The sequence below is a fragment of the Chenopodium quinoa genome, unplaced genomic scaffold (genome assembly GCF_001683475.1).
Source record: "Chenopodium quinoa cultivar QQ74 unplaced genomic scaffold, ASM168347v1, whole genome shotgun sequence".
NCBI lineage: Eukaryota > Viridiplantae > Streptophyta > Magnoliopsida > Caryophyllales > Amaranthaceae > Chenopodium > Chenopodium quinoa.
Window position 1 is genome coordinate 3,595,762 of NW_018742418.1, and position 51,219 is coordinate 3,646,980.

Genomic DNA, 51,219 nt, shown 5'->3' on the forward strand with positions numbered 1-51,219 from the left:
ATCAAGTCCATTTCACAATTTTCTTGAAATAATTGGCTAGATGAGAAATTGAAAGTTACAAGAATAGATCTTGTTATGCCTATATGTGATCCCTATAAGTTCTTAACTAAATTGCCAAAGAACTATTATAAGTTGGACAAAATCCCTCATTTAGATGAACAAAACTCTCCTTTACATGAATCAAATAATTAAAAATTAAGATAACATCATTAAAGCCAACTTTATTAATCCAAACAATACAATTCATATTGAATTATTATACCTTGGTCTATTGCCCCAACATCACATGTTCTCTTGCTTAAAACCTCTCCCACCTCTTACTTTCTTTCCCCTGCTTTTTGGGTTTTGTACATAGAAATTGCAAACTTTACATCTCGGTGAAAAAGGGATGTGTTTCCTCTCTACTTACATGAAAAAGGGGAACAAATGAAACGTCAAAAATTGATGAAATCATGATTCCCATTTTACACATAAAAAATTATACTCCATATTCGCATAATTAATTTGTTAGACAACTGACACAAGATAAGATCTAATTGATGTTTTCAATAATGTGATCAAATAATATCCGAACTTTAGATAAATTAGATAAAGGGTAATCTCGACACTTCTTCCATTTATATTCTACCTATCCGCCTATTAGGCAATTAGTCGGACTATTATTTAAAAAACCAAAATCGACCTCGAACAACGAAAATAAAAAAGAGAAGGTTTGTTATGATAACTGATGTCTACTCCGTATATCATACCTTGCCAATTGAGGCCATGATCATATCCTTTTGGCAGCATCTAGGATAACATCTTGCTGGTAAGATTGATTAGCGTTACACTTTTCTTCCCCCCTTTCTAAATATAAATCTTTATATTATAAATACTACATATTAACATACATATATTCTCTTTTGTTAAACCCTTTTATATGATCACTTTGCATTGTTTATAATTAGTGTGATCGAAATTAAAAAATGATGCATGAGCCTATTAGCATCCCAACATGTTTTTCATCATCCCCTATTGAGCATGATCTTTCACCTGCACGGGTGTGCGCGACACCGTCAACCTTGGCCACCACCAACACCAACACCAACACGGGCATAATACGATCAGCCTCGGGGTCACCCCAGAGTCTGATCATGTCCGTGTATAGGACTAAGATTGCTAGCCAACCGCGATTGGTCACCATTACATGGTGCAAGAATCTCCTCCTACACGGCCTCTCCGTGTCCGTGGACGGGCCTCAAGGTCATGACCATTATCATAGCAAGGTTGAGCTTAAGCCTTGGTACTTTTGGAGGAAACAAGGGTGCAAACAATTTGTGGTAGATGGTAAAATCATAGGTATTGTTTGGGATCTTAAGGCTGCCAAGTTCAATGGTGAGGTTGAGCCTCAATCGGACTACTACGTCGCGATAGTGTCCGAGGAGGAGGTGGTTCTAGTCGTCGGAGACATGAAGAAGGACGCGTTCCGAAGAACCGGGTGTAGGCCAGCTCTTATTGATCCTCTATTAGTCTCTAGGAAAGAGCACATTTTTGGTAAGAAAAGGTTTTCAACTAAGGTTAAATTTCATGAAAGAGGCAAATGTCATGAAATTTCTGTTGAGTGTAACAATAATATTAAGGGTGATTTAGAAGGGATTAGTAGTCATGAAATGGATATTAAAATTGATGGGAAGTTAGCTACTCAAGTTAAACATCTACAATGGAAGTTTAGAGGGAATGAATCGATTGATGTTAAGGAGGCTAAACTAGAAGTGTATTGGGATGTTCATGATTGGATTTTCGGGTCCGGTCCTAGACATGCTATGTTCTTGTTCAAGTCATCGGCAACACCACCATCGTCGTCGTTGTCGTCGTTATCATTTCATGCAGATGATCCTGCGTGTAGGGAGGATGATTGGAGTAGTAATGGATCACCAGAGTTTAAATTGTTTCTTTATGCTTGGAAAGTTGAATGATGCATGTACATGATGATGATGATGATATCATGATTATGTATGTATCATAGTATGAGCATCAAAGATTTTGGAAGTATTTTCATGGATGTAGTTATGGTAAGATTTGAAGAAAGGGGACAAAGGTTGGTCATATCACATGGAATTATTAAAAGGAGCCACATTAAGAAAGGGAGCTCACGTTTGTAAGAGTTGTGACAATATGGGACTGAATAAATATAAGGATGGGACCAATATATTTATGTATTTATGGGCATATATAAAGAGTATTTTTGTGTCTTGAATAATTTCATTTCATAAGAAATTTTTGTGCAAAATTCCATCCGTTTTGGTGTATTGAATTATAACCTTCTCCTATATTATCATATACAAGAATATGCTAATAAATGAGTGTTTTTGTGTGCGCATTCTTCTGTTATATATTTGTTGGAGCTTGATATTATTAGTATCTTAGTTTTTTTGCCTGATATTTACCCTCTAAACTAAGAAAAAAAAGTTACCTTTTCAATTTCTATACAATAGATCAATTCGACTAAACAAGAAATCATAGTGTTAAATGATATTTAGATGTTCGAACCTTAAAAGTATGAATGATACCTAGTCATTAATTTTAGGACAACATATATAACAAGTCATCCTATACCTAGGCTAGCTTGATGAAATTGACTAAATTGAGGGATCAATTAAAGTCTAAAGATTCTTTTATTCCATCTGTGGTAATTAACAAGTCATCTCATACCTAGGCTAATTTGATAAATGGTGAAAGGCTTTTTCATCAAGAAATCAAATTCTGTCAAAGTAAGAATATATTGAGTATTACCCATTTACCCACCATCATTACATATTTACAACTATATTATTGTTCTCGACTAATCTATTTAACTTTGTGCCTCTGTATAATACTAGCCTAATTAACCCCAAAAAAAAATAAAAAAATAAAAAAATAAAAATAAAAATAAAAAAAATCTAAACAATGAGAGCCCACCAAAACATGTGAAAGATGAAGGAAAAAGTTAGGAGATAATTGATGAGGATAACGGGGGACACAATACCAGAAAAGAGGTCAAATATAGTCAAATGAACACGAGAGTGATTTACCTAAAAAAAGCTAAAAGGCTTTGTAAAAGGTTTCTAGTAATGGTGAAAGAAGCCCACAAAAAGAAAGAAGATTGGGTAATTTAATGAAATTAGAGCATATTTTAATTTTTAGGACTAGGAGTCTAGGACTAGGACGACTAAGGGTGGGATGGTCCAACTTTTAAATTTATGATTAGCTAATTTCAAGGAAATGGATGGGTCTAAAGTAGCTACAAAGCATATTTTTTTTTTCACCATTTTGATTGAATGTAACATCATAATGTAACAAAAGTATGTTCAATTGTGAGGGTATCAATTCGGATAAATAGTTCGGTTTTGGGTTGAGTTTATCAGTTTCGGGTTATAACGGATCGATTTATAACAAGTTGAAAAGATTAGCGGGTTGGTTTAGGCCGGTTTTGAAAATCATCGGGTCAGTTCAATTTGGTTTTTTTTTTTTATTGCGATTATTATTCGGGTCAGGTCCCAATCGGGTCAGGTTGTAGTTGGTTTAGGTCATAATCAGTTTGGGTTGAATTGGGTCAGTTTGAAAACAGGTTTAGCCACTTTAAAGTGGGTTTCGATTCAAAAACAGTTCGAGTCCTAATCGGATTGGGTTGTAATCGATTCGGGTCATAATCAGTTTGGGTTAAATTGGGTCAGTTTGAAAATGGGTTTCGGTTCAAAACAGATCGGTTGAAATCGGCTACGGTCATTATCGGTTCAGGTCATAATCAGTTTGGATTGAACTTGGTCGGTTTAAAAACAGGTTTACCCAATTAAAGCTGGTTTCAGTCCAAATCATATTGGGTTAAAATCGAGTCGGATCATTATCGAATCGAGTTAGTCAGATAATGGGTAGGAACGGCTCATGTTATAATCAAGTTAAGTCATAAATAAGTTAGGTTTATCGAGTATTGGGTTGAAAAGGATCAAACCATAAACATATTAAGTTACGGGTTGTAAACGACTCAGTCATAACAGGTTACTGGTCATAAATGGTTCAATCTCAATGGGTTATGGGTCGTAAACAGTTCGGTCTCAACGGGTTCTGGGTTGGAAACGGTTCGATCACAACGGGTTACAAGTTATAAATGGTTCAGTCACAACGGGTTATGGGTTAGACCAGTTCAAGTTTATCGTATTTTTTCCGGGTGTAAACGGTTTTCTGTTTAAAATGGGTTCGGGTTGTTGTCAGTTTTGGGTTGTAACGGTTTGGCTTGATAACGGGTCGGGTTAGTAACGGTTCGCACAAATTCGGTTCACTTCAGTTTCGGGTTTGAAAAACTTGAGTCGAGTCGGTTTTCGGTTTCCAAAAAATGGATTTCTAACGGTTCAGTTGCTTTTCAGATCGGTTCGAAACAATCGCATTTAACGATATGATTCGGATCAGAAACTGACAACTCTACCAATTGCGCATGCCACGATATAGAAAGCTCAAACAAATAAAAAGATGTCATATGTTCACTAGTTAAATTAATAAGGAATTTGGGTAGTTTTAATTTGGGATCATAACTTGATTACGACCATTATGTTATTTCATTTTCAAGTCGCTCATAAATGATTTTTTAATTTTTACATTTATTAAAATAGTCATAAAAGGCACATTCCGTCATCCTTAAGAAATTGGAGAATTCTAATTAATCCGCATACAAAAACACCAATCATAAGGTTAGGATCGGAGAGTTGAGAATTCAAACCTTATTGACTTGTTGTTTGGGACTTAGGAGATGAGATCTAAACCATGGAATTTTACTTGGTTTGAGCTAAATTTATGAATGGAGGTGTCAAAACCTTATAACGCCGCCATACACCATTGGAAATTTACTTAATTCCAGGTAAATTTATGATTGGAAGTGTCAAAACCTTATTGATACACCATTATCAAAGACGGATCTAAAAATTTTGTATAGGACGGGCAATATGAAGTCAAACGAATAATATTTTATTGTAAAGAAAAAAAAAACACAAACAAAAGTACAAGTTGTGGGATTTGAAACCCTAACTTGCTGCACTAGTATATCAATAAATGACCAACTTAGCTATCTTTCTATTGCTTTACAAATACAAAAATTTAGTATGTAACTAGTGAGTAGCCCGGGCGATGCTTCGGGTTACTACTTTGTACACTTGTAATTTAATAGATAGGTTCATTCTTTATTATTATTTTTTTATTAATTATTTGCATTGTTTATGTATAATAGTTTTTTCATAAAACCTTAGAATAAATTAGTTGTAAAATAATTATTGACTAATCATATAAACATGTCCTTTGTATATAATTTGTAATATAATGAAAACAAAGATATAATTATTATCAAAATAATTAAACAACTAAAATTAATTTATAACAATAGTTAATATTTGCTTTTATGCATTACCTTGATAAGTATTATTAGCAAATAATAGAATCGATTTTTGTAAAAATTGCAGCTATTAAATGTTCATATATATATATATATGAGTCGAGTATAAAAGCATGATTAATCAATTGATGAGATGGTAAGACTTCTAATGCATATTTTAGTGGTTGTGGGTTCAAATCTCATAATAAACATTTTTCATTAAACATGCTCATACTTAAAAGATGACATGCGAGGGTGTCATGTGGTATATAAATTAAACGTTTTTAGGAACGCTTTTTAACATATAAGTATAGATAGATATAAATACTAAAAACTCTAGGCATGGGGCGGGCCATGGCCTGGGTAGGCCCGCCCTTGGATCCGTCAATTGTAGTTTTACTTTTTTCTTGAACAAAATCAATTCATTAATAAAAAGTCATCCGGCATCTACAAATGAAATCTAATTTAACAATTACATAAAATAGAATCAAATAAAGGTTTCCTTCATCAAAGCTACGATCGTTGAAAAGATCTTGCACTGTGGTACATCTCTAGCACACATCGCTGAAAAATGTAGCCTTTTCGGAGAGATGGTCTAACGATTTGTTGTAGCCGTAAGAATGATTATTATATGATTTGCTTGAATGCATTTGAGAATTCAACCACTGTTACAATCCCGAACAAATGTTAACCCACAAACTGATAATAGGGCAAAGGATGATTACTTTTTTTATAAGCCCTGGCACACAAATAAACCCTAATGAAAAACAAACAATTAAACTAACAAAAACTAACGATTCCACCATAGGGAGACAGACGAATATCAATCTACACTACTTGTGTAGATTTATTAAAACTTAAAATGCAACGGTATAGAAAAACAAGATTAAAGGGTCGAAAACAGTCTAATTTCCAAAAAAATTAGACTATTTACGACCTAAACAACCTAATTATTATAGACCCTAGAAGAGAAGAGGAGAGATGAGGGGACGGCTAGGTTTTTTTTTTTTTTTTTTTTTTTTTGGATACCAAGTTTATTAGATAATTGTAATTTTACTTAATTCTAGCTAAAATGAAAATCTTATAATTCCATAGAATGTCAATGTATAGCTACACTTAACAAAAATGGCATGGCTTGATGAGGCCAATTCCGATGCTTCATATTTTTAAGCTCTTTTAACTTTGGCCTTATTTTGTTGGATATAGCATAATATTTTAGCCCATCATAATGGACACTATTTCATTTTTCATTTTTTTTATAGGAATCTGACTCGACCTATGATTACCTCCACGTATGGAATATATAAAACACACAAACAATATGAGTAAACAATTGGGGCAATTTATTGAAGCACCATATAATTAACACAATCTAAATTCTTTTTACGCAACCTTATTAAAGTTGTGGATTAAAGTTCTACTAAATCAATCTAAATTTAATTGAAAATCATATGAACTTTGACATAAAAATAAGCACACATAAACTTGAGCATACACATTAAGCCCTTTAATTCAACTTTTGACAAGCCATTTCCAATGGAATAGATGGATTTGTGTACGAGGAATCTTTCATAATTTGATCAACTATCCACTTATTAGCTGCCTCAGTGTAATGAATGCCATCCCAAATAATACGTTTGGATGGATTATCGCATGATTTCGCAACCAAAATCTCTTTGCCATTTACAATCTCTGTGCTTCCGCATCTCATTGTGTTGTTGAAGTTGTATTTTCCTCCAATGCCACAACAAGCTACTAGAGGTTTCTCAAAGCCTGCAACACAATATTGTTTCATATACAAGTTGAATTTATCGAAATTCTTATGTTGAAATCTTAAATAACAAGCAATATCTTTTTTGGAAGATCGTATCCTTTTTCGATTGGGGTTGTTTTAAAATTCTATCAAGGATGAAGGATAGACAAGGAAGAATAAAATTTCCATGAACATAACCGAGTAAAGATCCATCCTAAATTCAATTGACAATATGAGTACGTAGTGAGCTAGCTTAGTGACAAACTAACAATAATGAATAGTCTACTTCGAAGTTTTTTGATGTGGGACAAAAATACTCACAAAGTCACAAGTATAGCTAACAACTAGCAGTACGCAACATTCCTTGTTCTAAGTCTGTTTCTAAAAACTACGTATATGATATTTTTGTTTCAATAAATTGTGGAATCTTATATATAGCCCATCTACGAAAGAATAAAACCTTTAATTTTGACACTAAAAATCAAACCTTTTCTAGATATAATGTGAAGCAACACATAATAACAAGCTGTACAAAAAAAAAATTATTAATGGCTTAACAAGTTTATTCAATTTTTTTTTTTTTTTTGTTGAAAGGCTTACCATGTCTTTTGGCTTGGGTAATGAGCTTAAGTTTGATAGAATATATATCAACAAATGTGATTGAAGCCAAAGGCAAATCCCTCCTTAGCTGAGTAACAATATCCTCCAGCTGACTATTGTAGTACTGGGAAACCTCATTCAATGGGCTTGCACATCCGAATTCATCGACTTGGGCCGCTGTTAGGAGAAAGTGGTCCAACATATATGGTAGGCAGCCCAATGGACCTGTGTTGTGGATCCAGAATGACCTTCCTCCTTGTGCATACACACCCTACAGCAGACACCAAAGACATGTTAACTTTGTTTAGGGATGGAGGGACATCAATGTGCAACAAGTCGAGTTGAGTTGAGTCGAGCTTGACATTTCTAGGATTGATTCGGCTAGTAAACCAACCCGGATTTAATTTGTGAAAAGAGATAGTATATTAGAGAAAAGAAGTATATAGCTATCTTACCCTTACAACTTTGGCGAACTGATTAATAATATCAGGTATGCTGGCCTTGACCTGCTCTGTAGTCAAGTTTAGTTTGTAACCAGCAGTGATGTCATTTTGGCCGATATCGAAGGTGTATAGAGCACGAGTGAAGTAACCTTCTTTGGGTAACAGCTCCTCAAAAACTCCTCCTACATCGACATTTCATAAAATAAGATTTCTCCAATCAAATCATAAGTAAATTCAAGTGTAATTAAAGAAAGGTACACTCAACAATGAACAAAGTAGAATGTGCATACACATGCCTAACTTTAGGCATGTGACACGACTAGGAGCATAAATGTACGATAAAAGGTACAAGTTCAAAACACTTTGTCGATTGATGATTACCTTGATTACGAACAACTTGGGACTCCTTGTAAAATTTGTAGTATTCAGCATATTGGATGTCCAAAGAGATGGGACTATATCCGCTCTGAGTTATTGTGGTGTTTTGAGGTCTAATCGTTGAACCCGCGGTTGCGAAGTTGGCTCCATGGCTAAAATTTGACCCTATTGAGTCTAGGTACGCACTTAGATACGGTAATCCCAAACTTTCAGCTGTATCAAGTGAAAATTCAGATAATTAGGCGTTCTTCTATCAGCTTGCTTGGTAAAAAGAGTTATTTTACAACAAATAAAATGGCCAATTTATCATCTGGTAATTTATCAATGTTGAAAATATATGATAATAAGGAGATTAAGATATGCTAATTATAATCCAATCCGTAAAGCAAGACCCATTGACGACAAATAATTCTTATAATAAAAACTAAATTACTAAAAATTGTAATCTAATCCAATAAGTTAGACTTGTATCTAAAAAAAATACTCGTTAAACAAAAGTAAACTTATGGTCTTTATTTTAATAATTTTAAGAATCTTAAAAACAAAAATTTCGGGGGTGAGTCTGACGTAATTGTAAAATAGTGTACCTTAGGATAATTTGGTACTCTGGTAGGACTGCCAATTTCACTTTAGTGGCATTAATATTTTGACATAATTTCACTTTAGAGCCTATATTAATCCTTACTAATTTTACTTTAATGCAATCATAATATGGAATATATCTTTGTTGTCATTTTTAATTTGTTCTTAAGTGTCACGGTTTAATGTGCCCTAAATTTTACTCTTTTTTTTTTTTTTTAAGTTAAACATGTTGACTTTTTGCACTCTTTATTCACACTAACTAATGTAAATGATTTATATAAAAGAAAAATATCCCCTATGGATTCTGATTGGAATTGTCTAAATAAATAATTAATTAATATTCAATTATTATAATTTTTGTTTATTGATAATTAAACATATTATTGGTCACCATTTTCCTAAATAAATATTATTAGTCAAAATTTTACATTAATATATGTGCCTGTAAAAAATGTTTGTTGGTTAATTCTTTTATAGGTGCTTTACACCTTTACCTATCAAGACTTATTTGTACTAAATACGTAATTTAATTTACATTTACTGGCTACAAGTGCATCAATCTTGACTTTTTTACTACGAGTATTAATTAATGTGTTGATAGATCATTAATTTATCAATGGTCTTGCAGTTGCTAGAATGCTAGTAACGTTAAGTGATACATTTATTCTGAAATGAGGGAGCAAAACGGACATAAGAAATTGTAACATCATATAATGTGCCAATTCCATCATAAACAGCATCTTTAGCAAAAGGACAAAAGAAAAAGATTGTAGATAAAAGAGTACCTACAAAATCGATGACGAGGCGGCCGTCGCAGAAACGACCAACAGGTTTACCAAAAAAGGTTTGACCATTGGGAGGAAGTGCCTGGCCATACACCGCGGTAAGGCCGCCGGTGTCGGAGTTGGAATCACCAAAGTTGAAAATAGCCGGAAACTCGCATATGTTTTTAATTTGAGAAGAGTTGTTAGTCAATGCTACTGTCAACCCCAAATTAGATGTTACCAGAAAAACACAGATCATGAGATTAATAAGCCCCAATCTCATTTCCCTCTTTTTCTTTGTACACATGGTTTCTGTTTACTCTCCTGTTATTTGTTTATTGTGAGGGAAATTAGGGAATCAAGGATTGATTAATACATGGAATAACTATAAATATTTATAGATTTTTGTAAGGTTGTGCAGCTGTGATTTAGGCTGTGTTTCGTTGACTTGTTTTTTCAATTGCTTTGTTGTTTATTTTGATGTCACTTGACTATAATCGACTTTTAAATTTGTATTTAACCCCATAAAAGTATTGATTGAAATAGATTAATATACAATACTTTATATGAATACATTTAAGTAGGGGTGGGACTATTCAAACCGAACCGTGAAACCGCCCGTTACCGAACCGAACCATCACGGACCAAACCGTTTATAAACCAATAAATTTAAACCGAAAACCGAACTGAACCGTACAATATCAAACCGAAACCGAATCAAACCGCTTAATGTCAACCCGTTATGGACCGTAAACCGATAACAAACCAAACTGCTCAAAACCGAACAGAAAGGGAACTGAACCGAATGGTTTATAAACCCGTTATTAACCCGAACCGTTTATAAACCGAAACCGTTTAAACTGTAGAAAAAACGGTTTAAACCGTACCATTTGTAACTCGCTAACCGTTCAAACTGACCTGTTTATGAACCAAAACCGTTTAAACCGCAGGAAAAACTGTTTAACCCAAACCGTTATAATCCGCTAACCGTCTAAACCGAACTGCCATAACCCGTTAAAACTTAAAATCGAACTGTTTTCGAATCGCAACCTGTTTAAACTGATCCGATTACAAACTGCTTAATTCAAATTGAATTATTTACAACCTAAATGGCTAAATACAATTAATGTTAATAAAGGTAGATCTGATCAAACGGCTTAGGTTTATACAAAGGTTTATATCACCTAGTCCAACGGTATTATTAATGTCGTTTTAGATTACTTAGTTATTTTAATTAATATCAAATGTAACATACTAGTATTATTATATATTTATATATATATACTTTAATTTAACAAAGGTAACAATAAATATAAATTTAAAATAAATACAATAAACATTACCAAATGTAGATCTAATTAAACGACTTAGGTTTATACAACGGTTTGTATCGCCTAGTCCAACGACATTATTAATGTGAATAGTGTCGTTTTAGATTACTTATAATTTTAATTAATATCAAATGTGAAATGTAACATACTAGTATTATTATATATATACTTTAATTTAACAAAGGTAACAATAAATATAAATTTAAAATAAATAACTTTAATTATTCCAAAAAAAATACATTTCATCTACTACCACCCCTCAACTGGGGGAAAATCTCCAGCAGGCCTCGAGGCCTTACAGAAGTCGGACGCCCATAAAGCGTCAAAGAGTGGCAAGGGTCCACTTGAAGCTACTATCGGCTCAGCAGCTGGGGGAAGCAAACCCCTAAAAGACTGGGAGGCGGTCGGTAGGAACAAGGACCTTAAAGAGAAGGCGGCTGCTGGTGGAAGCAAGTTCCCCAGAGAGAGAGATGAGGCGGACGCGGGAGGTATTACAAGTTTTAATCCCTTGCCCTACCCTTGTAGGGTCAAGTTCAATCAACAGTCGACCAACACTTCTGAAAACACCCGGTTTTATGGCCGGATTTTTTACGTCAACTACTTACAAAGTGTTGAATGTGCAGATGCCCCCCAAAGGCCGGATATTCAACATCTAGCGAAGACCATGTTGATGGCCATCTCCCTCGAGGACAGGGAGTCTATCAAAGGAGTCAGCTCCCTTAACTTTGATGTCATCCTTGCCCTCCTTGATAAGGTGCAATAACTTGTAATTTTTCTTTTTTGTGCAACTCTTTGAGCCGCTCAATATTAATGTTTTGCCCCTTTGCCGGATGCAGGCTATGCTGCGGGTGAACAGCTTTAAAAGACCATTTAACAAGAAGACCAAAGAGGTAAAAGCCGTGAATGCTCGGGCCGCCTCTTCTCTAGATACGGCCGCGTTTGAGATTTCTCAAAATGAACTACTGGCCACTGATATACTGTATCCTCAGGCGGCGACCAGTCTGCAGGTCAAGGCCGATCTGGATGCAGCGAAGAGGCGGATAGCCGAGCTGGAGAAGGAGGTTAAGGACCTCAAGGCCAAGCTCGAGCCCCTCTAGGAGGCGAACAATAAGGCAGATAGACTCCGCACCCAGGTGGAGAACCTCAAGAAGAGGCTGCAAAACTAGGAGGTCCAACTCGGAAAGAAGTATACTTCAAGAGCCAAGGAGGAGAAGAAGGCCTTGGTGAAGCAGATGATAAACGGCGAGGCCATCATGCAGATGAATTGGGAGTCCCTCTTCCCCGGTACTGACTATGACGGGTGGAAGCATCAATTTGAAGCAACCGCCCTTGAGTTCAATGATAGGCTTCTGAGAAAATCCCAAGAGGAGGTGGAGGAGAAGGAGGAGGAGGAGGAGTCCGACTCTACTGGGGGGTCATTCGGGGGGTTTGATCAGGAGGAGGAGTAGGAGGATGAAAATGACCGGCATCCGACTGGAGAGAAAGAGGATGCGGTTGTCGATACTGAGGAGATAATTAAGCTTGTTGTTTGTTTCTGCGACCAAATGGCAATTTATTAATTCTCTGGCCTGCGTGCCGTGTATCTCTGTATCTTTTACCGACCAAGGGGTCAGGTAACTTGACAATTTTTGCCAGTTGTACCGGTTAACTCTTTTTTAGTCGACCATGGGGTCGGCTAAGTTAATAAATAAATTATCCGACTATGAGTCCGGTTTTGTCATATTGCACTTGCTTTGAATTTTTGATATGCTTAGATTTTAGCTAAGTATTTAACTTGCTTTTTTCTATGCAATTTTTTCACTATACCGGTTGTTTTTGCCCCTGGACGGCTATGCACTTGGTTCCAAAGGTGAATTGATTGACTTGGAAATTTTTGATACTTTAGAGAGTATGATTGGTTTCCAAGTCAATCAATCACTATGGTGATTGCCCCAAACCAAGCGGACGGTCGACCATCTAGCAGGCGGATAAGCATTTAATATTATCCGGCCATTGACCTCATCAGATCATTCTAAAATGAACAATGCTTAGCTGCTAAGTTTTTGGACTTAGCTTATATTTATTATTTGAAATTTTGCCGCCTGCATTGCCCTTGTGCAATAGCAGGCATTTAATGGTGTACGTACCGAAATAAGGTTGTATCCAACCAAGATAGTAGCCGATTACCATTTATTATAAAATAGGCGGTAATTTTCAGCTTTTTAGGTCTCTTGTCAGATAGTTCAATTCAAACAGCTGCGAGTTTATCTTAATCCAGACACTCGGTAGGGCCGTTTGTTTTTAAGTTTATTGAGCAATGTACCACCCAAATGGGAGATGCTCTCTGCGACGAAGTCACCCAAATGGATGTTGTCGAATGTCATACTCATGTTGGAGTAGACGGTTAGAATAGATTTATCCGCCTGCACATTGCACAGGCGATGTTCCCATTGGGAGACATATCTAGTATAGCAATAAAAAGCCACTTTTCATTGATAAGCTTTTTATTTACAAAAAATTTACAAGTCTCAAAAGTAGTACTTTTTTAAGTTATCTACATTCCAAGTTCAAGCTAGCTTCCCGCCGTCTGGAATTTCCAGCTGGTAGGTGCCGCCTCTTACTTCTTCATAGATCCGGTAAGGACCTTCCCAATTGGGCGTCAATGCCTTGTTCATTGGCCCTACTGATTGCTTCCATATTTCAAAGCACAAAGTCCCCAACTTTTAAGGGTCGATTGTGTACTCTTCTCTTGTAGGCTCTTATCATTCTCAGACGGTAAATCTCATGAGGCAAGGCGGCATTGCCCCTGCGTTCCGGGAGTATGTCCAATGCTAGCCGCATGGCCTCCCAGTTTGCCTCTTCATCATATAACATGACTCGAAGAGTCGGCTCGTAGTGTTCGATGGGCAAGACAGCTTCAGAACCATAAACCATGAGAAATGGGGTTTTGCCGGCTGCCCCTTTTCATGTTGTTCTGATGGCCCATAGGACATGAGGCAACTCATCCGCCCATAGACCACAAGCTCTTTCAATTTTCTTTTTAATGCCGTATGAGATTAGCTTGTTGAAGGCTTCAACCTGGCCGTTCGCTTGGGGACGGCCGACTGATGTAAAGCAATGAGAGATCCCTTGGTCTCCCAACAAATTCTTAAGGGTTTTCGTCTCAAAGTGGGCCATTGTCAAAGACCATAGACATAGGTATTCCAAACCAGGTGATGATATTCTTCTAGATGAAGGAGATGACATCCTTTGTCTTAATGCCTTTGACCGCCTCTGCTTCTACCCACTTGGTGAAGTAGTCAACGGCAACTAGAATATAGCGCCGTCCGCCTGGTGCAGGCGTATATGGACCCAGAATGCCCATGCCCCATTTGGCGAACAGTACTAGGCTATGGACGGCCGTTAGATCAGTGCCCGGACGGTGTATGAGTCTGCCGAATCTTTGACATTTGTCACACTTCTTCACCATTTCCGTGGCGTCTGCCTTAAGAGTGGGCTAGAATTAGCCTTTCCGTCTAGCCCTTTCAGCTAGAGTCCTGCCACCTATGTGGGAGGCACAAAAGCCCGAGTGTAGGTCTTCCAGAATCTCTTGCCCCCTTTCTGGGGTGATTCATTTCGAAAGAGATTGCAGAAAACCCTTCTTGAAAAGCTCTCCATTATGAATCTCAAAATTGGCCGCACATTTTTTCATTGCAGCCATTTCTGGATATGTATCCGACAAAGTGTTGTCTAGTAAATAGGCCCAGATGCCATCCATCCAGGTTGAACTCCGGTCTAGTATTCCAATGGGATCTTCTTCAATACTTCGCTTTTCCATTACTTCCCAAAAGACCGACCGAGGTGTATCATAGGATGCGGATGATGTCAGCTTAGAAAGAGCATCCGCTTGATTGTTCTCTAACCTGGGCACCTGACTTAGATTAAATCCATCAAGTGTCTCGGCCTCTTCTTTGACCGCCTGCAAATATTTGATCATGGTCGGATGGTTGGCCTCATAGTCACCATGGTACTTGCTAACGACCAATTGTGAATCAGAGCAGGTGTTAATTTTTCTTGCCCCTGCCGCCTTGCACATGCGGATACCGGCTAGCAGGGCTTCATATTCCACCTCGTTATTTAAGGCCTGAAACTTGAACCGTAGTGCATATTCATACTTGTCCCCTTCAGGGGACTGACATATAACCCCTGCACCACAGTCGTTCATAGTAGAGCTCCCATCTACATACACTTTCCAAACCTAGTCAAGATTCTCCGGCTTAGCCGGCCTTGTAATTTCGACAATGAAGTCGGCAAAAGCCTGTCCATTCACGACCTTCCTTGGTTCGAAAGAGATTTCAAGACTTTGCATTTCAATAGCCTATTTGAGAATCCTACCGGATGACTCCAAGGTTGTCATTGGGCGCTTGAGGGGTTGGTCTGTGTAGACCACAACCGGATGTGCCAAGAAGTAAGGTGTCAACTTCTTGACTACCATGAAAAGAAACAGGCCAAATTTTTCAACCATTGGGTACCGTAGTTCAGCATTTCGAAGAACATATATGGCTGATGAAATAGACCAGGAGCTGGGTGTCGTTTTTCTCATCAAGGAGAACAGCACTGAGAGCATGGTCTGAGACGGATAAGTACATGTAAAGCGCCTCCTTTCGCAGAGGGCTAACAAGCCTCGGCAAAGAGTGCAAGTGTTCTTTCAATTTCTGAAAGGCCGCCTCAGCATCATCCCCTCATTCAAACCTAGTCTTCTTTTTGATAGCTTGGAAAAAATAGAGGCACTTATCACCTAACCGGCTGAGGAATCTCCCAATGCCGCCAGACAATCGGTTAATTTCTGAACTTCCTTGACAGTGCGGGGAGACTTCATGTCAATGATCGTCTGTATCTTCTTTGGGTTGGGCTCTATCCCTTTGATCAATCAAAAATTCGAGAAACTTCCCAAACTCAACACCAAAGACACACTTCTTGGGATTGAGAATGACCTTGTGTCGCCTGAGTGTGGTGAAGGTTTCTCGGAGGTCAGCAAGATGATCCGTCTGTAGCTTGGATTTGACTATCATGTCTTCAATATACGCTTTTATATACCGACTGAGCTTGTTGAATCTCTTTTTTATCAAACTTCTTAGAGTTCGAATGCTTGCTGATGGAGAAGAGCTCAGCCGCCTGTATATAGGCTTCTGCCTCCATCAGCACTTCCTGGAGGGTGGAAACCCCCTTTCTGACGAGGTCAAACTTAAAAGTCAACCATCCTTCAGACCCTTGAAAAAGTTTGTATAAGCCACATCGTCAGACAGCCCTTGAATCTGGATTCTCACTAGATTGAACTGCCTGACGTATGACCGTAGGCCTTCTCTTTCCCCCTGTTGCACTACATCCAAGTCAAGCCTTGTTTTCTTGGAAAGGATATTCATAGAGAAGTTAGAAGAAAACAAGAACGCAAGTGTCTTAAAGCTATTGATGCAGCCGGCTGGCAAGTTGTCGAACCATTGTTGGGCGATGCCCTTCAATGTAGCCGGGAAGCATCGGCACCAGGTGGCGTCATCCAACCCCTGTAACTTGGTGTAGGCCATAAGGTGGCCTTCAAGGTTGGTGGTACCATCATAAGTACCCACCAAAACATTTTTAACCTTGGCCGGCTGTGCCACCTCGGTTATTTCCTTGGAGAATGCAGAAGGTTGTTCCCAAATTTTAGCAGACGAAGCTGCCAGTCCAAAGGTTGAACATATTGTGCCACCTGACCCCCAAAGAGGGCCGGCTGCATGTAAGGTTGTCCATACGACATGTATGGTTGCTGAAGCACATACGGGGCCGAATGGATCATTTGAGGCCAGTGTAAACGAACGGGCCGCCTGACTGACTTTCTCGTACCGCCTAACTGGAAGATGTCTGGGTAACTCGAAGTTAAAGCCGACTCAAACAGTTGCTAGTTTCTCTTTTGCTCGATTAGGAACCGAGCATCAGAGTATGTCTTCGTTGAGCCATCCGGCTGAACATGCCGCATGGCCTTCCTCTTCCCTGTCTCAGGGAATCGGATCTTAGAAAGATCAATCAAGGGCCGCTTCAGGGTCACCTTAGACTTCAGGATGTAAGACTTCAACACCCCCTTATCAGCCAGACGATCCAACAACCGCTTGAGACTATAGCAGTCGTTGGTGTCATGGCCAATATCCTCATGGAAATGGCAGTGTTTGTTTTTGTTCCTGTTTTTGGTGGATCCTTTCATAGCAGCAGGCTTCTCTATGGTCACTCGGTCTTTTATCTCCATGAGGATGGAGTAGCAATCTTTGTTAAACTCGTACTTTAGGACGCACGGTTTAAACTCTTTCTTTTTCTTCTAGGACGGCTGGTCAGATTTGTCAATCGCCCAGATCTCTTTTCTCTTCTTACTCTCTTCAGTTTTCTTGGCCAACTGAGCTTGTTGAATCTCTTTTTTGTCAAACTTCTTAGAGTTCGAATGCTTGCTGATGGAGAAGAGCTCAGTCGCCTGTATATAGGCTTTTGCCTCCATCAGCGCTTCCTAGAGGGTGGCAACCCCCTTTCTGACGAGGTCAAACTTAAAAGTCGACCATCCTTCAGACCCTTGAAAAATTCTGTATAAGCCACATCGTCAGACAGCCCTTGAATCTGGATTCTCACTAGATTGAACTGCCTGACGTATGACCGTAGGCCTTCTCTTTCCCCCTGTTGCACTACATCCAAGTCAAGCCTTGTTTTCTTGGAAAGGATATTCATAGAGAAGTTAGAAGAAAACAAGAACTCAAGTGTCTTAAAGCTATTGATGCAGCCGGCTGGCAAGTTGTCGAACCATTGTTGGGCGATGCCCTTCAATGTAGCCGGGAAGCATCGGCACCAGGTGGCGTCATCCAACCCCTGTAACTTGGTGTAGGCCATAAGGTGGTCTTTAAGGTTGGTGGTACCATCATAAGTACCCACCAAAATATTTTTAACCTTGGCCGGCTGTGCCGCCTAGGTTATTTCCTTGGAGAACGCAGAAGGTTGTTCCTAAATTTTAGCAGACGGAGCTACCAGTCCAAAGGTTGGACATTTTGTGCCACCTGACCCCCAAAGAGGGCCGGTTGCATGTAAGGTTGTCCATATGGCATGTATGGTTGCTGAAGCACATACAGGGCCAAATGGATCATCTGAGGGCCAGTGTAAACGAACGGGCCGCCTAACTGGAAGTTGTCTGGGTAACTCGAAGTTAAAGCCGACTCAGACAGTTTCTGGTTTCTCTTTTGCTCGATTAGGAACCGAGCATCAGAGTATGTCTTCGTTGAGCCATCCGGCTGAACATGCCGGATGGCCTTCCTCTTCCCTTTCTCAGGGTATCGAATCTTAGAAAGATCAATCAAGGGCCCCTTCCCCTCCTTTGATTTAGGATGCGAAGTGGGCTCTTGGTTCCTGATTGGCTTGTTCTTCTCAGAGAGAGAAGGCTTCTTGGCCGACTAACCCCTATTGGAGCCAGCCGTCCTCTTGTTGATCTGGTCCTTTATCTCCCCCTTGAAACATGTCATGAATTCCATGAGTTCGTCTCGAGTGACTGGGGTTATGCCTTCCACCGCCTAGTGTTGTCCAAACGGCTGTCCGGATGACTAACTTAGACCAGCTTGATCATCGCCCCGTTCCCTTCTTTCCTTGGGACGGGTGCGTCTGGTTCTGAGTGACCCATTAGCGGCCACATACGTTTCGACTTCAAAGTCGTCATCACTGTCATGGTCAGAATAGACCTCAGCTTCGGCCGTAGGCCATGTTTCATTAGGAGGCTCTCCCCACATACGGGGCCAAATATTTCAGAGTTTTCTGTGTCCCTCGGGAGAGTTACGTCACTAAGTCTAGATTTTGTGCGCCTGTACCTGCAAAACAACGGAGACTCCGGTTGGGTGGAGTTCCGCCTCCGATGATCAAGTTAGAACGTGTATGGAGAATGTAAAAAGGTGCGGAAAGTAAAGTGAGATCTTCTCGGATTCCGAGATCAGGTGTTTTTCTCTGATTTGAGAGAATTGATTATGTGCAATCATTGAATGTTGTCCCCAAAGTGGCGTAAATCTCCCTATTTATAGGGTCATTGGGATTTGTGCCTCTGTCCTAGGTTACGGAAACCTAGGACTAATGGGCTGCGCTGTTTTTGGGAAGTCTAGGGAATTGGGCCTTTTAGGCTGCCAATTCCATATAAGGTATCTGCCTGCCACGTGTCTAGCCCTGGTAGGTCCACTTTGGGCTCTCCCTAGGGTGACACGTGTCACGCTCTGGTTGGTCCACATGGCGGGGTAAAAATACCCAAATCAGTACTATTCATAGTTTATTAACTCTTACTTTATCTTATCTCTTGATAATATACTTAGTTTATCTTCCCTTATTAAAACTTATTAACTTGTACTTTATCTTATCTCAATCTTTATCAACCTTATGTTATCTTATTTGAAATTATCAACCCTTATATTATCTTATCTGAACTTATTGACATTTATATCAGTGAATTGCTAAACATCGCCCGCAAATCTCCACATAAAGCCCGCAAACTTATATTGAAGTTACAATATTGCCCTTGACCTTAAAAAAAACACAACCTCAATAAAAATCAAAGTACGGGGATGTCGAGGCTCGTGGCGGCAAGGTGGTTGGCTCGTGGCGGCAAGGTGGTGGTGGCGCCAAGTCCGGCAGCCACGTCCACCGGCCTGGCGTTTGGGCAGGACGCCCAGCCACGGTGAGTGGCATTTGGGACAGGCGCCAGTCACTGTGGTTGGGCGTCCTGCCCAGACGCCAGGCCGGTGGACGTGGCTGCCAGACCTGGCGCCACCACCACCCGTCGGCCGTCCTGGCCAGGCGCCCCACCACCTTGCCGTGGTTGTTTTGTTAATTTTTTTTAATTTTTTTTTGTTTTTTTGTATAATATTTTTTTTTTTTGGAAATTAAGATTTTTTTTTCTATTTTTGTGTAATATCATGTTTTTTTTTGTTGGAAATTGATAATTTTTTGTTTTCTTTTTTTTTGTGTAATATTGTGTTTTTTTTTGTTGGAAATTGAGAAAAAAAAATTCTTTTTTTTTTAAAAATTTTGTTTTTTTTTTTTTTTTTGTTGGTAACTGAGAAAATTTTTTATTTTGAATTTTAAGCAAGTTAAATGTAAAAAAAAAAAAAAATAAATATATATATATATTAAATGGCCGGACCACCACCCTGGAACCGGCGCCTGGCCGGGACGCCGCCACCATGGTGGTGGCGCCTAGCCGGGACGCCAGTACCATGGTCATGGCGCCTGGCCTGGAAGCCTCAACCATGGTACAGGCGTCCTGGCTAGGCGCCACCGCCATGGTGGCGGCGTCCCGGTCAGGCGCCGGTGCCACGGTGGTGGCGGCTCCTCCGGACGCCAGCCATCTTTTCCGATGACATTCGTCGTCCCCCGGATCTCCGGCCTCCCCCGGCGTCCCCGTACGACTCCACATTTTTCGGTGAGTGAAATTTTCGTTTTCAGAGAAAATTGACAAAGGGGCAAAACTGTCAAATCATATTAATTTTGTGGGCTTTATGTAGTAATTTGTGGGCGATATTTAACAAATCCCTTATATTAACAAGGGTAGCTAACGCTCGCGATGCACGCCATATATAGCTAAGTAGATAACCATGTTTATTGAGCCCTTTCGGTTATTGGCAATGTTAATGAGGGAAAAATATGTAAATTAATATTTAAGGGTATAAATGTCTGCACATTGTTTTTAAGAGTTTAAGGAAAATGCAATTAACATTAACGAGGACAAATAAGTAAATAAACATTTTAAAGAGTACAATTGTCCAAACACTATTCATAAGAGTTATATATTTAAATCACGCGAGGAAAAACTTAGATGTACGCAATTAACATCATATTAATAGGGGCATATACGTAAACAAATATTTTAAGGATATAATTGACCTTACATTATTCGAAAGTGTTTTGTCATACGTTTATAAAAGGTAAGGATTTATTTGACTTATTACCCTTACTTTTATGTCTTATCTAAATTTATTAGATTTGATATCCCTACCTTTAAGAGTTTGAGATAACTCTTATAAATGGTATTTTGATAATTAATACCCTACAATATGTTTATTTACTTATTTGCCCTTATTAATGTCAATTGCCTCTTTTTTTTAACTTTTAAAAATAATAGTGTCTGCGTAAATTTACACCCCTAAAAATATTTGTTTACATATTTTCCCTCATTAGTTATACCAACCATTAAAGTTGTGATGACATAAGGCTAAACAAGAAGAGCTTCCAGACAAGACTAGTTATGACACACGCATCGCGCACATTAGCCGCACTAGTAAGTATTAATAACGAGGAGAACAAAGTCTAATATAGTAATTTCTAAAAGGTTTAGTAACTAAGTTTAAATTAGATAAAATAATGAGAATAGAACGTTCCCTAAGAACTTTATCTTTATTTTGTATGATTGTGTACTGTGTGCACTATATACAAAAACCTGATGGTAATTCCTAAATTCATCTTTAGTTTAATGTCTTTTGCTAATAAAAATCACCAATAGTATGGTGATTACAAATTTACAGGTAGTCCCTGGCCTCCATGTGGTTTTAGTATTGTTTGGTTTGGATTTTTTATTTTTTTATTTTTTTTTGTTTTTGTGTGTGTAGAATTTGAAAGATTCGTCTTGCAAATTTGAGGAATTGCGTCTCTGTTGGGGTAGAGTTGCACATTTAGAAGATTTGTCTTGCAAATTTGCCGATCTTGATACATAATCAATAACTAGTATTATCACCTTTGCGACTATATATCAATGAAGCTCCGTCGAGAATGATGTAAAGACATCTAAAATTATTCAGGAGCAGTTTTAGAAACGATGCATTAGTTTAAAGGTGTTTAATACTAGTATTAAGAATTTATCTAATAAGGGATTATTGTAAGTGTTGGATGACTATTATTATTTAATGAAATCACCCCTCTCTATTCCATTTAAAAAAAAAAAAAAAAAAAAAAAACCATATATATTCAAAAACCTGCCTTTGTCAAAAACATAAAAAAACAAACATAGCTTTAGGTCCTATCTTTTTTGTTAGGGCAATAAATTATTAATTTTCTAATAGATAAGGTTGTAAAAAAAAAAAACCATTCAATACAGTTCCTAATTCAATAATTCTAATCAACCAAGTTTTTAAAAGTGTATGACAAAATTATGTGTCAATTAGTGTAATTAATGTAGGTACCATACTTATTATTTTCATTTTTAGCTTCTTATTGACTTATTTACACTTGACCTTTAGGATGTATACATCAGTTTTTCTCTTTCTAATGAGTGGTTTCCCTAAATAATGCTCCAACTATTACCAATTCCATAAATACAGCTAAACTTTTACAATTTCTCAATCTACCGCCCACGTCACCATTTAAGTATAAAACTATTTTTTTTTTAATAATCTAACACAAAGCCGCCACTTGAGTTAGCGGATTTTAATTGGGGGAAAACCGCCAACTCAAGTGGCGGTTTCCATTTCATGTAAAAACAAAAAAAAAATTCAGATGAAATGGATTCAATCTTCTCTCAAGAAATTCTACAATAATCAAGGATGAATTCAGATGAAAAATAGAATAGAAACAAGGCAAAATTAATTATACTTCTCCAAATTAAACAAAATAAATAAATAAATAAATAAATAAAATCTTATCTGGTTGGTGAGAAAAAATCAAGAGTAATCTGATTTTAGAGAGAGAAGGGGAAGAACATAACAGTATATACTTCGTATAATTCGTATAAAATGATGAAAATAATTAGGATTGAGTTAGAGAATTGCAAGATAATTCCACAACCTACCCAGAATAAATTGAATTTTTTTTTTTACAACAAAAAAAAAAGAAAAAAAATTCTCAAAATTAATTGAAAAATCCCCTAATTTGAAGATGCTAGGCAATTGAGAATGAAAATTTGAAGAATGTATGAGAGATGTTTGAGATCTGAAATTTGAGTGGGTAGAATGGATGATGGGCAATGGAGAATTGGGGACTTTGTTTTTATCTGAAAAAGTGAGTTGAGAATGAGAGCAGCGAGATGAGGTTGAAATTTTAATAGTGAGTGGAAACCGCTACTTGAAGTAGCGGTTTTTCTATATAAACCGCCATCTGAGATAGCGTTGTATCAAAAAATTGAAAAAAAAAAATTTGATTCATTAAACGGTTGACATGGACAGTATATTGAGAATTATTTAAAAAGTAGATGTATATATGAAATTGCATATCTTCTCAACAATACTTAGGGAAAGCACTCCTTTCTAATTTATTTTTCCACAGGCTTATGTTTGATTTGAACAATTTACTTTCTTTTATGTAAAAGCAATTTGAACAATTTTTAATGAACTCCAATCGATGCTTAATTTAAGGCTAATTAAACAACCGCATACTATACACCCAAGAGAAAATGTAGATCTCATAAAGTCGTTATCGTAGTATATTTTATACAATCCCATGTATCTTAATCTCTCCACTACTTTGTATTAATTACAAGAAGCTAGAACAACTTCCGTCTTCTACTCTTACAAACGAAATAATTATACAAAATGGATAACAATCATTTCGCGAATCATGCTACTAAACTGATACTAGCATTACCATTAGCCATTCTACTGATTGGTGTGTCGTCTAAGGCACTTCCAAGGCAATTATTTGCAACAACTCGACATGATCAAACTCTAAACTCGTCTTCTTCTCCGTGTAACTTTCCGGCTGTATTCAATTTCGGCGACTCAAACTCCGATACTGGTGGTTGGTCTGCCACATTTGGGCAGGCCGAACCTCCTCATGGTGAGACTTTCTTCCATGCTCCTGCTGGGAGGTACTCTGATGGACGTCTCTTAATTGACTTTATAGGTACGTTTCTAGTCTTTCGAGTCATGTTCACATTCATGACTAGTAGTAGTACAACTAGTAGATCGAAACTACTCCAAAAATATATTTATTTTTTCGAGTCCTAAAACGTTGAGAATTTTAATTACGTAATCCAAGTCAATTCAATTAAGTTTTTTTTTTTTAGTATATCAACTAAGCAAATTGACATCTACAGTATAATGTATATGAACAAATTAATGTCGCTCATTTTATAATGTGACAAAATTGATGCAGCGGAAGGTGTAGGAATCCCTTACCTAAACGCGTACCTGGATTCAATGGGATCTAACTTTAGCCATGGAGCCAACTTTGCTACGGCAGCGGCCACCATTAGACCTCAGAATAGCACTTCTTTGAGCCCATTCTCGTTGAATGTCCAAGTTTATCAATTTCATGATTTCCGACAGCGGTTGCCGATTATCCGTAATAGAGGTACATAATTATATTAATAATGTAATGTTTTTTTATATTACTTGTTGTTCCATTAAATTTGGGCGTGCATGTGTTTTTCTTACATTTACATTAATGCTTTATAATTCTACGATATTTCCCCTATTGATCAAATTATGAACTTGTTGTATGTTTATTTGGTTATTTTATTTTTTGAGTAAATCTCGAAAGTAGGAATAATTCATGAACTTAGAGCAATACTAATGGTAAAGAGTATAATTTTACAATAACTCACGAATGTGGTACATTTAGTTGTTGGATATACAAATGCATAATGTGTACCCAAATTTGCCAAAAGTATTACAAGTAATTTCTAACAGAGCAAGTATATCATATTGTACTCATATTTATTTTTTCTCGTTATAACATGTGGTCAGGAGATGTTTTCAAGAGCTTAATGCCGAAGGCAGAGTACTTCTCTGAAGCTCTTTACACATTCGACATTGGCCAAAATGATTTGACGTCAGTCTACTTTCCTGATATGTCAATCGATCGAGTTAAAGAAAAAATCCCTGACATTTTGTATCAATTCAAAGCATATATCAAGGTACGCAAAAATTATTCATCTTCAACTAATCAAGTTAACAATAGCCTAGCTACATTAAATCTCCAAAATCACCATTGATTAGACTCGATTTGTATCTCTATAGGTTTTCATATTCAATCAAGCATTGTCTTATCAACCTTTTTTTTTTTTTTTTTTTTTTTTTTGACGAAATTGTCTTATATTGGGTCGAATTATTGAATTTAGGTCATGCAAAAAATTTTGTGTTGGTAAGAATAATCGGGTCGATTTTTGACAATTCCACTATTCTAGATTGTGATTTTAACTTATCACTATGATACAGGAGGTATATATCCGAGAAGGTAGGTACTTTTGGATACATAATACGGGTCCACTTGGATGTCTAACGTATATGCTAAATGGTCAAACACTGAATGCCACTGAAATGGACCAAACTGGATGTGCTATTTCATTAAACGAAGTGGCCCAAGAATTTAACTCTGGGCTTAAGAAAATTGTGGCCCAACTCAGAGAAGAAATGCCATTAGCAGCCATCACGTATGTGGACATCTACTCCATCAAGTATGACCTCATTAGCCATGCTAAAAAATTTGGTACGCTTATTACTCTCTTATCCATCAAGTATGACCTCATTAGAAATGCCATCAAGTATTCGTCTTATTTGAAATTGTTTGGTATTTGTATGAGAAAATCAAGTATACGATGTTACTCCCTTTGTTTTCTTTAAAATTCTAATGTTTCTGCTTGATTATTAATCCATTTTTTTCCTTCTTTGTTTAATGTAATAAAATATTTGTGATTCTCATTCTCTTACAAAAGAAATTACGCGTTTAACGTTATTTTTTATATTGTTCATACATGTAGGTTTCGAAAATCCATTTTTGGCTTGTTGTGGACATGGAGGAAAGAATAACTATGACATGCAAAAACGTTGTGGAGCAAAGATTTTGGAAAATGGTAAAGAAGTTTTGGTTGGATCTTGCAAAGATCCCTTGGTGAGGATTAGTTGGGATGGAGCTCATTACACAGAGGCGGCCAACAAATGGGTTTTCGACCGTATGGTTAATGGATCATATTCGGATCCTCCTATTTCATTGAAAATGGCATGTTACAAGCAGTAGTGATGTGTTAATTTGATAAGTTTTGCCCTTCTATATATATATAACGTTTCCACCAAGCATAATGTGTAAAATTGGATGGAGCATAATGTAGTTTATGGCTTTTGATTCTTGTCTAATCATAGGGTCATCATCACCTTTAGTACGCATTATCCATTGATACAAATGCGTTCAAGCAAGGTTGCAACGAGTGTCCACTTTTCAGGGTTGTTTAAATTCCTCTATTCTCTTAGTCATTTTCTCTGTCTAATAATAAACTTTTCTTATTTTGTATTAAAGGGATCACTTAAAAATAAGTTATACATTAGAAATAGAAATAATTAACTCTCTCTAAAATGTGGCTTCCCTTTTTTCTATACGTTTATATTTTTGTTTTAGAGGTGAACTTATTGCATAAACTAATAGCTCATAAAAAATACCCAAAAAAAAAACCAATTAAACTAGAAAAACTCGATCTAGCTATTATTACTATGAAGTATTTAATTAAGATCTTGACAAGTTTCAAAAAAACAAAAAAAATAAAATAAAATAAAATAAATAAATAAATAAAATTAAGTTCTTGATAACTTGTAAGTATTGCAATCTGAGTCAACCCATATAGGCACACATTATCAAAACTACCAAAAAAATCCAAATTTTATAGCATAAAAGGACAGTTTTTGCTTCCCGTATACGACTACCAAGAAGCTAAGCTAGTATTAAAAACAATATCCTTCCGATGTATAAAATAGATATTTTAGAGACAATGACAACATTAAAAAATAAGAAAATTATAACTAGTGTACCATAAACTATTGTTTGGTATTGAGTTAATTATACTACATATATACTCAGTTTTTAACTACTTAATTCTATTAATGCTAAGGTCAAGTCACTTATTCTATCTTATCAAATAAATTCAAGCTAAGCGGCACTAGAATATATTCATATAAACTTGGGCATAATCATACAAGTATTATGGTGCACAATTATTTTGCAATGCATGGCTCTAAATCAGTGCAAGCATTATTATTGGCCATTGTAGTAATTGGCGTGTCTATGATGCATCCATGTAAAAGTTTGAGTACTAGTAGTACTTCACCATCCTTATGTGAGTTCCCGGCCATCTTCAACTTTGGAGACTCAAACTCCGACACTGGAGGCAGGTCGGCCGCGTTTGGCCAGATAGGACCACCTCATGGTCAGACCTTCTTCCATGCCCCTGCCGGAAGATACTCCGATGGACGTCACATTATTGATTTTATAGGTACGTGTAAATTTTGTTTAATTTTTAATGTCAACTCTCCACTCTAGCACACTAATTTTTTTGGTTAATTTCTTTCAAACTTTTTTTGTCTTAGCTAGGTTTGTTGTAGAAGTTTATTATATACGTGAGAACTTATTAGTTACTACAAATACTTATAACATATTCTAATCCATAGTAATTGGTGATGCAGCTAAAAGCTTTGGACTTCCATATCTCAACGGGTTCCTTGATTCAGTTGGATCCAACTTTAGCCATGGAGCCAACTTTGCTACGGCAGGGTCTACTATTAGACCTCAGACCACCATTTATTATAGCCCATTTTCTCTTAAAATTCAGTCTAATCAATTTTATGATTTCCATCAACGCTCTCAGATCTTTCGTGATAAAGGTACTTGAATTACTTTTTATTTTTCCCATTCTAAACATTCATTTTTTTTATGTAGTCTTGTTATAACAACAGTTAAGGGCGGAATTTTGGGAATTACCTCAGCTTAGTGGCCTTACAAGGGCTTCGAGGTCTAATTCATCATCTTTTTCTTTTCTTGAGCTCAGAAGATATTTTCAAGAAATTATTGCCGAAGGCAGAGTATTTCTCGGAAGCTCTTTACACATTCGATATTGGCCAAAATGATTTGGTGGCTAGTTATTTTCCAAATATGTCAATTGATCAAGTCAAGGAAACCATACCCGACATGTTGGATCAATTCAAGACATATGCCAAGGTACATAACCTACCACTTTCATCTTCTATAGTATAAACACATGTAATATCTAATTTAAAATTTACTTGGCACAACTAATTACGAATTAGAATTCAGCTCATTAATTTCTTTCAAACACTTGATGTTATGTAATGTAACCGTTGTATAGGATACTTTCCGAGTTTTACTACATTCTTAATTATGCAGTCCATATACAAGCAAGGAGCAAGGTACTTTTGGATACACAATACGGGCCCACTAGGATGCCTACCGTATGTGCTGGATGGCCTCCCACTTACCACCCAAATGGACCCAACTGGATGTGCAATCCCTATTAATGAATTGGCCCAATACTTTAACTTTGGGCTTAAGAAAGCTGTGGCCCAACTCAGAGAAGACATGCCATTAGCCTCAATCACATACGTTGATGTCTACTCAATTAAGTATGACCTCATTAGCAATGCTAACAAATATGGTACGTCTTAATACAAATGTTCAGTAGTTTTCTCGTTCTTATTCTTGTTCGAAATTTCGTCGTGAGAAAAATATAACTAATTGGTGTTTTTGGTCTTACATTATGTAGGTTTTATATATCCATTAAAAGCATGTTGTGGACAAGGAGGAAAATATAACTATGACTCACATAAAGGTTGTGGAGCAAGGTTTATGGATCATGGTAAAGAAATTTTAGTTGGAGCTTGCAACAATCCACTAGTCAAGATCAATTGGGATGGAGCTCACTACACCGATGCGGCTAACAAATGGGTCTTTGATCGTTTAGCTGATGGATTATATTCGGATCCGCCTATTTCATTGAAAAGGGCCTGCTACAAGTACTAACGGATCATATTTGGGTTTGTTATAAAAGTATAATAACTTCATACTAGGTACATTTGGTTCATCAACGTAATAAATAGAACCTTCAGGTTAGAGTGTTGATATGAAAAACAAAGTTACTTCATACGGAGTAATAATTTGTCACGTAATACACATGCATACACGTAATACTCATAGTAGGTCATTGGTGAATGACACTATATTAATATCAAGCACCAAGTTAATTGAAAGACCTAAGAACAAATTTCGAATAATTATTTAATTAGAGTTTGCATACTAAGCCAATTTAATACGTGATCGGGTTGACAATCATGAAAGAGTACACATTTGTAAAAATGTAACCAAAGCTAATGACAAGCATTTTTCAAGGAAATAGGAGGATCCGAATAAGAACCGTCGACAATCCGATCAAAGATCCATTTGTTAGCTGCTTCAGTGTAATGGACACCGTCCCAGTTGATAGATACAGAAGGATCTTTACACGCTTTTCCTACTAAAATCTGTTTGCCCTTGACAGTTATCTTCCCTCCACAACCAATGTGCTCGTTATAATTGTACTTTCCTCCGTGACCACAACAAGCCCTTAGTGGATGCTCAAAACCTTAACAAAAAGATCAAATAAGAATGAAAAAAAAAAAATTAAATTCACGTTTCTAAAATGTGGGGGTACCTTGATGGTCCTTTGCTGTTTAAAACGCATGCTTAGAGTTATTGATTACCACATAATATGGGCACATTTAAAAAGTAGTGAAGGATAGAGCCCCACACGTCCCTTTGCTTATAACAAATGCATACTATTTGTAATTATTCCTTCATATATACCACATGTCACTCGCTACTTGGTAACATGTTATATGATAAATATGATTCGATACAAGTTTGAACTGTAATATCTACGTTGTACATGATCGTTTAAAAACCAAAACAATGAATAAGTGACAAAGATCGATTTTCCTAATAGATATTCCATGAACATTAATATGTGAGATGTAATCATAAAATGAAAAAAAATTAAGCCAAACTCTATTGTTACAGCCGCAACCAATTTAACATAGCTATATCGATCTTGTCAAACCTAGCTTCCATCGTAACTAAAATATGATGTTTGATACTCAACCTCTACAATTATACACACTTCCAACTCACCAGTGACAATTACTAGATTCACCGTTGTCTTCTGCCATAACTCATTACACCATCATAACTACGATGAGCTCATAGTTACATAAAAAAGTTGTACATCTATCACATGATCATAATTTTTTCTTTTCCAAATTTTACTGAATTTAGAACTAGAAGGTGAATGTAGATCACCTAAGAAGTGCATCAACCATCAATATATCATAATCATAGATTATTTAATTTGTAAAAGAGTAGAAACCTTACCATATTTAGTAGCATGGCTAATGAGGTCGTACTTGACAGAATAAACATCAACATAAGTTAAGGTCGCATGGGCTAACTTTTGTCTTAGGTGGACCACCACTTCCTTTAACTTTCGGTTGAAATATTGGGCCACTTCGTTTTGTGGGCTGGCACATCCTACTTTGTCCACTTGGCCTGCGGTGATTGGCACTCGGTCCATTACGTATGGTAGGCATCCTACTGGTCCTGTATTGTGTATCCAAAAATACCTACCTCCTCGATCGTATATGTCCTAAACAACCACATTAAATTGGAAAAATACATCATCATTCGTAATTTCTGATTCCAAAATTGATGTAACGAGATTCAATTTTAGATCGTGGACGCTAAACTTCAATCTAAAGTATACATAAATTAAAGTGATTGACATTCGCATGTATATACAAGTACATACATATATTTTGGGTAAATTCTTTGAGCTAACCAATTTTTAGTGCAGTTGAATGCATGCATGACAACCAACTGATTTCAAGTAGTTTTTGAAGCGAAAAAGAGATTCATCTATTTTTAGGACCCCCAAAACCCATGAATTCATGATAAAAGCCGAAATTTAAAAGTAAAGTAAGAGAAATTAAATACACATAATAACTTATTCTCATCATATTATTAATTTGCATTCCCATTCTAAAAGTTCATGGTCCGAATAATGATAAATGCATGACACATATAGGGCGATGAATATACATCAATATAGGGGGAAAAAAAGAGCATAATTTCCTTACCTTAATAACAGTCGTAAATTGACCTAACACGTCTGGAATGTTTGCTTTAACTTCGTCAGTTGACATGTTTAGGAAAAATCCAGCCGTTAAATCATTTTGACCAATATCAAAAGTATACAAAGCCTTAGAGAAATATTCTCCTTTTGGTAGCAATTCCTTGAAGACATGTCCTGTTATATTTTATGGATCATTACATAATGTACCTTATCCAAATAAGAAAGGAGAAAGGAACAAAAACTGACCTTTGTTGCGAATAATTTGGGAACGTCGATGAAAGTCACTGAATTCGTAAAATTGAACGTTCAGAGAGATAGGGCTAAACCCACTCTGACGAAGGGTTGTGTTTTGAGGTCGAATGGTCGACCCAGCCGTAGCAAAATTGGCCCCATGGCTGAAGTTCGATCCCACAGCATCTAGGAAGGCACTCAGATAAGGAAGTCCCAAGCTTTGTGCTTTTACCAAAAAAAAAAGGTATTTAAAAAAATCAGCTTAAGTGTGTACCAGTGTTTCATATGCTTTTTATAAGATGATTAATTGGGGGAGTTTGGTTCATATAGTGGTATAGGTTTGGAATCAGGAATGGGGTTAAGGTAGTATCGAGTTGGAATTAATTAATACCATGTGTTTGGTTCAATTTTAGAATGGAATCTTTCACTATTCCCTCCTTTTATTTGATACCTAAGGGAATGGAATAGGTCAAACCCAACTCCCTCCCAAGGTTTCTATACCCCATACCTCATGAGTTTGAGGTATGAGTTTAAAATTCATACTATTGACAACCAAACAGATGATATGGGTTTTAGTCATACTAAACTTATATCTCATACCTATATTCTGCAAACTAAACACCTTAGAATTTACAAACCATAGAAGTACATAGATATCATTATTATGATAAGGAAATTAAGTGAATTGAAGGACTTTAATTGATCGGAATGAATCTCTTATTGGTCAACACAGACACAAGTTTGACACTAATTAAATGCAGTCAATGAGGTCATAATGTGAAACTCAAACTATATATATTAACAACAACTACATCTAATTGACATATATATCGCGTATATGTGTTCTTGCGATCGATGTCTTTACATGTAAGTGTGGTAACGAATCCTGAACAACTAAGTGACTATGCATGCGATATTTGCCTAATTATGCAAATACAATGTTAATATAAGAAGCAAAACAATGAAGTCTTATAGTTTTAGAATGTAACGTTCATAAGATGGATTTTATCAGGATTCCTGTTGATTTAAGCTTGCACATAATGACAATTGACAAACAACAATAATAGGCCATACCCTCGTGCATACATATCTTTTAACCAGTTTTATTATCTTATGCTTCGAATTTCTAAAAGTTAGATGGACCTAACGATACAAACAAATTATGAATATATCATAATCTTTTAGTTATTCTTTGAGGACAAAATAAAAGCCATGCTTAGTAATAAAGTACAATGATTTTTTAGATTGGTCTTGATCTTCCAAGATGCAATAATGAGTGTACGTACAACGCAAAAAATATTTTGGATATATAGGAATCAATCTTTAAAATATGTACGGAATAAGGAAAATAATGTACACGATCTTTGCTTACAGTTGCATATATGAAGTTAGAAATGTATATATTAAGTTAAATAAAACATTACTAATTATTTTTTTTTTTTTTTTTTTTTTTGAAACAAAACACTAATTAGTTATATCAATTGACATATGATTTTGTCATATATTTGTGCCAGTTTAAAAAAAAAGCATGCACTAAATGCGTAAGGGATAAATATATCATTAACCTAATGACAATCAAATAATGGTAAGTTTTTTATGCTATAATGGGATTTAAAAAGGAAGGATATATTCCAAATAAGGACACAAATGAAAGGTGAAAATGATTTTGATAATGATAAGAGTTGCAATAACAAAGAAAAACATTACCAATGAAATCAATGACAAGGCGGCCGTCGCAGTATCTCCCCGCAGGTGAGTGGAAAAAGGTCTCGCCGTGAGGCGGTCCTGCCTGGCCAAACGCCGCGGACAAGCCACCGGTGTCCGAGTTCGAGTCTCCGAAGTTAAATATTGCTGGAAACATGCATTCACCTTGGTTTTCCATTGCACAATTTGCTAGCACGACTAGAGTTGATGCCAATACTAGGGATGTTACAACTTTTAGGTTGCCACACTCCATTTCTACGAGGAAAGAATGAGAGGATAGAGAGAAAATGTGTGTGTGTTTTGTTTAGTTTGTGGTGTGAGAAATTGCATAAATATAAGAAGGGGCCAAAGGAGGGAACTAAAATGTACAAATGGGACCAAGACGGAAATGGTTCAAGGAATGTTATTATATTGCATTGACTTGTGTACTTCGACCGACAATTAATATTACTTCCTCTGTTTTTTTAATCCTAACATAACTATTAATGGAGATTTGCGCATCAAATTGGCTAAATTTGGAAGTAATAGTCATCATGCTTATCAATTAAAATGTGAATTAAAAATAGTATGTACTCCAAATTGGGTGTAATTTATCTAACTTTTGAATTCCCTATGTATCATTATCGACTAATTATTAGTCTGATCCTTAAATAAAAGTTCCTAATATTGGAACTTTAAAAAAATGTTTTTATAACTAGATTCGATTTCCAAGGCTAGTTATTTTTTTATTTTTTTAATCTCAATTGTGCATAAGATTAAGGAAAATGCTATACATAGCACTTAGGGTTACATATAAGTATTAAATTTACACTAAAAAATCGTATAAATTTAGGAAATCATAAAAATATAAATACTAATTACACTAATTTATCTTTATGAAAATTAAAGAAGGTTTGTTGTATCTACAGTCATCATATATTTAAGAGAATATGGCCTGTCCTACTCATTTTGACTAAAAATAGTGACATAGATCACGTAAGCTCTTAGCTATGCAAAAACCCTGGCTGCGCTGCCTTGTATTTATTCCAAAAAAAATGACCAAATATATAAAGACTGGCATCAGATTAAGTTGCTTTCATATCTTACAATATCATTAAACAAAATATATGTACTAAAAATGGCAAGTTTAGTAGAAGCTGAGCAGAAGCCAAAGAAGATTCAGCTGTACTCATGGTGGAAGAGCTCAAGCTCGGCGAGGGTTCGAATCGCTCTCCACTTAAAAGGGCTTGAATATGAGTACAAGGAGGTGAATGTACTCAAAGGAGATCAATTTAAACCTGAGTTTATAAAGATGAGTCCTCGAAGTTTTGTGCCTGTTTTAGTTGATGGTGATGTAGTCATCTTTGAGTCCTCTGCTATTATAATGTATTTGGAAGAGAAGTATCCTCAACCCTCTTTGTTGCCATCCAAAGATGATCTTCCGAAAAGAGCTCTCAATTATCAGGTTAATCATTTTCTTTTTTCCGTTTTCTCAATTTATACTCCCTCTCTTTTTTTTATATACTTGCAACACTCTGACTTTTACACTATTTATATGTTCCACTTTGACTAACTTTGATGATTCTTATTGATTTATTGTCATGTGGGATCAAATGAAATTATTTTTACTGAACTGAAATTATTTTTACTGAATATTATTTTTGTAAGATGAAGTGAACAGGACCTTACACTTTGGGTTTGAATGGAAATCAATAAGCAGGTTGCGAATTTGGTAGCCTCAAGTATACAACCGTTTATAAATATACAAGTGCAAAAATACATTGAAGACAGGCTTGGGTCCGACGAGAAGAAGGCTTGGGCTAAACATCATTTTAAGATTGGATTTGCAGCCTTGGAGAAAATACTAGAAGAGCATGCTGGAAGATATGCAACTGGTGATGAAGTTGCACTTGCAGATCTGTATTTGGCACCGGAAATAGATGGTGCAATCAAGTGGTTCGACGTTGATCTGAACGAGTTTCCATTGTTGTAGAGGCTGAATGATTCTTACTATCAGCTAAGCACGTTTCGAGATGCTATTATTCAAGCACAGCCTGATGCTCTTGATGATAATGAATAAATATGATACTATTAGTCTATTATTAGTTAAGAAAATATTAAGTTACCTCTGTCATCAGCTAAATGGTTTAAATAAGAAGTCGATCAATGTAGCAAAATAAAGAGTTGTAATAATAAGAAGAAAATAACACTACGTTTGAAGTTTTCACCCACATAACAAAGTTGTGGTAAAATGGCACCTACCAAGGCTTCCAACGTTTGAAATTACGATTATTACAGTGCATAAAATCATAACTTTGAACATATATATTATTAATTTGTAAAAAGTATAAAAGTTAATATTATATGGAAAAAAATATTGAGATTAATGCAACATGTTACATAATAATATCTAATAATAAAACAGATCAATTATACCTCGTGTACGTATGGTCAAATCCAATACAAAAGCTCAAAAAGTCATAAGTCATTATCTTACAAATTTTACAATTAAAACAACGGACAGTTTTGCAATAGCTACAATAAAATTGTAGCCACTATAAAAACGAAATCTACACCCTTAATTATCATTACGTAAATTAGGACCATTGATTTAAGTTGACCATAAAAATACCCAAGAAATTCTTTTAACTGTTTTTCCATAATATCCTCTACACAGTAAACTACTCCATTGATGTTTTTTCTGCAAAGTATGAATAACAAAACGATCCGCTTAACATGAAATCGATCAATTAGTGCAAGAATGACCACAGAGAGTTATGGAGAGCAATAATTAAATTCTTACGGACTGTGTAATTAATTATCCTATCCAATTATTTATAGTTCGTATATCTAAAGTATAAAATTTTATTCCTTTTTTCAAGTTTAGTTGGCAGTTTTCCATTGATTTGCTTGGTTATACATTAATCCTATCCATGTTAATTGTTCCTCCATATCAATTTAATGGAGATTTTAGGTTGAAGCTAAATTGAATACTTGGAAGTTGGAACTGCATCAATGGCAGCAACAAGCAGTTATTTTTTTTTTTTTTTTTTTTTTTTTTTTTGGTAAAAAATAAAGTAGTTAAAAAATTAAATTATAATTTAGAACAAGATTAATCATTAATATTTAAACGGTTAAGGTTGAAAGTAGATTCAATGGCTACATTTTAATGTGGCCATTGAAAAGTCTTTCACGAAGAGTTTCTAATGATAACTTGAAAAAACAAACAAAAATGTCAACATACAAATTATATTGGAAAGACGAAGTTACCGAGCAGTAATATTGACTTCATGGCCCAATGGACAAGGCGCTGGTCTACGAAACCAGAGATTCTGGGTTCGATCCCCAGTGGAGTCGCAAATCTTTAGTTTGAAGATTTTTTTTTTGTGCTGAAGAATTAATGGAGGTGGGACATGGAGCTAAGAGCCCATTAAACCTACTCCATTTCCCATTAAACGAATAAACGGTACGTTATTATATCTTTAATTACTTATTGATATTGATAAAGACTATAAAAAGTTGAAATTTGTATATATACTTTGATACTAATCTAACAACGATTCAAATAATGGATGAAGAATTAGATTTAAAACCTATACAAAATTTGTGTAAATTAGTACAAGTACTTTACGTTTCCCCCTCCAAAAAAGTTCTTATTTCAAAAGGTTATTTCTCATTTAAATGATATCTATGATCTATTACAAAATTAGGTAACTCTTTTAACTAGAATTTACCTTAATTATTCTCCTCGTTGACATCATGAATCGTGAAATCAGAAGACAATCATTTGTTCAATCATCGTGTTTTCAATTAAAAGATAGATTTATATAAAGATTGTTACCTAAGTTCAAGTTACGTAACATAGCTTAAATAAGTTTAAATAAACTCAGATAAATTAGAAAAAGTTTAGTAAGTGAAATAAGTTTTCATAAGTTTAATCCTTGAATAACTTCAAATTGGTTCAACAATTAATATAAGTTTTTATAAAGCTAATTCATAGCTAAAATAAGTTTTAATAAACTCAAATAAAAAAAAAAAAGAAATCAGGTTAAAAGAACACATTTTTATAAGGATTAACTTCTTTTGAATTGATCGACATATCTTCTACTTAGTGTAATTGTTTAAAAAGCTAAGCACACAAATTGAAGGAGAATAAGATTAAAAATTAAAATTTATGGATAACAAGACAAAACGTGAAGAGTATATGTAGAATTTGCTGAGAGTTAAAATAAAAAGGCACTATTTCAGACTCCATGGCCCAATGGATAAGGCGCTGGTCTACGAAACCAGAGATTCTGGGTTCGATCCCCAGTGGAGTCGTTTTTTATATACTCTTTTGGAAAAAAAAAAAAAAGTAAGCTCTAGTATTTCTTATTACCTTCGTTTCACAATAGTTTTGTTGAAGGATTGTGAGGAGGAGAGCTGGTACTCACTAAGTCACTAGTGCACTTGTCTAAACTGATCCACCCCAAACATGGTCAATTTTTAGGTTTAGAACAGGAAATATATTTCTAAGCATTAAGTTTATACAATACGAACATTGATCAATAAACATACCAAAGCTCATATCATGATCATTTCAGATTTCAATTACTGTAAAAATCAGTCAGAGTAAGTAATACGGTAATACCCACTTGGATGGATTATGTAAAAAACATATTTGTAACATGTAATCGCAAATCTAGGTAAAATGAAATGGGAACTGAAGCTAAGAGGACAGTGCAATATCAGGTCATTCTCAAGAAATGAAGTTCAAAGGGAAGACTTAGTACATAAACTAGTCAAGAGTACAGGAGGATCAGAGAGAGACCCATCCGAAATACGGTTTGCAACCCATCGATTGGCAGCCTCGGTGTAATGTATACTGTCCCAACTTAAGTATTCTGAAGGATTACTGCACGGAGTTGCATAAACTGCAGTCCCGTTCTCTTCTGCTTTGTTCCAACAATGCAAACTAGAATAATTACCAGTATGCTTGCAACAGAAACCAAGTGGATCCACAAAACCTGAAATCGCCATGGACTCAAAATATCAGCTAATGCTTGAATACAGGAGGGGAGGGATGAGAAGATAAATATCGGAAATGGCAAATTTTACTGATTATAGGATATTTTGGAAGATCTCCTGAATAATAAGAGTATTTTGTAAGAAAAACATGTGAGATTGGACGCATTTGGCACTCGTTGAAATGGTTATCAAGACTGAGGAGACAAGGGGGGAGGGGGCATAGGCTTGTCACAAATCTTACCATATTTCTTTGATTCACTAATAAGTGAGTATTTAGCTGAGTAAATGTCAACATATACAAGAAGGGAGTCATGGAGTTGAGTCCGCAGTTCAGAAATCCTATTCTTGAGTTGTTTGTTGAACTCTTTGGCTACCTCATTGTAAGACTTGACACAACCAGCTTCATCAACATTTCCAGGCTGGGGAGGATATTTCACCAAAATAAATGGCAAGCAACCGATAGGGCCAGTGTTATGCATCCAAAATGTCCTGGCTCCTAAACTGTGAAGTTTCTGAGAAGATGAAAAGTAAGAGTAAATTTTTATTCGACATCAGTATGGAAGAATTCAGGTGTAGGACTGAAAGATATATTCTCCTATTTTCCTAATTATGAAACCAAACCAAACCGAACAGAAAATCCAAATCTAACTCGCTGTCCTTTTATAATTTAAGTGGTTGATCAGTTGATGCATATGGGATATAACTGATGACAAAAGTTCCCTTCATATTAAATCATTTGGGTTGCAGAAGGAATACAGCAATGATAAATGGATGATGATATAAATGAAAGTATAGATAATCATTAATCAGATGGTTCAGATCACTAATCTATTATAAATTTATAACTGTATTATCTTGATATCTTCAGTATGCATTATATGTAAATGGATTTCAAGACCCGACCACCCGCCCCCCCCAATCCCCCCTTTATGAACCCACAATCAACATAGTATTGGTTATGAAGTGTAAAATATGCAAGAAAATAAATTATGCAAGTTGAACTTGCAGTTACCTTTATTGCCATTGCGAACTGATTTACAAGCTTGGGAATAGTTTCACGAGCTTCATCCTCTGTCATAGTCGTTAATGCATGATGAAGGTCATTTTGCCCAATATCTAATGTACATAGGGCCTTTGAGAAGTCTTCAAGTCTTGGGAAGCGGCTCTTAACGTTATCTAGGAACCAAAAGCCACAAAGCTGATACACAATCAGGATAAAAAATTTATGCAACTGAAGCCTCTTTCTAGGAAAAAAAAAAGATTTTAATGTAGTCCACCACAACCTTGTGCAGATAGTTCACTAGTCCGTTCTTTCAACCCTTCAAACTGCAAAAGTTGTACATCGAGGGAAAGAGGATTAAGACCACCTCCAAACAGCTTCCCGTCAACATGCTGAATTGTGGTCCCACTTGCAGCAAAATCTGCACCATGCTGAAAGTTGCCTTGAAGTGCATCCAAATATGCACTCAAAAAAGGCAATCCCAACTCCTCGGCTGCAAGACATATGGGGAAATATGAGAGCAAGGGTGTGGACTCATCAAATACTATCAAACTTGAAAAGAAGTAAAAGTCCTATTCACCCTTGTACATTTAAGAATGTAAGATTTAAGAAAAAAACAAGTTTAGTTCGCTTGGTAGTATGCAGTTAAGCAAGTTTAATTCACTTATTAATAGCACAAATGCTGGCATCAATCTTCAGTGGAAGAAACTTCATCCTTTCAAATGAATTAAAGTAATGTGGTATTTATTTAAAGTACTAAATACTAGGTAAAATTGATAGCAACGTCATCACAAGTTCATCAGTCCAACAGAGAGACGACAATTTCAAGAACTCGAAAGCATAGCTGATAACTGATAAGCAAAGAAATTCATGCTTAGTGCAATGAAATGGAAAAGTCTGGAACCTACGCTTAATGCAATGAAATGTGCAAGCATAAGTTCCAGATGATGAAATTAAGAATGAGTTTAGCAGCATCAACTCACCAATAAAATCAATCATTAACCGCCCATCACAGTACCTTCCAGAAGGTTTACCAAAGAATGAAATACCATTCGGATATGGAACACGTCGAAATGCAGCCGAGACACAACCAGCATCAGAATTAGAGTCACCAAAGTTGTAAATGGCAGGAATTCGACATTCTTCCGTTAAACCAACTGCCCTTTTGCTTCGCGGTCCAAGAGATAAAAGTAACGCAAACCCAACAATTACAACAACCCCAATTGCCATTACTAACAGACGGTTTTTCAGTCCCCAGGTAGCGTTAAATCTCCTACTAACAGAACTCCACCAATTCATCATCACATTACAGTCTTTCCTCTTTCAAGCATTTCATCAAACATGTAATACTCAACCTAAAGCTTTAGCTTAACCCCAGCATTCATACTATCTCCTACAACAGAAATCACAGAACAACTAAAACAATTTAGCACATCAAACACCTAATGTGCAACATAGATCACAAGAACATCAACAAAGAACAGTTCTTATCATTTTCTATCTAATACTTCTTAAACAGAAAGAAACAAATTCCAGCCATACCCATTTCAGTAAGATCAGATCATACTCAAGCTGATAAGTTTCATAATTTGTAAATTTTCATTATCAAATCATAATAAACACAAAAACAGAGATTTAAAATGGTGAGAAAAATTGATAAGTGGGAAGAACATACCTTACAGTTTGAAGTAAAAAAAAATTATATAAAGTGAAATTTTTAAGTGATTTTGAGGAGAAGATTGAAATAATCTACTTTGAGCTTAATTTACAAGATGCGATCTGAGAAAGATGGCGATTGGCGAACATGGTACTTGATTTATACATGATGAAAGTCAAATTGATTGAATTATAAAAATAATCAAGTTTGAGCTTAATTTGCAAGGAACGTTTAATAAGACATTACTCCTATAAAAATTAAGAGTTATTATTTATTAACACTTACATAATTGGTTAATTACATTTGTTATCCAGTGTACTCGTAGTTTATAATCTTTATATTGGCTCGCATATCAAATGACATTTTTGTAATTAAATAAAAAATGGCATTCAATATGGAGTAATATAATCGAAAATGGTCAAATTGTTTATATTTTTGGAACAATACTTTTTTATGATGAAATGGTTTATGATTGATTATACTGAAAATAAGTAGTTATAAATTATGCTTAAGATTCAAGTAACCAAACCATATATCACAACTATCCTGTTACAAATTCAAAGATCCAAACACCAGTAAGAAACTGATACTCTAATACGGAGTAATATTTATCCGAAGGCCATTACAAATTTACAATATAGGTTAATGTGTATGTTTTAAAAATACGGAGTACATGAGTAGGAGACACAAAGAGCTTCAGATCATCAGCATTTACACACATAATTTAGCTAAGGATAGCGCAGGATCTGAAAACGATCCATCCAAAATCCGGTCAGCAACCCAACGGTTTGCAGCCTGAGTGTAATGCACACCATCCCAACTAATGTATTCAGAAGGACTATTACAAGGAGTTGGATGAATTGCAGTGGTGTCGTTAACAACTTTCATTTCCCAGTATGGTACATGATATTCTGCACAATCTTTGCAGCAGTAACTGAAAGGATCAACAAAACCTGCCATCATAGTTAAACTGTGGCATTAACATGTCTACCATGTAGAAAACGAGTAGTAATTAAGTTTTGTGAATTAAGTACCATTTTGACTCGCGTCCCTTATAAGAGTGTACTTGGCAGAGTATATGTCTACAATTACAAGAAGTGAGTCATGGAAAATAGCGCGTAATTCAGACACTTTCTCCTTGAGCAGACGGTTGAACTCTTGAGCTAACTCATTATAAGACTTCACACAACCTAGTTCATCAGTAAATTGAGTATTGGGAAGATTTCTCTTCAGAGTCTCCACACTATCTGGTAAGCAACCAAACGGTCCTGTATTGTGTATCCAAAATTTCCTAGCTCCTCCTTGGTGTAGATTCTGAAAATGCCAACTGAATTTTAACCACAAACAGTGGAAGAAATGATGGACTAAATTGGAAACTAAACTCACTAAAAAAAGAGAAAGGGAGCTTATATTGAATATATAATTATATACCACTTACCTCTATCGCCGAAGCAAAGTAATTGATTATAAAAGGAAGAGATTCTTGTACTTGATCCTCTGTTGTTAATCTTAACAGAAAATCAATGTCATTTTGACCAATATCAAACATATAAATGGCCTTTGAGAAGTCTTCAGGCCTTGGCAACCGGGATTTAGCAATGGAGGTTTTAGCTGAAAATTCACACGCAAAAAGAAAGAATAAAAACAAATGCTGAACATGTAGTAAAGAGGCAGATATGATAATAATGATCAAGTTGTTGATAATAAAAAAGCAATTGCCAACCTTGCTGATATACCTCGTGAGACCGCTGCTTTAACTGATGAAACTGCAAAAGCTGTATGTTAAGGGCAATAGGGTTAGCACCACTTCCGTAGAGTTTGCTGTCAGCTGGCTGAATTGTAGCCCCATACGCAGCAAAATCAGCCCCGTGCTCAAAGTTGGCCTCAATTGCATGCAGATATGCACTCAAATGAGGTATTTTTGACTTCTCAGCTGCAAATATCAACATGGTAGTATAGAGTTGCACATAAAGAAGCTAAAATTATTTTGAACTTTTTGCTCTTGATCCATGTACTATGTTACTCAGACATAAGAACGAGTAGTGTCAAACACACTGAGGTTCACAGCTCACAGTTTTAGACTCAAGGACCCAATAGAAGCACATTGTTTTGTTGCATGCTTTTTCACATTACCAACAAACAATTGGAATATTGAGCACATAACACACACCTTAGTCTCGGTGAACAATCGAAGACTCAAAGTATACCTTGTTAGTTAGTGTTTAACATAGGTACTTAAATTAATATACATATAAGAGTCAAGAGTGTCAAAGTAAAATAGTAAAATAAATTATGAAGCCCTGATATATAAAGAGGGGGGGGGGGGAGACACTTGGGTAGAAGCTTACCAATAAAATCAATGATTAAGCGCCCATCACAGACTCTTCCAGCAGGTCTGCCAAAGAAAGTAATTCCATTTGGGTAAGGTTCGCGACCAAATGCAGCAGAGTTAGAACCAGTATCAGAATTCGAGTCACCAAAGTTGTAAATTGCAGGAATTCGACATTCTTTACTTAGAGGTGTAAGGGGTGGTACACCATTTAAAACTATCCCCAAAGCTAACACAAATAGGCAACTTCCGGTAACAAAATTACACCAATTCATTGTTTCAACAAATAAGTAGTACTCAGGGATGAACTAGATGGAAGTAATCTATCCAGATGAAAATTTCAGACTCAAAACATTGTGTTAAAAAAGTCAAAAGCATAATACACGTTTTCCATCAGATAAACCTACATAAAACATTTAAAATTCGATGGCTGTTCAATCTTATGTCTTGACAAAGACAGAAACTAATAAGAAAACTGGAAAGCAAGAAGCTTTTAGTGAATACATTTGATTACAACAGATGAACAGAAGGCAACTCTGATCGTCAAATGATTTCCAATGCACAGGATCGTACAGAAAAGTGTACAATAACAGAATGACAATTGCGTCCGTTGTTAGATCAAAGAAAGTTTTACTTGCACTGGCAGAAACTGGAAAAAATACGCATATATACACAACAGAAAAGATGTGAAATTGTTCAGGGGGATGGGGGATACAAAATCCATGCAAATACCTGTTATGTACTGATGTACATTAACACATTTTGACATTCAACAAAAATAAGTAAAAAGACTCCCAACATAACCATAACGCTTACATTTTACAATCTAACTATACTATGTACAAGTTCAGTCAATGATGCCATTCAAACAACTTAACAACACCTCAAAATTCACGTATGAATAAAGCAAAAAAGGCCAATGAAGCCTAAAACAGTCTTTAAGGAAAGGACCAGAAGAATATAACATAATGTTCCATTACATGTCAGTCTAAGAACAACACAAGATCCTTGCCTCGATACAGACCAAAAAAAAATGGCAATTTTACAAGGTATCAAAATTAACAGTTAATTAACAAGAGTCATCAGCGCCAGTGCTAAGCCGTAGAATAATTGACAAAGACCTGAACAAATTTAAACAAAATATTATTATCCATTGCTTGCCGAATGCTGTCAAAGGAGAGCTCTGAAGAATCCACACTGAGTGTCTTGAAACCCCAAAAAAAAAAAATGATTCACCATCTCTCTCTAGACGTAGACCTGCCAAAAGACAAAATCAATGCACCTATCAGCCTCCAGAGTCAATATAATCACAATGAATTAGGGAAAAAAGAAAACAAAAAACAACAGCTAAAACATTCTTGATCATGGTCACCAAAGTGAAAAATCAGTAATCATTACTGTGAATAAATTAACTTTGACCTTTAGAACAGAACGCAGATAATAATTTTTTTTTTTAATCTATCATAACCTAAAATCCTAAAACCACAGAGTCCCCCTCCAAGAGCACGGGCACGCACATGGCAAATGAACATCTAACTCCCCCACAAATGTTAAGAAAAGGCCCCTCGAGATTTGCTCATCATACTCTAACAGGACAATCTAGAGAACTGCAGCTTCGAATAATAAATGAATAAGTATCTTATTAGAAAGGCAATTAATGCTTTTTCAATCAAGTTTCTGATAGGTGCTAGTACAGCCTCTAAAATATCAGAACATGGAAGAGCTCATACGAGGCATACATTGTAGGGCAGTATAGGATTATTCCAAGGGAAGCCAGGACTTTTGTTCCGTTAAAATGCTAATACAAAAAGGCAATGACATGACCTGATAGAAAACAATGCTTTTTCAAACGGCGCAAGGTCATGGCTAGTTGGGAATGAGGCAATGTGATCGTTAGCTAGAAGGTACCAGCAGCCAGATGAGATACAAATAGCTGCTTGAAAATTATAACATTCCCTAACATTTGCTAAAAGTAAGTTCAGCACCAGGTTGCAAGCTGATAGTTTCCCCAGTGTAAGAAAGCAGCAAGTTGCGCAATTGTAAGGTCTAACCTTGCCCTCGTACTAGTGCATATGTTTTGGTACAAGCAGGTTCCAGTGTGTTAAATTCCTAGCTAATTGTTGTCTTATGCTTGTTGCGCAATTGGAATAGGCCAGCCTGAACCTAACCACGAGATTTCAGGTACCGCATAGAAATGTGGAAATATAATTTTATGAGTTATTCAATTGAAAAAGTTTAAAAAGCAGGGTCAATATGTTTTGTTTCAAAAGCAATAAGGGTAGGCTGGCCTGAATCATACCAAGAGAGACAACCAACCGCAGAAAGGCATCTCACTAGACATCTCAACTAATAATTGCAAGCTAATTTAAAGAGCAACATGCACACAATTACCTCAAAAACACAGAATTAGTTATGGAAAGAAAATCAGTCATATCTGGGGTCAATGTACCTTCAGAACCCACTTGTTTTACAAGCATAAAGAAAAGCATTTAAAGCATAAGCATAATCCCATGAAAATCATTTAAAGAGATAGAAAATCAACAGAAAAGAGGCATCTAACTTCACCAGACATTAAACGATCATAGGGTGTTACTGACAATTCCAAGATAATATTACCTGTCAAAGTCTCTATTGCCCAGGAATCCTCCTCTATCTCTGCCACCTTGGAAACCTCCTCTTCTATCTTCACCAGGCCTTGTCCATACATCTCCTGTTCCGCGTGACCGGGGCCTGTCCATCACTTCTGGAACTCGGCCATTATCAAAAGATCCAGACTGAGAAGGTGGTCTCTCTGGATAGTTAGTAAATCTCCCAGCTCCAGAACCTGGTCTAGAACCATGCCTAGAGCCTGGCCTTTCCACCGCTTTCTGACCAAATCGGACTTTGTCATCCAATTCTCTTGTCAGGGTTTCCAAGTCACTCTCTTTGCTCTTTATAAGATCACGTAAACTAGTCTGTTCACCTTCCGTTTCTTGGGGAGCATCATTATCAGGTTCTTTCTCAAGTTCTTTCTTTAGATTCTCAATTTCTTCCTTCAAAGCCTTCTCTTCCTCTGTCTCAGGCCTATAACAATTTTAAAATGCACAACATGAGCTGAAAAGTCACAAACACATTTTAAGTTCAACAAGCATGTGATCCTGCCAGAGTAATTGAAAGAAGAAAAGGCACAGCACCATCTAAACATTATACAAATAACATTCATAGAATGATCGGCCACACGGAATCTATTCCCATAGTTTCAAATGTTGCCAATAATATCTGCAAGCCAAGGTATATAATATGAACTTTCATTAAAATCTTTCAATTCAAACAGATAAATTAGCTAGTATCCCAACCTACATTTACATCAGCAAAGAGTAGTAACAAACAAATTTCCAAGATTGAAACTAGTCAGGCATAAAATATCACTCTGGTTTAAATACACACGCAAGGGAACAATAAAACTTGCCACAGATTTCACAGGTTTTTCACACCTCAATATCTACTAACATGAAAACAAATGATTCATGAGTTGCAACATATCATTGTAAGAAAGCCAACAAATAAAAAACAGATGCTCCCAAGATTTTAATGTTTTATGATCTTGTCTTCAGGCTTACAATGACTAACCTTCAAATATACCCTTCAGGCCTTCATTTCCCATTTTAATCTCTCCTAGAAAATGGGGAGTTCTGAACCATTCCCATTTGACAGGTGAACCATCCATCAAAGTATAATTTTCTCTATTAGAATAAGAACAAAACTTACATTTCCACCAGAGAAATTAAATCAAATCTCCTGCACTTCATTCGTATCGTCAAACAGCTCTCTCTTCATATAGCTATAGCTGCCAAGAATTAACATCTAATGTCATGAGCAATCTTTACCCTATTCCTACGCATGGAGCACCTGCTCAAGTGCTTAATATAAGCCTTCGAAAGACCTACTTAAAAGACCGACTGCTCTACAAACTAATCCAGAGGAAAGATCCAAACCAAAGTATGATGCTCCCTCTCACACTATATAAAACTTCAAGAACGTACCCTACCAAGACCATCAACCCCAAAAACTGAACAGGCCATCTCACGTAAATGAAAATGGTATATATTCTTCAGAATAATTAATAAAACTGAAAAAACATCCATCAAACAAGTTGATCAATAGACCCATCCCTTTGTTCCACCAACAATGAACCTCAAAGAAATAATTTAGCTACTAAGTACTGAAGCTCAGAAACAAGCTCAATCTGAAGAAGTAGGTCATAGATATCACTCTGGTTTAAATACACACGCAAGGGGGAAAAACTTGCCACAGATTTCACACACACCTCAATATCTACCAACATGAAACAAAAGATTCATGAGTTGCAACATATCATCGTAAGAAAGCCAACAAATAAAAAGCAGATGCTCTCAAGATTTTAATGTTTTACGCTTGTCTTCAAGCTTACAATGACAAACCTTCATATATACCCGTTCTTCATTGCCCCTTTTTATTTCTCATAGAAAATGGGGAGTACTGACCATTCCCATTTGACAGGTGAACTATCCATCAAAGTATAATTTTCTCTATTACAACACAGCTTACAAATTGAGGAACATTCCACATTTCCACCAAAGAAATTAAAGCAAATCTTCTAAACTTCATTGGTACCGTCAAACAGCACTTTCTTCATATAGCAATTAGCAATAGCTGCCAACAAGTAACATCTAATGTCATGAGCAATCTTTTCCCTGTTCGTACTTCCTACGCATGGAACACCTGGTCAAGTGCTTAAATGCTTGATATAAGCCTTCGGAAGACCTACTTAAAAGATTGAGTACTCTACAAACAAATCCAGGGGGAAGATCCAAACCAAAGTATGATGCTCCCTCTCACACTATATAAAACTTCAAGAACATACCCTACCAAGACCATCAACCCCAAAAACTGAACAGGCCATCGCACAGAAATGAAAATGGTATAAATTCTTCAGAATAATTAACAAAACTGAAAAAACATCCATCAAACATGTTGATCAATAGACCCATCCTTTGTTCCACCTACAATGAATGATAACAAAACAGCTCCCCTCACAGAAATAATTTAGCTACTAATTACTGAAGCTCAGAAACGAGCTTCAGAAGTAGGTCATAGCCTCCTAGGTAGGTTGGAAATAACACATATTGAGGACAAAGGCTTTCAAGTTACTTTTAAGTAAAAAAGATCCTTTTTATGAGTTACAAGAATGAAGAATTTGATATAACACACAGGCGAACTACAATATGCTAAGTCGTTATTCAGAAACTATGTTTGGCACCCAACCAGAAGAGTTGGAGTGTTATACATAAGCTTCAACCATCATGCACACAATTAAACTGCTGCAATCTACCTCCCAAGCTCACACTTAATAAATTATAGCAACCAGTAGCAATTACTGTACTTGTAAGTCAATCACCCTAAATGCATGCACTATAATAACGACGATGAAAGGTGAATAAGAGCACAGGGAGAACCAAATGCTGAAAGATGGAAGTCAATGTTAACAATAAAAGGCATTGCAACATACACAGAAGATTCTAAAATCAGCACCATAATTTAGATCCCCTCAACAAAATGAATAACTCAAGTAAAAACACCCTTACAACTTACAAGAGATCACAACATTAAATACAAATAATATACCAAGTATCATCGTTTATAAGACAGGATGATCATTGATCAAATTATAGCCTTTAAATTTAGGCAAAAACCTAGAATTGCTCATCCCTAAACCAAAAGGTTGATAAAGCCCAACTTTTGTCCAGTCTACAGCAACCTAATAATTAAGGTTCCAACTTTGCTCAAAGCCTTAACAAGTTCATATCGACAATGTTCACTGTTACAAATCGAAAACCTAAAATAAGTAATGTCGTCGATACAGAACCCAACATTGTTTCCATTTGTTTCAAAATACCCAATTCCTAGACAATGTCTCAATAGCTCACACTCTCAAGCAATGAAGCACATAGCACATATAGGAATGCATAAATATCAAGCAAAGCTACTATGAAGAAACTTCAAACACATAATAATAAGTTAGGAATGCATTCATCCATGCAAATAAAGCATTACTCTTTCCTAATAAACTTATAATAGAACAAAGCAATATCTAAAACGAAACAAACCTATCAACTCGACGATGCTCTAACTGGAGATCAATCTTCCTCCAATCCAAACCTTTTTGTTCCAACAAAAGCTCCCTAGGCTTAGCATCTCCAAAGGGATTCACCTTAGGCTTAGGCTTAATCTCCCCAAGTCCACCACCACCTAAACTCTCCGTCCCACGATTACTCTGCGAGCTCGTGGGCCGACTTCCCTGGGAACTAGTCGGCCTACTCCCACCAGCAACCACCTTCTTAGCCTCAATCTCCGAATCCAATTTCTTCCAATCCAACCCCTTCTCAGCCAACACCTCCTCCCTCGGCCTTGCCGCCCCAAACGGATTGGCCTTACTCACCGTCTCCGTTGATGCCGGTATCGTCGTCTTAGCCACATTCTCACCATTCCTCCCTGTAGGAGGATCCAACACCAATTTAGTCCGCCCCAATTCTCTCTCTCCACCCCCACCCAATTCCCTCTCCCCACCTCCCCTCCTCCAATCCGAACCCGAATCGCGAAACCCTGACCCAAATGTACTCGATCTCCCACCTCCCATACTCAACCCCGACGATTGCGGTTTCTTCCCAAAACTCCAATTATCAACCTCATCAGCCCTAGACCCACCACCCAAAGCACCATACCTCGAACCACCACCACCTCTCCCACTATCCGCCATTGAAATGGGTTTCTTCATAGAAGCCCAATTATCAACCTCATCAGCCCTAGAAGGAGGAGGAGGCATCGAATCAAATTCCCTCCTATTTTGCCTCCTATCATCATCGAACCCGCGACGTTGGGATCCTCTTCGATCATCACCATAGCTAGAAAACCCACCTCCAAGACGAGGTCCAGAAGGTTCGTCCCCAGAACGAGGTTTGGGAGCAGTGGGTAACTGGAGCATTTCGTCAGGGGTTAAACGGGTGGATCCGGAAGAAACGGGTCCGGATTTAGACCCGTAAGAAGCGAACTCAGAAAGTGTCATCTTCTTCTTCTTGGGTTTGGCAGTAATGGCCTCTTTGAGAGAAGGGAAGCTTTGGGTGTTTGCTGCGGCGGCGGTTGTGGTGGCATTTTCTCTCTCCTCGGCTTCTTCACGCTCGGCTTCGGCGGCCCAAGAGCCGATACCACCCCAAGGTTTCGACATCGGCAAAAATGGCAGAAATTATGTAGGCTAATTTGGAAAGATCTGGTCTGAGAAGAAGAAGAAAGAAGAAGATGGGTGTTTCAGAAAATGAGAGGTTGAACAAGGGTAAAGTGAGGAAAATAGAAAGGAATTTTTTTGATCTTTGATTTTTTTTATTATTATTATTTTTTATTTTTATGGAGGAATATTTGCCAATTTGGTGGTTTTGGTTGAATTAATTTTGAGTTTATTTTGGTAATTGTAATGTCCGAATTTTACCGATAAGAGTTGGTTCAAATGGTAAGCAACTTGATGTCACTTAAGGAGGTCTCGGGTTCGAGCCTCATTGTATGCAGAAACTTTTGTTAGAAGCTAAGCTCCGATGAAACGGGTGGGCATCCTAAAAAAAGTAATGTCTGAATTTTGGAATTTCGAAAATTAATATTAGTTTTTAGTCTTCCTTTATCTTTTGCTAGTGATATATTGATATATAGCTAGGGCTAGGGCCCCGATTTGGGGTAGAGGCCAACAAAAGGTGATTTTTTTTTTCTTTTTTATGCAAAGGAGGGTAAGAACCCGAACAAACAAGAACAAGAAAATACTAGCTAACAAAACGAGGTGAAGTCACCCCAATTATATCCCCTCGGATTAGATTGTTTATTTCGATCAGAGGTGCATCGTGATCGAAATAAACAACCCTTTCCTCAAGAACGACTCCTAAATTAGCCAATCTATCGGCTACTTTATTTCCTTCCCTAAAACAATGATTAAACACAATATTGCTAAAAGACTTAACTAAGACACGACAGTTGTTCAGAATGTGGATGCACTCGCCTCCTTGATAGTTTGCATTTTTTATGGCTTCAATATAAGCTTGGTTATCCATTTGAACCACTAGCTTCATAATACCTCTATCAATGGCCATCTACAGTCCCAATTCTAGCTCCAAAAGCTTTGCCTTGTACGCATTGCACCCACCAAATCGAGCAGCAAATGCCTTGACA

General features: G+C 36.5%; 9 protein-coding genes and 2 non-coding genes across 12 annotated transcripts; 6 read left to right on the top strand and 5 right to left on the bottom strand.

Moving 5' to 3' along the window:
* Window positions 1–965: 965 nt before the first annotated feature.
* Window positions 966–1,955, top strand: LOC110713662. The gene has a single exon (XM_021892125.1). The coding sequence runs from the start codon at window positions 966–968 to the stop codon at window positions 1,953–1,955; it is 990 nt and encodes a 329-aa protein (XP_021747817.1).
* Window positions 1,956–6,696: 4,741 nt separating this feature from the next.
* Window positions 6,697–10,428, bottom strand: LOC110709557 (GDSL esterase/lipase At3g26430-like). Its single transcript, XM_021887777.1, has 5 exons — window positions 9,916–10,428; window positions 8,552–8,761; window positions 8,183–8,352; window positions 7,728–7,998; window positions 6,697–7,147 (listed from the first exon to the last, which is right to left on the bottom strand). Exons 1-5 carry the CDS (start codon window positions 10,199–10,201, stop codon window positions 6,882–6,884), a joined length of 1,203 nt encoding a protein of 400 aa, XP_021743469.1. The 5' UTR covers window positions 10,202–10,428; the 3' UTR covers window positions 6,697–6,881.
* A 13,084-nt stretch (window positions 10,429–23,512) lies between these two features.
* Window positions 23,513–26,177, top strand: LOC110709579 (GDSL esterase/lipase At3g26430-like). Its single transcript, XM_021887796.1, has 5 exons — window positions 23,513–24,050; window positions 24,303–24,500; window positions 24,896–25,065; window positions 25,367–25,637; window positions 25,909–26,177. The coding sequence occupies exons 1-5, from the start codon at window positions 23,741–23,743 to the stop codon at window positions 26,163–26,165; spliced, it is 1,206 nt and encodes a 401-aa protein (XP_021743488.1). The 5' UTR covers window positions 23,513–23,740; the 3' UTR covers window positions 26,166–26,177.
* Window positions 26,178–27,105: 928 nt separating this feature from the next.
* LOC110709565 (GDSL esterase/lipase At3g26430-like) lies at window positions 27,106–29,057 on the top strand. The gene is made up of 5 exons (XM_021887783.1): window positions 27,106–27,408; window positions 27,599–27,796; window positions 27,961–28,130; window positions 28,317–28,584; window positions 28,693–29,057. The coding sequence occupies exons 1-5, from the start codon at window positions 27,120–27,122 to the stop codon at window positions 28,947–28,949; spliced, it is 1,182 nt and encodes a 393-aa protein (XP_021743475.1). The 5' UTR covers window positions 27,106–27,119; the 3' UTR covers window positions 28,950–29,057.
* Window positions 29,058–29,063: 6 nt separating this feature from the next.
* LOC110709571 (GDSL esterase/lipase At3g26430-like) lies at window positions 29,064–33,385 on the bottom strand. The gene is made up of 5 exons (XM_021887790.1): window positions 33,028–33,385; window positions 31,336–31,545; window positions 31,094–31,263; window positions 30,333–30,603; window positions 29,064–29,547 (listed from the first exon to the last, which is right to left on the bottom strand). The coding sequence occupies exons 1-5, from the start codon at window positions 33,275–33,277 to the stop codon at window positions 29,294–29,296; spliced, it is 1,155 nt and encodes a 384-aa protein (XP_021743482.1). The 5' UTR covers window positions 33,278–33,385; the 3' UTR covers window positions 29,064–29,293.
* Window positions 33,386–34,090: 705 nt separating this feature from the next.
* On the top strand, window positions 34,091–35,234 carry LOC110707140 (glutathione S-transferase 2-like). The gene is made up of 2 exons (XM_021885153.1): window positions 34,091–34,468; window positions 34,724–35,234. The coding sequence occupies exons 1-2, from the start codon at window positions 34,142–34,144 to the stop codon at window positions 34,994–34,996; spliced, it is 600 nt and encodes a 199-aa protein (XP_021740845.1). The 5' UTR covers window positions 34,091–34,141; the 3' UTR covers window positions 34,997–35,234.
* A 1,053-nt stretch (window positions 35,235–36,287) lies between these two features.
* Window positions 36,288–36,360, top strand: TRNAR-ACG. Its single transcript has one exon. It is a non-coding gene; the product is annotated as a tRNA-Arg (tRNA).
* An 890-nt stretch (window positions 36,361–37,250) lies between these two features.
* On the top strand, window positions 37,251–37,323 carry TRNAR-ACG. Its single transcript has one exon. It is a non-coding gene; the product is annotated as a tRNA-Arg (tRNA).
* Window positions 37,324–37,566: 243 nt separating this feature from the next.
* Window positions 37,567–40,914, bottom strand: LOC110709596 (GDSL esterase/lipase At5g14450-like). Of its 2 annotated transcripts, none has more exons than XM_021887812.1 (6): window positions 40,686–40,914; window positions 39,994–40,403; window positions 39,291–39,503; window positions 39,023–39,186; window positions 38,252–38,522; window positions 37,567–38,009 (listed from the first exon to the last, which is right to left on the bottom strand). In XM_021887812.1, exons 2-6 carry the CDS (start codon window positions 40,310–40,312, stop codon window positions 37,756–37,758), a joined length of 1,221 nt encoding a protein of 406 aa, XP_021743504.1. In that variant the 5' UTR covers window positions 40,313–40,403; window positions 40,686–40,914; the 3' UTR covers window positions 37,567–37,755. The 2 variants fall into 2 exon arrangements, with proteins under 2 accessions (XP_021743504.1, XP_021743510.1); XM_021887818.1 differs by having other exon boundaries at window positions 39,294–39,503; window positions 40,686–40,911.
* Window positions 40,915–41,161: 247 nt separating this feature from the next.
* On the bottom strand, window positions 41,162–43,358 carry LOC110709613 (GDSL esterase/lipase At5g14450-like). Its single transcript, XM_021887825.1, has 5 exons — window positions 43,016–43,358; window positions 42,391–42,600; window positions 42,106–42,278; window positions 41,702–41,981; window positions 41,162–41,620 (listed from the first exon to the last, which is right to left on the bottom strand). The coding sequence occupies exons 1-5, from the start codon at window positions 43,269–43,271 to the stop codon at window positions 41,379–41,381; spliced, it is 1,161 nt and encodes a 386-aa protein (XP_021743517.1). The 5' UTR covers window positions 43,272–43,358; the 3' UTR covers window positions 41,162–41,378.
* A 528-nt stretch (window positions 43,359–43,886) lies between these two features.
* Window positions 43,887–50,450, bottom strand: LOC110709588 (eukaryotic translation initiation factor 4B2-like). Its single transcript, XM_021887806.1, has 3 exons — window positions 49,122–50,450; window positions 45,613–46,059; window positions 43,887–44,253 (listed from the first exon to the last, which is right to left on the bottom strand). The coding sequence occupies exons 1-3, from the start codon at window positions 50,234–50,236 to the stop codon at window positions 44,229–44,231; spliced, it is 1,587 nt and encodes a 528-aa protein (XP_021743498.1). The 5' UTR covers window positions 50,237–50,450; the 3' UTR covers window positions 43,887–44,228.
* Window positions 50,451–51,219: the final 769 nt, after the last annotated feature.

What these genes read in the sequence shown, in the direction of transcription:
- LOC110709557 (XM_021887777.1), bottom strand. Translation starts at nt 10,201, where the DNA reads ATGTGTACAAAGAAAAAGAGGGAAATGAGATTGGGGCTTATTAATCTC. An exon ending in CCAAGTTGTTCGTAATCAAG is followed by an intron (nt 8,353 to 8,551) that starts GTAATCATCAAT and finishes ATGTCGATGTAG; the next exon opens with GAGGAGTTTTTGAGGAGCTG. An exon ending in AGTTCGCCAAAGTTGTAAGG is followed by an intron (nt 7,999 to 8,182) that starts GTAAGATAGCTA and finishes TGTCTGCTGTAG; the next exon opens with GGTGTGTATGCACAAGGAGG.
- LOC110709596 (XM_021887812.1), bottom strand. Translation starts at nt 40,312, where the DNA reads ATGATGAATTGGTGGAGTTCTGTTAGTAGGAGATTTAACGCTACCTGG. An exon ending in TGAACTATCTGCACAAGGTT is followed by an intron (nt 39,187 to 39,290) that starts GTGGTGGACTAC and finishes TTTGGTTCCTAG; the next exon opens with ATAACGTTAAGAGCCGCTTC. An exon ending in TAGTGAATCAAAGAAATATG is followed by an intron (nt 38,010 to 38,251) that starts GTAAGATTTGTG and finishes TGGCGATTTCAG; the next exon opens with GTTTTGTGGATCCACTTGGT.
- LOC110707140 (XM_021885153.1), top strand. Translation starts at nt 34,142, where the DNA reads ATGGCAAGTTTAGTAGAAGCTGAGCAGAAGCCAAAGAAGATTCAGCTG. An exon ending in AAAGAGCTCTCAATTATCAG is followed by an intron (nt 34,469 to 34,723) that starts GTTAATCATTTT and finishes ATCAATAAGCAG; the next exon opens with GTTGCGAATTTGGTAGCCTC.
- LOC110709565 (XM_021887783.1), top strand. Translation starts at nt 27,120, where the DNA reads ATGGTGCACAATTATTTTGCAATGCATGGCTCTAAATCAGTGCAAGCA. An exon ending in TCACATTATTGATTTTATAG is followed by an intron (nt 27,409 to 27,598) that starts GTACGTGTAAAT and finishes TTGGTGATGCAG; the next exon opens with CTAAAAGCTTTGGACTTCCA. An exon ending in TAGCAATGCTAACAAATATG is followed by an intron (nt 28,585 to 28,692) that starts GTACGTCTTAAT and finishes TACATTATGTAG; the next exon opens with GTTTTATATATCCATTAAAA.
- LOC110709588 (XM_021887806.1), bottom strand. Translation starts at nt 50,236, where the DNA reads ATGTCGAAACCTTGGGGTGGTATCGGCTCTTGGGCCGCCGAAGCCGAG. An exon ending in GAGCATCGTCGAGTTGATAG is followed by an intron (nt 46,060 to 49,121) that starts GTTTGTTTCGTT and finishes AAATTGTTATAG; the next exon opens with GCCTGAGACAGAGGAAGAGA. An exon ending in GGCAATAGAGACTTTGACAG is followed by an intron (nt 44,254 to 45,612) that starts GTAATATTATCT and finishes GTCTTTTGGCAG; the next exon opens with GTCTACGTCTAGAGAGAGAT.
- LOC110709579 (XM_021887796.1), top strand. Translation starts at nt 23,741, where the DNA reads ATGGATAACAATCATTTCGCGAATCATGCTACTAAACTGATACTAGCA. An exon ending in GCCGATTATCCGTAATAGAG is followed by an intron (nt 24,501 to 24,895) that starts GTACATAATTAT and finishes ACATGTGGTCAG; the next exon opens with GAGATGTTTTCAAGAGCTTA. An exon ending in TAGCCATGCTAAAAAATTTG is followed by an intron (nt 25,638 to 25,908) that starts GTACGCTTATTA and finishes TCATACATGTAG; the next exon opens with GTTTCGAAAATCCATTTTTG.
- LOC110709613 (XM_021887825.1), bottom strand. Translation starts at nt 43,271, where the DNA reads ATGAATTGGTGTAATTTTGTTACCGGAAGTTGCCTATTTGTGTTAGCT. An exon ending in CTTAATCATTGATTTTATTG is followed by an intron (nt 42,601 to 43,015) that starts GTAAGCTTCTAC and finishes TGATATTTGCAG; the next exon opens with CTGAGAAGTCAAAAATACCT. An exon ending in ACTTTGCTTCGGCGATAGAG is followed by an intron (nt 41,982 to 42,105) that starts GTAAGTGGTATA and finishes TGGCATTTTCAG; the next exon opens with AATCTACACCAAGGAGGAGC.
- LOC110713662 (XM_021892125.1), top strand. Translation starts at nt 966, where the DNA reads ATGATGCATGAGCCTATTAGCATCCCAACATGTTTTTCATCATCCCCT.
- LOC110709571 (XM_021887790.1), bottom strand. Translation starts at nt 33,277, where the DNA reads ATGGAGTGTGGCAACCTAAAAGTTGTAACATCCCTAGTATTGGCATCA. An exon ending in CCTTGTCATTGATTTCATTG is followed by an intron (nt 31,546 to 33,027) that starts GTAATGTTTTTC and finishes TTTTGGTAAAAG; the next exon opens with CACAAAGCTTGGGACTTCCT. An exon ending in TAGCCATGCTACTAAATATG is followed by an intron (nt 29,548 to 30,332) that starts GTAAGGTTTCTA and finishes CTTTTTGTTAAG; the next exon opens with GTTTTGAGCATCCACTAAGG.